This window comes from Hypanus sabinus, chromosome 5 (genome assembly GCF_030144855.1).
Source record: "Hypanus sabinus isolate sHypSab1 chromosome 5, sHypSab1.hap1, whole genome shotgun sequence".
Taxonomy (NCBI): Eukaryota; Metazoa; Chordata; class Chondrichthyes; order Myliobatiformes; family Dasyatidae; genus Hypanus; species Hypanus sabinus.
In genome coordinates this window covers 122274917-122347005 of record NC_082710.1, presented here as the reverse complement: position 1 = coordinate 122347005, position 72089 = coordinate 122274917, and the positions used below count along the sequence as shown (strand labels likewise).

Genomic DNA, 72089 nt, shown 5'->3' with positions numbered 1-72089 from the left:
TAACAACGCTTTTTCACTGTAACGTTCTCCTTCGGGTGTAACGAAACGCCGAATTTAACGTCCGGATAAACCACAGCCAATGCAAACCAGATTGCAGTAAGATTAACCATTTACTGTTCACTCTTCACATTAACATATGGTGAAAACTGTTGATAAAACAATACAAGATTGATACAGTATTTGTTCCTTCCTTAATATCACATTTCAAGTGTAAATACTTGCAAAGGTGACTATAACTACATTACACTAAGGTGCAGTATACAGGGAGAGTTTACCTGCTCCATTGACTACTTTAAATACACTTCCATGCAAACTATCCGCGACTCTTTAACTAACGAAAGCATAAACATTATCTACCGTCGTTACCTCTAACAGGATCAGCATTAACATCTTAGTTCAATATATCGATTATCTATTAACTTACAGCGTTGCTCTCACTGTGATTTCTCATGCCTGCAAAACTGCTTGTGCTCAGGTGAGCCTCGTGGAAAGCCCCCACCCTCGCGCTAATTTCAAACCGGTGTTTTCCCACAAGACGCGGCGAAACCGGATGTGACGTCATCGCATGCCGATATATTTTACATGCAATGAATATACTTTAAACACTTCTAATTCTAACTAGAAAATACTATTGAATGAATCACTAAGCGAAAATATTATAAACTAAATAACTGTCGTAAAGACAGCACAGTAGCTATCTCAGGGTTGTTTTAAAAATACCTTGCTGCCTGTGTTATATTTTGCAACTTAACTTAATTTTGCTCATGGGGGATAGATTGATGCTCTTTTTTCACGTTAGTGTGATCTTTTTTGCACGTGGAGGGGTTGATGCTTTCTTTGAACAGCTTCCATAGTTTTCTTAGTTTTGTGGCTGTCTGGAGAAGATGAATCTCAGAGTTGAATACTGTGCACATAATTTGATAATAAATGTACCTTGAACTTTGAACCTTGAAATAGTTGCCAAATATATCTGGCCTAAAAACTTTTCCATCAAATACCTCTTTGTGAACGATTACTTCCAAGATATTGTAAATGTTAGATTCATACATATCAATGAACCTACATTGGATTTTCACTTCAACATACAAAAAATGTGATTGTCACTAATATCAGATTTGTGCATCTCTTTGACAGCAAGAAAGGAGTGATTGTGGATAAAAGATACTCTATTTTAATTCGATAACCAAGGCTCTCTGCTTGTCTACAACCACCTGGAACATTGGGTTTAGATTACAAACGAGCTGACTGCACTGCATTCAAATTACATTTACATGGGAAAAAATCCTTTTTGTGACATGCAAGGCCCCTCAAACATAAAATTGTTCAATACAATGACAATAGTATGAGCAGAAAAGGCAGTATTGTAAATTAAAGAGAAATAATATTGTACTAAAATGCTAAAAAATTAAAAAGCGTCACTCTGGAGCGATTTTATTGAAGCACACCTCTTGACTACAAAAACTGCTACTAACCATCTCCGAGTCGTGTCACGTCATAAGAACAGACTCCGCAAAATAACAGATCCATTTTATCAGAAGGCTTGGCAAGCAGAGGACACTAAACACTTCTGAAAATAAATTCAATAGCATGCAGCCTAGAAGCAAATCAGGAGCCAATCAATGCTGTATATTCTTGGCAGAGACAGAGATAAACTAAAAACAAACTCAGTATTTAAAAGACTTCCTCAATGGTATGCAGACCCATGCAAATAAATGGAGATACTATTAAAGGGAAAGTTGTGAATTGATCAATACTGTTTGTTGTTTCTTGTTGTTATTTCATGCAGTTATAAGTAATGCCTTATGCAAGCAGCAAAGTGAATAATTCATATTGTTAAAGTCATCAATTTCTTGATGTTTACAATCAGAAACATGCATGAGAAAACACAAAGAAAAGATGGTATGACAAACATATTGTAGGTGAATGCTGTGACTTGACAATGGAAATTATTTTCCTGCGGATAACAATGCCTGATTACATCAACAAACGTGAGCAGTCAGTATTGCATTAAGCAGGTAAGAATACATTCAATATCCACGTATCAACTTACTGAAGTGGGAAAAGGAAATGCAGCTTTCATTTAATTACAGTGAGTTCTAGTTAACTGGGCCATCAGTTAACTGAGACAGCTACTTACTTGGAACTAAGAGCAAAAATTTTAAAGAGCAAAAAGTAATTGACAAAAAAGCTGAGATTCCCTTTGTTTACTTAGGATGCTATGTCACCTAATTGGGGCAGGAGACTGTATCAGACCTGCACAGGCAGGTATCTCCTGGTCTACACCTAGCTAACAGGAATTACCTGCCAGTTGTTTCCAACTCATCTCCTACAAACTATTTATACCCAGAACTCATCCAAAGTTGTTGTTCAATCATTGAACAAGTTGGCCTCAAACAATTTTTCCAAGCCTTAAGTAACTGATTACCTTGTTGAGTTAAGCAATTGTTCTCTCTTGTTTTGTGTCCCCTCAAGGCTTGCGATTTTGGCAGTTGATCAGTGAGGTATTGTTTGCTGCTAAATCATCTCCACTGATCTGCTTTGGGACTAAGCATCCTTCACGTTTCCTGAGAAGATGGGTGAACCAACGATTAACCCAGCAGAGTATGCTCACTTAAAATAAGTTGTCTGTCGATGGGAGTACATGATCATGAAACAGTAGGAAACTATTGATCATCTGCCTGCTGCTGTTAACCATCTCTTCATCTCAATACAGAAACCCTGCACTAGGTAACTTCCTCCCTCGGAGCCCTGGATTCTGGTTCCTGAACAACTTGATGGATCCCCAAGCTGAATCTGCAACTTCCTGCCCCTAGTGCATCTTACACTCCAAGCTCCAACTATATCTGTATTCTGTGGACTGGGTTAGAGTTGCCTTTATCATCTTTCTCCTGACTGGGCGAGTTGTGGCCTGGGGTGCCACTAACTGGGACAATAAAACCCAGAATGAGGAATTCACTGCTGAGATGTTCCGGGTTTACAGCCATCTGAGAAGTGGAAGAGGGCAGCGGATTGAATACTTCACCTGCATCATGGCTCAGATTTGGTGCTGGTGGTATTCTGGACCCTCACAATGGAGTACACTGGAACATGGAATGGCTACTGGCCAAGTACAATCACGGCCTCTCAGAGTACCTGAAAGATTGACTGTATACCTGGGAGATGCTCGCCGAACTGAAAAAGCTTCATCACACTGTCTCTCTAAATTGACAAGTGTCTTTGATGCACCATCAATAACTCTTGGAGATGTGAGGCGAGATATAGGCTTCTATTGGCTGGAAGAAAGAACACGCAGCAAATGACCACCACACTACATCCTGGAGACTGAGGCTGGGGCTGTATCTCCAATCGCCTTTATACCGGGGTCCGTGGGAGGAGCCACAGGAGCAGTCAGCAGGGGGGCGTGTCCAGACAGGTATATGTAGTTCACCGCAGTCCTATGGAACAACTCTCCTATTCATCAGCCAGAGACACTCCAAGCTGCAATACCCTCCTCATCAACGTGCAGGTTGGAGAACTCCCTTAATAGTTCAATAGTTCGTTTAATTGTCATTCAACCATACTTGAATACCCATGAATAAAGCCAAACAAAACAGTGTTTCTTCAAGGCTAAGGTGCAAATCACAGTAACAACAGTAGCACCAGTCACACTTGGCACAAAGAAAATATAGCATATATAAGGTAAAATCAGTAAAATACAGTCACATGGAAAAAAAATCCAAGACCCTGAGTCCATGAATGTTGCAGATTCTGTTTCTGAAATCTGCGATCAAACATGGTATGATTTATCTGCTGCTGAGCAAACACTGGAGAGCAGCACTGACTCCAGCTTGGACTCCACGCATACCAACTCCGGTGCAGTGCACTGACGCTGACACCTCTCTCCTGGGTGGCTGTAAACAGGTGACACCACTACAAACATGGCCATGCAACTCCCCTGCCATCCACCGATAAATCAGTGAATCTAACTGCATCACTCCACATTAACAATATGCAAGAGTCCTGTGATCACAAGAAAAGAGACTAAGATGATCATTCACTGTTAGACTGCACACATCCTTCATGCACCGACGTCTCTCTGATGCACAATCCGCACCATCCAGCTCCTTCAGTTTTTCCGCCAATGAGCAATTGTCTGATTGGGTAAACTGGCTGTTTTTAAGTTATTAATATCTAGCAGGGATTTGCTGTCATCACTTAAAAAGGACAACAGCACCTTTGGTTGATCCCATGAGTGTGAGTGTCAGTGCAGAAACAACTTGAGCGCTTACTGTAGAGCACCAATCGCCCACACATCAAATGCCCATTGCATCAGGCAAAAAACGGCACCTGCAGGTAGAGACAAGGGGTCCTCTATGTTTAAACTCCCCACAGCCTCTCATTCCAGCACCATAGCCCGACCCACTCTGCCATCCTTCACACCCTGACAGCTCTACACACACAGGAGGCTGTGGTGGATTCTGGTGCAGGAGGCAACTTTCCGGACCGGATTGTGTACCTGCAGCTTGGATGCCCAGCTGCGCCTGTCACACAGCCCTTCTGCGTCACAGCCATTGATGGACATCCCTTGGGTCTGGAAGGCCTAGAGCTCACACATGGCCTGTGCACATGAGCATTGGAGAGCGTTGCAAGTCCATCCAATTCCTCCTTATTGACTCACCCAACACTCTTCTCATCTTGTATTACCCCTGGCTCACAACCCTCATTTCACCAGGTGATCTATTTCACTGCTGAGTTGGGGACCTACCTGACTGCATCCTCAGGTGACTTATTCCTTTAAATCCATAGAGACAGAGGAAACCCTTGAACTCACCAAATATCCATAGGGATACCGTGACTTAGCTATCACCTTATGTACATGGGAAACCTGCACCCTGCTACCTCACAGACCAAATGACTGCATGCTCGACCTCCTTCCAGGCACCACGGCTCTCTGAGGTCATCTGTTCTCCCTCTCTCCTCCTGGGACATAAACCATGAATGCCTACATTACCAAAGTGCTAAAGCATAACTTCATTCGACCAGATGATGCAGTATTCATTTCTTTTTCAAACAGAAGGATGTGTGTCCTTTTTCCTCAACAAAGTCACTATTTAGAACCATTAGTCTCTCCATGATGGATAGTGCACCTGAAACTCTGTGGACACAGATCTTCACCAAACTGGATCTATAGACAGCGCACAACCTTATCTGCATTTGCCAGGGGGATCAGTGGAAGAAGTCAGTTATAATACCCACTGGCCATACAAGTACTTGGTGAAGCCTTTTTGGCTCTCCAACATTCCCTCCATTTTCCAAGCCTTCATTCATGAGATCCTCCAAGGTGGGCTATACAGGTATGTTTTTTTCCACCTTGACAACATCCTCATCTGCTCCAAGGACCCGCAAGACTACAGTTGTTATGACCATTCACTCCTTCAGTGTCTCCACAAAAAACAGCTGTACTGCAAGTTAGAGAAATGCCAATTCCACACAACAGTCATTGCCTTCCTGGACTACACCCTTTCGCCCCAAGGCATAACCAAGAGAAAGTGTGTGCCCTTGCTGAATGGCCCCATCCGTGTTCCCTCAAACAGCTATGAGCTTCTTGAGGCTTACCAACTTCTACTGCTGTTTTATCAGGAACTGCAACAAAATCACCAAATTTTGTTGCTTCCCTCACCAAATCTCCTACCTCACAAATAGCCTGGTCCTTTGCTGCAGACCACACTTTTGAGGAACTCTCAATTTGCTTCACTCTGCCTTCCAGATCTTTTGTGGTAGAGTGAATGCATCGGATGTGGGCTCTGGGACCATCTTCTATCAGTGAGGACTGGGTGGGAATACATGCCCTTGTGCCCTTGTGAGTAGGAGACAGTGAGCTACTCGCCATGGAATGGAGAGGTTGCCTGATGGGAAACATTGAGCTTTTCCTGATGTTGAATGACCAGCAGAACCTCATCTCCATTCAGCAAACCTGCCAACACAACCCACATAAGGCTCACTCAGCCATCTTTCTTCGAACAATTCACCTTCACCATCTCCGACTGACCCAGTTCCAAGAACACTAAGATGAACCCCTGTCACAAAAGTTTGACCCAAATGAAACCCAGATTGACCCTCAGCCCATCAATCCATCCTTGCAGATCCTTGCCTTGGTCTCCTGGGATATTAAGATCCAGATCAGCTAGGCCCTACAGCATGAGCATGAGCCTGCACCGGCTAACACAGAAAACCACTGCACATATGTGGTGGTTGTGAGCTCTGCGTCACTACAGTGGACTCACACGTCAACTCTTTCTAGCCATCCGAACACATGACAGACTCTGGATTTTCTGTGATGCTTGTTCTGGTGGGCCCCCATGATTACAGATATACATTAGTTCATTTTTCTGCCCTCAAAGCACCTAGTCCATTGTTTCTAACCAGCAGTCTCCTGGGTTCCTGCAGTCACTACTAGTCCCTCAATGCCCGTGGTCCCAGCCTGATATGGATTTCACTGTTTGATGAGATCACAGTGATTATGACAGAGGTGGACCTACTTCATTGCTCTCCCCAAACTTCTGTTAGTTGCTGAGACAATGCATCTGGTTCTCCAGCCTGTAGTTTGCCACAGGCTGGGGGCCACAATTTATTTCCTGCTTCTAGCGAGCCTTCAGTTTCCTCCTCCGCACCACAGTGAATTTGACTATCATCAACAAACCAGTGGTCGGTCAGAAGGAACTAATCAGCGTGTGAAGAAGTTTTTTGCGAAGTTTTGCTGCCTGTAAACCTTCCTCATGGGAGAAGTATCTGCTCTGGGTCAAGCTATCCCACAATCGAAACACCTCTTCTGTCATGGGTATGTCACCTTTTGATGTGCTTCATTGGTACTAGCTCCCGACGTTCCCTGCAGAAGAACCAAGTGTGGAGCTGCCATCTGGCAGGGCACTGGTTCGCTGCCCCCAGAATACTCGGAAGAAGGCACAGAGGGCCTACTGCCCTAAGCCAACCACTGTTAAAACCCAGCCAGACTACTCTAGCCTGACTATCCACCTGAGATCTGCCCCTGCCCACCAACTTCCACAAGCTCTTGCCTCAGTTCATCAGTCTCTTCAAGATCAAACATTGTATCGATCCAGTCACTCACTGTCTCCAGATGCTGCCGTCTCTCAGATCACACCTACCTTCAATGTGTCATGCCTCAAGACCGTTGTTCATGGATCACTTAACCCACCTGAGCATGCACAAACAGAACCTACGATAGTGGAAGGAGGTCTAGTGTCCACGATTCATCAGTTGATGGATTCACGTCATTGTGGGTGGGTTGTGCAATACTTGATCAACTGGGAAGGGCATAGGTCTTAGGTGCTGCCTAGTTTCACTTTGGATACATCATTCATTGGAGAGTTGCACTGGACTCATCCAGATCACCGTGGCTGTTGGATACTGGCTATAGGAGGGGAGGTCTTGTTAGGCATGCACAGACAAGCAACGCCACCAGCAAACAGAAGTCACCCGTTTCAACTCATCACCTGCAACCTATTTAAAACCAACTCTCTTCCACAATCCTCGTTTACTCATTAAACCAGCCATCCTCCCCAGTTGCTTCCAACCTTCAGTTAATTGTCATGTTAAATATCTTTTCTCCCTTGTTTTGTGACCCCTCATGGCTTGTATTTTACCGTTTATTTGTCAAGTTTTATTTACTGTTATATTGTCTCCACTGTTCTACTTTGGTATAAAACCTCTTCTGCATTTCCTGACAGACAGTTACCAAATAAGTCAATAACTAGCTCAGATGGGGAGTGACCACTCCCTGCTGAACATCAACAGCTCCTTGGTTGAGACTGTAAAGAGCACCAAATATCCTGGGGTTCACCTGGCAGAGAATCTCACCTGGTCCCTCAACACTAACTCCATAGCAAAGAAAGCCCAGCAGCATCTCTACTTTCTGGAAAAGCTGAGGAAAGTCCATCTCCCACCCCCCCATCCTCATCACGTTCTACAGGGGTTGCACTGAAAGCATCCTGAGCAGCTAGATCACTGCCTGAATTGGAAATTCACCATCTCGGATCACAAGACCCTGCAGCAGATAGTGAGGTCAGCTGAGAAGATCATCGGGTTCTCTCTTCCTGCCATCACAGACATTTACACCACACGCTGCACCCGCAAGGCTAACAGCATTATGAAGGACCCCACGCACCCCTCATACAAACCCTTCTCCCTCTTGCCATCTGGGAAAAGGCACTGAAGCATTCGGGCTCTCACAATCAGACTATGTAACAGTTACTTCCCCCAAGCTATCAGACTCCTCAATACCCAGAGCCTGGACTGACACCTTACTGCCCTATTGTCTTTTTTATTATTTATTGTAATGCCTGCACTATTTTGTGCACTTTATGCAGTCCCGGGTAGGTCTGTAGTCTTGTGTAGTTGTCTTTTTTTTTTCTCTCTGTGTTGTTTTTTACATAGTTCAGTCTAGTTTTTGTACTGTGTCATGTAACACCATAGTCCTGACAAACGTCGTCTTGTAGCGGTGTGCTACACGCAGTGCTGAAATAACGACACGGAGTCAGTAAACTGCAGTCAAAGTTAAGTTTATTCGAACTTCACAACCTTGCTTTTAAAGCCTCCCTCAATCCGCCCTCCCCCACGCGGATGCTTCGAGAGGCACGTACTGACACCCCCTCAGGCTTTCTCCCTTTGTTGCGGACCTAGCCTTTGTTCCTGCACACTGACTATTTGTGAGCCAGTTCGAGTGTGCTAGTAAGTGGGTTGCCACATAACCCCCCCACCCCCAGAACCACCCCCTAATGTCCACAGTCTGGGCCAGACCCTGTTTGGGAGGTTGGCCTCTGCGCCGCAGTGTCGGAAACTCGATCGGTTGCGCCAGGTCCACATGGGCCGGTTTGAGGCGGTCCACCATGAAAACCTCCTCTCTCCCCCCAACGTCCAGCACAAACGTGGACCCGTTGTTCCTGAGCACCGTGAACGGCCCCTAGTAGGCCGTTGCAGCGGTGGCCGATGCCCGCCCTTTTGTACAAACACAAACTTACAGTTCTGCAGGTCTTTGGGTACGCAGGTCGGGTTCTGCCCATGCTGTGAAGTAGGTATGGGGACCAGGGCACCGAGCCTCCCTTGCTTCTGGAGTTAGCGAGCTCTGCGGCCGGGCCTGGACTGGTTTGCTGCTGGGAGCATGGCCGGGTGATCAGTGAGATGGACGCCCCACTCACCTTCTTGGCGTTCCACAGCAAGTCCGCCTGGGCTGCCACCTTCCGGGGGTCGATGAAATCCACGTCGGACAGCAGCAGGCTTATGTCCTCGGGCAGCTGATCGAGGAATGCCTGCTCAAACATGAGGCAGTGTGTATGTCCGTCGGCCAGAGACAACCTCTCATTCATTAAAGCTAATGGTGGTCTGTCTCCCAAGCCATCCAGGTGCAGTAAACGGGCAGCCCGCTCACGGCGTGAGAGCCCGAAAGTCCTCATGAGCAGGGCTTTGAATTCTGTGTACTTGCCGTCCGCCGGGGGAGACTGTATGAACTCCGCGACCAGGGCCACTGTGTCCTGGTCGAGGGAGCTCACCACGTAGTAGTAACGTGTGTCCTCTGAGGTTATCTGCCGAACGTGGAATTGGGCTTCTGCTTGCTGGAACCAGAGGTGAGGTTGTAGCGTCCAGAAACTTGGCAGTTTCAACGAAACCACATGAACAGATGCGGCGTCGTTCATCTCCGGTCCAAAATCGTTTGGACCGTTGGGTTCACCAATTGTAGCAGTATGCTACACGCAACGCTAAAATAATGACACGGAGTCGGTAAACTGCAGTCAAGGTTAAGTTTATTCGAACTTCACAACCTTGCTTTTAAAGCCTCCCTCAATCCACCCTCCCCCACGCGGATGCTTCGAGAGGTATGTACTGACACCCCCTCAGGCTTTCTCCCTTTGTTGCAGACCTAGCCTTTGTGCCTGCACGCTGGCTATTTGTGAGCCGGTTTGAGTGTGCTAGTAAGTGGGTTGCCACAGTCTCATTTTTACTATGTACTGTACCAGCAGTTATGGTCGAAATGACAATAAAAGTGACTTGACTTGACTTGAGATGCATACATTTGTGTGGCTGTTAGTCCCTCACCATGCTAAGAGCAAAGAGTTTTAAATAGTGTCAGTTGCGTGTGCTTGTGTTCAAACAGCAGTGTTTATTGTCTCTGATAGACACAAAAAGATAAGCAGTAAGGCAATTCAGACCTGTTTTACTTGCTGTGTTTTCAAGCAATCAGGTTTGGAGATAAACAGAAAAGCCCTGAGGTAAAAATGAAACTATTTCACTACCTAAATAAGTTAGGAACTACAAAGAACGTGAAGGCATTGACAATCATCTTGAATGCTACAATGAAAAAGGATTTGGAAGATGCAAACATTGACAGCATTGTATGAAGGCAGTCAGTTATCTACACTAGATGTTGGTGCTGAGTTTATTTTGCTGTCAATCAAAAGAACCTGTATATGGGATGAATTCTTCTGTCGATAACTCTTAGGAACTAATACAGTTTTATAATACTGTAGCAATATTGGTAGAGGACTAACCAATCAGGATGGATGGACTATGGGGGTACAAATACCACTGGAATAGACATGCCCAGGCATCATCCCTGATGAAGATAGCAGAGATTGCTATGAAAATGTTGATTATAATCACTACCTAAAGCCAGCTCGAAGACTGAGAAGACGTTTACAGCGGGAAATCACTGGATCCTTTTTCAATATTTGTAGTGTTCTAATTTGTTGTGTATTTCATTTAAACACATAACCTGTTACTCAGTTAAATGGGACTTAGTCTTTTCATGCCTTTTTAACTATTTCCATGAAACTGGCTAATTGGGGCAGCCACTTATCTGGGCCAAAATGTATTGGTCTAGATGTGTCCCAATTAACTGAAATCCACATTAAATATTGAGTAAAATAGATTCTACAGATGCTGGAAATTTTGAAATTTTGACCAACAAAAAGTGCTAGAGGAACACAGTAAATCAGGCAGAATCTGTGGAGGACAATAAACTTTTAAATTTTTGGGCTGAGACCCTTCATCTGGAGGGTGGGCGGAGGGAAAGGAGTGCAAGCTGGCAGGTGACTGATGAAACCAAGTGATGGGGGGAGCTGGGCAATAGGAAGCTTGGAGGTGATAGGTAGAAGAAGTCAAGGGCTGAAGAAGGAATCTGATAGGAGTGGACAGTGGACCATGGAAGAAAGGGAATGAGGAGGGGAACCAAGCGGAGATGATGAGCAGGTGGGAAGGTGAGAGGGGAAACAAAATGATGAGTGGAAAAGAAAAGAAAGGCTGGGGAGAAACTAACCAGAAGTTGAAGAAATTGGAGTTCATCCCATCAGGTTGGATGATACCAAGTTTGATAGGAGGTGTTGTTCCTCCACCCTGACTGTAGACACATTAGCCACACATAGCCATTATCCAAAAACTGGGACAACCCTTCAGCAAGAAGCAAGAGGTTGGTACATAATCTATGAGTCATTGGCTTCACTGTTTTGGTTACAGTGTTTTGCTAACCCAATTCTTGCTTTCCAAATTGCCCAAACCAAGCTTGAACATCACCAGGCTTCTGCCAACTCCATAACTTCATGTCCTACTTCTCTTTGAGATCATGCCAGAAGAGTCACTGGATACTGAGGTAATCTTACAAAAGGATGGCACTGTTGGTTTCATAAACTTCTTTGATCTAAAACGTAATGTTCAAAATCCAGGACAAATTAAACCCAGCTTGGGCTGATTCTTTAGGAATCGTTTTTTAGACATGGAGCATAAACTGGCAAACAGGAAAGCATTTCACTTCTAGTGTTACGTCCGTAGCCCCATCCTTTGTGAGAATCGCAAGATCAGTGTTGGGTTGGGTTAAGGGCCCAGGAAATGAGAGAGAGACGTGCAAAATGCCTCGTTTCCCAAGCGATGTAAAGCTACGGGACATGGCCATTGTCTCCGGAAGAGCAAGTTGTGTATTGTACTATCTATTGAAGCCCCTCAGGGGATGACCAGAGTGGGCTGGTTGAGGGATTGCATCCTCCCAACCAGATTGACATCTGAGACCCCGTGAGTAAGGATAAAAGAGGGTCTGGGGAACAACCCCTTCAGATGCACCAGAAGAAACGCTAGCACTCCCGTGACAACAGGAGGCCACGTGCATTCAGTTCCGTTGCCTGGGACTGATGGTGTGTAACACGGAAAACGGCTTTTAGCTGATGAACAGGGAAACCAACTCCCCGACTCAACGGATTGGCACCCTAAAGACTGGGCAAGTTTAAACCATCTCTCTCTTAAACCCAAAACGCTGCAGCTTGAACAAACTAAAAGTGACTTTTGTATTTCCATCGGACAATACATTATCCCCTAGACAACGAAAGAGCTATTTCTTCTTGATTATTATTATACCCGCACTTTTAGATTTAGTATTGACGATGTATATTATCTGTATGTTTGCATTAATCTTATTTTTGTGCCCCTTTATCAATAAATACTTTTAAAAATAGTACCATCAGACTTCAATGGACCTCTCTATCTTTGCTGGTAAGTGATCCAGTTACGGGATTTCGTAACACTAGCAAAAACATGGAAAACCATGAACAGGGAGTGTGCAATATCTCATTGGTATTCATCATATATTCCAAGAATATTGAAGTGAAGTAATTTCTCCTGAAGATCATTAGGCTACCAAATAAGGAGCTGTTTACTTGGTGATTGATATACAGCCTAGAATAGGCCCTTCTGGCCCTTTGTACCATGCAGGCCAGCGACTCCCTGTTTTAACCCTAGTCGGACTACAGGACAATATACAATGACCAATTAAGCTACCACTCAGTATGTCTTTGGACTGTGGGAAAAACTGGAGCACCCAGAGGAAACCCACACTGTTGTGGGGAGAATGTGCAAACTCCTTACAGAAAGCAGTGGGAGTTAAGCCTGGGTCACTGGCAGTGTAAAGCTTTGTGCTAACCACTATGTTACCTTCATAGTGGTGTTTAACAATGGTGGCATTAACCAGCATGAGGAAATCTGCAGATGCTGGAAATTCAAGCAACACACACAAAATGCTGGAGGAACACAGCAGGCCAGGTAGCATCTATAGGGAGAAGTACAGTCGATGTTTCGGGTCGAGACCCTTCATTATCCCCCCCCCCCACATGCTCAATGGTTATGTGATGTTATGTTTAAATCTAGAGAAGATCTGTTGTTTGATTTCCAATTCTAACCAAGATTTTCAAAAGTTATGGGGACCTTTTCTGAACTATTTTAAAAATATTTTAATTGTTGTTATAATATAGATCTGGGCTATTATTATAAAATACTATATGCTAAAGTACTCTTTTTTTTTCTCTTGTTTTTCTTTCTCCAACCAGCTTTGTCTTGGTAGGGAGTATAGATTTGTTTATATAATATAATTAACCATACTAGTATATTTCATCATTCAATTTATTTTATCTGATAGATCATCAATATGGGATACTGTGATTGTATCACTGTGATTTATATATAGTGCATTTTGTGCTATCTTATTTTGATTTATATTGAGTATCCTTATGAATTCTGTATTTGTGTATATGAAATTCAATAACAATATTGGAAAGAGAAAGAAAGACTATCAGGACTAACAGAAAAAAGAGATTGTAAGTGATTTGAAAGTGGGAGGGTAAGGGGTAGACCCAAAATGATAGGAGAAGACAAGACGCCTGCCCTTACACTTCCTCCCTCACCACCATTCAGTGCCCCAGACAGTCCTTCTAGGTAAGGCGACACTTCACCTGCGAGTCTGCTGGTGTGATATACTGTGCGCAGTGCTCCTGGTGTGGCCTTCTATATATTGGTGAGACCCAACGCAGACAGGAAAACTGTTTCGCTGAACACCTGCGCTCTGTCCGCCAGAGGAAGCAGGATCTCCCGGTGGCCACACATTTTAATTCATGTCCCATTCCCATTCCGATAATGTCAATCCATGGCCTCCTCTACTGTCAAGATGAAACCACACTCAGATTGGAGGAACACCACCTTATATACCGTCTGGGTAGCCTCCAACCTGATGGCATGAATATTGATTTCTCTAACTTCCGTTAATACTCCTCCTCCCCTTCTTACCCCATCCCTAGTTATTTATTTATTTATTATCTATCTATTTATCTATCTATCAATCAATCAATTGATTAATTAATTTCCTCTCTCTTTCCCTCACAATAACTCCTTGCCTATTCTCCATCTTCCTCTGGTGCTCCCCTCCCCCTTTCTTTCTTCCAAGGCCTTCCATCCTATGATACTCCTCTTTCTCCAGCCTTGCATCCCTTTTGCCAATTAACTTCCCAGCTCTTTGCTTCATCCCTCCCCCTCCTGTCTTCTCCTATCATTTTGGGTCTGCTCCTCCCCCTGCCACTTTCAAATCTCTTACTATCCCTTTTTTCTGTTGGTCCTGACTAATGGTCTCAACCCAAAACAACGACTGTACTTCTTCCTGTAGATGCTGCCTGGCCTGCTGCATTCCGTCAGCATTTTGTGTACGTGGCATGAACCAGCCTTGTGTTTTCCATTTAAAACAGTGCCAAATATTTGATGAAACTTGTCTGAAATTAACAGAGCAGGTCCTAACAAGAACTAATGTCTGGTGTGCTTCATATATTCTCTGCAATTGTTTTGTACCAGAGTCTTGTTGATCGATTGTCTCATCAGTGATAAATACGAATGAGTGCATATTGTGCGGAACGTAAAACAATTGAGACCTCTGCATCACTGTCTGGTGGAGGTGGGGGGAGGGGGAGCGGGAATATTGCACAGGACCAAAATAAGCAGAAGAGAGTTGTAATCTTAGTCAGCTTATCATAGGTAATATCCAGGATATCTTCAAGGAGCAGTGCCTCAGAAAAGTAGCTTCCATCATCAAGGACCCCCACTACCCAGGACATGCCCTCTTCTCATTGTTACCATCAGGTAGGAGGTACAGAAGCCTGAAGGCACATACTCAGTGATTCAGGAGCAGCTCCTTCCCCTCTGCTATTCAACCTCTAAATGGACACTGAACCCATGAACACTACCGCACTGCTTTTTCTTTAAATTTCTGTTGTTGCAGTACTTAATCTCAATTTGACTATTTACTCTATATGTGTATGTGTGTGTGTGTGTGTGAGTGTGTGTGTGTGTGTGTGTGTGTGTGTGTGTGTGTGTGTGTGTGTGTGTGTGTGTGTGTGTGTGTGTGTGTGTGTGTGTGTGTGTGTGTATCTATTTATTTAATTATTGACTGTAATTCAGTTGTGTTTTTTTCTACACTTTCCCTGTTTTGCATTGTACTGCAGCTGCAAAGGTAACAAATTTCACAATACCTGCTGGTGATATTAAACCTGATTCTGATTCTGATTCTGCTACTGAATATCTATGATAAGTTTTTACTTCATTTACCGTACGTGGACCACATTTGTCGGATGCCTTCCTTTACCACACATACAGCTCCTAATATACTTAGGTAATATCAGTGGGATTGGTGCAGGCCCTGGAAACAATACTCTATGGAAATGAACACTAAGAGTAAGTCCAGTTCAATAGTAGAATGGGAATAGGATGGAAATGCACATTGAGAGAAGAAAGTCCTGTATCCTGACTTTATTTCCATTAAAAGTTCAGTACACATTTTCTTTTTACAATAAAGGCACCCCTGCTTTATTTGCAAAACTGTACAGAATAAATAGTTTACAGGAATATTTTACAATTTTGTAAATGAAAAAATAACTTGCAGACTTCTATGCTGTATTTGAAACAAATCATATCCTTTAACGTTATGGTCTTTGTGTGCTTTTCTTCCCAATGTGTGTCAGTTTTTAAACCTTTCGCAAATGAAAGATTTATTTAAGAAATAATTTTTGTTTCAATTTTTTCATATAAATATCCGCCTTGAATGTAGCTCCAGACCTAAAGGAATTGGGAATGCCTCGTGATGTAACTGACAGGATAGAAATGTCACAAAGAGAATATGATTCAGTCTAAATACAATGTGCAGCCACATTTGGGTCTGCTTCTTACAGTAGTTATTTCAAGACTTGCAGATTTGCAAGTTCAGAATATTCTCTATAATTTAAAATCCAGCAGCAACAGATTGGATTGTCAGAAATCATGTAACTTACCTCCCTTATTAGATGATGAAATCATTACAGCAGACCAGGAGAGTTATATATTAAATAAAATGAAATAAAATCATGAGTTTACATCAATTGAATGGATTTGATTCTGTTTTGTCACAGTGAGTTGTCACTGGTCCTTTAGGGATCACATTCCATGATTTCATTCACTGCTCCATAAAAACTGCAAACCTGTAGCTTAGCTTTGAAAATAAGGCTTCCCAATAAATTTGCATATGGGTAGCAACCATTCATTTGGGAACCCTCTTTTGATCACTACTGATTCACCTGATAGCATCATTATGTTAACTTAATAGGATTGTCTGTATAATATAAAATGATCGTCCTGACGCTTAATAAAGCTTTGTGCTTGACAATGCAGTCTTTACACTGTGAAAGAAATCCTGTGGGGTGTTACTATACCTGTACCTACATTCTCTATTGGCTATTCCCAGTGGTTTGCCTATCGATCCCTGAGTTAAATAAGGATTACTGCTGTATTGTTTGGAGAGAGACAGAAAAAAGAGAATCATTTGTAAAGGCACTAATGTCTTAGCACAGCAAATAGGCTTGTTTATCACAATGTAATAGGCAAGTTAAAAATTGTCAATGCCGTTTAAAGATTCATGGTTGGTTCAATGCCGTCTGTTGTTCCAAAACCTCTAAGTAGTCAGGTTCAGTTTGTAGTTTTGCCTTCAGTTCAAAATATTCATTTTTTGTCTCTTCAACTACAACTTTTTTAGGTCTTGAATAGATGATTGCTTCCATCAATTTTAGCTCTTCTTGTCTAGATGGATAGCGAACATCCAGATCTGACTGTAATGGTGAGATATTTTTCTTCAGGTATTCTGTGATTCCAATTTGCTGAAGCTCCCTTTCTTTTTCCATTATATTTCTGTACATTGAAGTAGGATCACGGAGGGACATAAATTCTGGGCCTCGCTCTATTGCACTGAACTTGATGTTGGGATTTGTGAGCAGACGTTCTTTTTCTCTCATCATGTGACTCCTGTAAATCATTTTTGGCTCATTCCCATCTTTGATCTCATTGTCCAGTTCCACATCCCTCATATTATAAGAACGACTTCTGCACATTGGACCTATTGCATTAATCGTGTGCTGCTCATATATATTTCCGTCTGGTCGTCCTTCAGTGTGATGGGTTCTCTTGTGTCCATATACACTGTATTGGACCTGCAAAGGACTGCAGTCCTGTACTGGAGTCGTTTGATGTTTCTTCTTCGACCTTCTCCGACGGTGAAGCACAAGGACCACCATCCCAGCTGCACTGAATACAATCAAAATGAAAACTACTAACAAGCTGAGGATCAAAACAGAAAGTGGGACCGTGTCCATGATGGAGCCCAGGAGGCTGGATGCAGTACTAGAAGCTGCAGTGGATAAGTCAATAACATTAGCTTCTGTTGGTGGGCCCAGAATAGTTATTAATCCAGGACATATCAATTCATTGTTTAACATTTTCAAATCTTTCTTGGCAAACTTTTCAGGGGATTCACACATAATCTCACTGACTGTTACATTCTTATGGAGTTTTTCCATCCATTGTTTCAAGCTAATCAAGTCACAAGTGCAATCCCAAGGGTTGTCTTCTAAATCTATCTGAACCAGGAATTCAAGCTGATCAATTACATTGCTCACAGGAAGATGCATCAAATGATTATTTTTAAGGTTTAACCGCAAGAGTGGAACACCAGAAAATATATGTGGAGGCAAACTATGAAGAAGGTTGTTGTTCAGATATAAGACCTTGAGCTGCAGTAGGGCACTGAATGTCCCTGGTAATATCTCCTTGATTATATTGTGCTCCAGATACAGGTATTGAAGACGTCCGAGACCAACGAACATTTCTTTCCTTAATCTCACAATGCTGTTACCATTTAAGTACATCTTGTGAAGATTGGTGAGGTTTGCAAAAGCACCATCTTCAATTTCTGTTATTCGATTATTCCCTAAATGTAGCAAATCCAGGCTGCCGTAGCCAAGTAGATCAGGTTTTGTAACAGACTGGATAATGTTATCTGTCAAGTAAAGCTTGACCGGCTTTGGTGGACTTGGTGAAAGGTCTGACAAACTTTTAATGTTCCGTTCTTGACATTTCATTATCTGGCCCACATTATGTTGTGTGCTGCAATGACACATAGTCAGACAGGGTGATTTTGGAAAGACTGCAGGCCTTGTTGTCACAATTCTCTCATCATCCTCTCCATCAGGTTGTAGAATATACAGATCTTCTTTGTTTTCTTTAATAACTGATCTATTTTCACTCTGGATGTTGATGACGGAGTTGTCACCTGCTGGAGTTACCACCAAATGAATTGAATTTATAGGTTCTTCAAAGTCAGGACCAGAACCTGCAGGGCAAATTTCCATGGCTGTTATTTTAGTTAAAATTTTACCCTTCAGTCTAAATGGGTGCACACAGACAACATCACCAATATTAGACTGGGGTGGCATGTTTTCCATCCAGGATCTGAGTGGCAATAAATCACAATCACATTTCCACTGGTTATCCTCCAATTGGAGCTCCATTATTCTCCCTATATGCTCCAGCAGACCAACATATGGAAGTGAATTTAAGTGATTTCCTCGAAGGTCCAAGTGTGTCAGGGGTACAAAGCGAAATATGTTGGTGGGGAGAAAGGGGATCGCATTGTCATTCAGGATGAGTACTTTCAGCCGGTTAAGCTTACTGAATGCACCAGGCTCAATAACCTGGATGAAATTATTATCTGCCTGGAGGAATTCCAAATTGTCCAAGCCTAGAAATGTGCCCTCACGCAGAACTTCCAAATTGTTGCCATTGATATGCAAGCGTTTCAAGGAACTAAGTCCGGTGAAAGTCCCAGGTTCCAGGTTTTGCAAATGATTCCGGCCAAGATGCAGTGATAAAGCATTCCTGAATCGGATGAAATCATTGTGATATATTACACTCACAAAGTTATCTTGTAGGTTAAGATTGTAGTTATATTCCTGTGGTGGCTTGACTTGAGATATTTCGGTGATATCCTTGTTCTGACAATTAATGTGCAGCAGACTGTCTCTTTCTTCACAGGAGCACAGCCGCTCACATACTTCCTTATCTGAGGCGTTTGAAGGCGCTGCTTCATGGAAAGTGATTACAACTAAAGCTGCACTTAGTAGTAAATGCCAGGTCATCATTTTCTCAGAGTTTCACAATGTTTAAATACCTGTTGAAACAAAATGCACATAGTTTATAACCTTATGAGCACGGCACATAGGGAATACAAACAAATCTCAGATTCAAATCCAAAAGCACAGTCATAAATAGTGACAAGAAGATACAGTTTGCCCTCAAGTGTATAGGCAACAGTGCGATAAGCTAAATGTTCCTCACAGATTTTGGCCATTGTAATTTCCTCCTAGTATGTGAGTGAGTGGTAGAATCTGGGAAATGTTATTGGGAATGTGAGGACAGAACAAGGGGACTGGTGTAAAATCAGAGTAATTGGGTGTTTGATACAGACTGCAGTCTCAATTAGCTGGGGTCCTTTTTCTACACTGTGCGGTTCTATGAGCCTCTCAGGGTCAAATCTTATGTCCCGTCATGAGGTGGAAATGGGTAAGGCTGCCAATAGGGCTCTGGTGAAATCATATAGACTAATATTCTGTACAGTGGATACGATGACTTACAGAAACAACAATGAACTCCCAACAGAGGTCACTGGTGGCCTTGGCTCCACTGAGAGCTAAGAGCCCAAGAAGAAGAAGCCTCTATGATTCTGTGACATTTGTGCCATCTCATAGAAGAATCCCATTCCCCCCACTAAATTTTCTTCCAACCTAACCTCTTCAAACTCCAATTAACTCTCTCTTGGTTCTCCCACTCAGTGACATACTAGGAGCCAATTGCAGTAGTCAATTAATTTAAGAGCCTACAGACAACACACACAAAATGCTGGTGGAACACAGCAGGCCAGGCAGCATCTATAAGGAGAAGCACTGTCGACGTTTCCGGCTGGGACCCTTCATCAGGACCTACAACTAAGAGCCTACAGATTTTTGGGAGGTGGGAGGAAACCAGAGCTCCTAGGGGAAACAAACACACACGGGCACCACTTTAGGCAGACAACACATTCGGTCAGGAGTGAACTCCAGATCACTGGAACCGTAGAGCAGCAGCACCATTACTAGTTGTGCTACTATGCCATCAGTACAATTGACATGAATGATTATGATAAAAAACACATTGGATTACAGATTAATTTGCTATGCAAAGCAGATTTAAATGAGTACTAATACTTGCAGGTAGTGTAGATCTATAATCTGTGCTCATTCAATAGAAGACTTTGACTCAAATAACTTATGTCACCAGCATACTGTGCAACATGCACAAAATGCTAGAGGAACTCAGCAGCGTCAATGGAAATGAATAAACAATCAACGTTTCAGGGCAAAACTCTTCTTCAGGACTGAGAAGAAAGGGGGAAGATGCAGAATAAAAAGGTGGGGGGATGGGAAGGAGGGTAGCCAGAAGGTGATATGTGAATCCAACTGGGTGGTAAAGGGGCTGGAGAAGAAGGAATCTGATAGGAGAGGAGAGTGGATCATAGGAGAAAGGGAAGGAGGAAGGGACCAGCGGGAAGTAATAGGCAAAAAGATAAACCTTGTTTTGTCTGGATTTCCAGCTGTTATTCAATAGCTAAACAATAGACATGAAAATCCGATACTAATGCTAGTAGAACTAATGGTAGTGTATTAATCTGAATAGCAAATCACCCATGTATCAGGAGACAGGGAATAGGATGAACTGACAGAAGGTGATTAGAGATTTCCTTTTAGTATCTGTTTTGTATCAACAAAACTTCTAGTGATTACTAATTTGGAATAAGGTGCATTTATATCTGAAAATCATAAGGACTATGGCCAGAAGGAAATTGCAAAGAGATGAATTTATTAAGGAATGAATTATATTTGGCAAACTGCTTTCAAATCAGTTAAAAATGAGGTCATCCACGCTAGCTATCAAAACCAATGCGCTCATGGGAGCTTCACACTCGTAAGAAATGCCACCAACCCTTAATTAATCTGGATGCAAATCAAAAAGCATATTTTAGTGTATAATATCTCAAAATCTTGATATAAAAATGGATGAAAAGAATATACAAAACTTTAAATGTTTCAACCAGAATAACAAAATGTAATTTATCAGTTGCAATGTTCGGTGTTGACATAATAAGTTATAGGAGTAGAATTAGGCCATTTGGCCCATTGAGTCTGCTCCACCATTTCATCATGGCTGATCTATTTTACTCTCAGTCCCAATCTCCTGTATCCCTTCAAGCCCTGTCTAATCAAGAATCTATCAACCTCTGTCTTAAATATACTTAATGACTTGGCCTCTACATCCATTCCATCAAAAATATAATATTATTTATATCTTTAACATAATTACAATATAATTCAGGCTGTTGAATGATTTAAAAAGTTAATCATGAATTATTATGTAATTATAAAAAGATCATGTAATTTTTGGAGTTAAACTGAACTGAAGAATAGTAATGGAATACCAATGTATTTTAGAACTTTAAACATAAATAGCTTTGTTTTTCGAGAGGGAGGAGGAGAAAAGCAGGGAGAATATGTGGGTCAGAGAGTCCAGCATTAGGCAAATTGGGACATGGAGAACAGTGTTCATAGAGAGTAGGAACAGCTAGCTGGGGGAAGGAAATTAAGGGACAAAATGAACAAGAGGAAAGGGACAGAGTGTAAGGGAGTGAAGGTAGAGAAAAGGGAGGTAGTGTGGGAGAACTGAGTTGGAGGTGGTATAGTAGTTAGCAGAACACTTTGACCCTGGTTCAATCCCCACCATTGTCTCTAAGAAGCGTATGTGTTCTCCCTGTGACCATGATGCTCCAGTTTCCTCCCATTGTCCAAAATGGTAGATTAATTGGTCATTGTAAATTATCTTGCGATTAGGCTGGGGTTAAATCAGGGGTTGCTGGGCGGTGCAATTCAAAGTGCAGGCAGGCCCTATTCCGTGCTGTATCTCTAAATAAATTTTTTTTAATTTAAAAAATACGGAGAGGTTGATGAAGGGATAAGTGGAAGTGCAATAAAGAACCTTGACTTCATACTTCGGAGAGATCAGGTTCTTAATGCATCACACCTTAGTGTCCCATCCATTATTTCTACCTCTCACACTTTCCCTTTCCCCTTTTCAATTTTTTCCCCTGCTCCTTTCTTTTCCTCCTGATATTCTCTTTCCACTTCCTTCTCTGGCTCCTCTTTCACTGTCCTTCTCTATTTTCCTTTCTTTATTACATTGTACTCATATTTTTCTCTCCCCACCTCTCTCTTCACTAATCCATCTGTGTCTCTTTCCACAAAATTCTTCCCTCACCTCTTTCAGTCATTCCTACCTCCTTCTTTTCTTCCTTTCTGTCTTTCATCTCACTTTCTCTACCTTCCTCACTCCTGCTTCCCTCTCTCTCGATCGTCCTTCTTTATCCTCTCCCTTAATTCACTCTCCATCTGCACTTTCTCCCGCTGCTTTTCCTATCTCCATCTCTCTCTTTCTTCCTACTCCTTTAACACTCCACATACTCTCTATTTTTTCTACCCACTCTCTTACTTCTTTTGCCTTTTCTCCTCTATCTTTTTCCTGCCCCTCTCCCTAACTCTTTGCACTTTCCTCACTCTGCCCTTACATGTCAATTCCCTACTTTTCTTTCTCTCTCCATTTCCCTTATTCTTCTACTCCAAATTGTTTCCCCTTTCTTTTTTCTTCCTTTCTCCTCATTGCCTTCTTGGCTTCAAATCTCTATCCCTTCCCTTGTCTCTTGCCCTTTCCTGTTACTCATTTTCCTCCTCCCCCTTGTTTCCTGTCTCTCCAGCCCATTTCTCCAATTGTCTTTTTCCCGCGCTCTCTTCTTGGATTCCTATTTTCCTCATTCATTTCTTCCCTCATTCCCTTTTTTCCTCTCCTCCTTTCCATCTTTATCCATCCTACCACTCTTTCTAATGTTCTCCTGCTGCCTAGCAGATGGGGATGAGTCTACAGTTTTGGATGTCAGTGGAGCAGACTCTGTTTGGTAAACCCCTCGGCAAATGCACTGAACTCTTGGTAAATCTACATAGCCTATAAGCTGTCTGTACATCACCAGCACATCATGAGAAATGAAGGGAGACTGTGTTGAACTTTTGAAACAGATCTAAAACTAAGAATGAATGTTGAATAATCTGTTTAAAAAGATACAAAAGCTTTCTCTGAACCCTGCAGTGTGGCTATTGGCAAAGATTTATGTCTCAACACGTTAGTGACAAAGAGGGACCTCGCATGTTTAGTTCTACCACAAACAAGCTTTTGAATGTGGTAAGCATTTAGATTCAGACAGTTTATGGCCCTGTAGCAGGCAAACATGCAAAAAAAATACAAATAAGCTGCATCAATCAAGCTCTCACAAATTAAGTTTTTATATTAATATGAGGAAGGGATCGGGAAATAAGTTATCAATATACAGACAACTGAGAACAGGTCTGATTAATCTACACATTCTGAGTGATCAGCAAAGGTGGGTAATGTTAAAATGATCTTAATTTAACATATGATTAACATTTACAATTAAAACATGGCTTAAAAAAAGCTGTGGACAGAGTTGGCCGTCTGCATAAATTGAGAACAGCTAAGTAGTTACTGCTGTGAGCTACAGACAAAATCAGAGAGAAGTGCATGTGGCTATGAGTTACAGGTACAATTAAGACTTCCGTCTAAGTAAGCTATCAAGTATAATACAGTAGCTCTTTCAGTGAACAGCCCTTTCAGTTTCTCGTACTTTATGTTGTTCATGTCATATAATATCTTGTGACATGATTTAGTAATGTCTGCAGTTAAATATACTTATTTGTAAGGTTTGCACCCTCTGCGTTTTTGGAATTGTTCTGAATTTGCTGATCTGTGAGCCCTGCCTAGTTTTTATTTTCAGAGGTAAGTTGGCAGAAGTTTTTACTCTATACGCACGGTTCAGTGTGAGCTCTGGAGGATAAGTATGACAAAACTACTACAGGAGGCAAGCTCTCCCTTCATTCTACTGGGTGAGGACTGTAACTAGAGGAAAAATGCTGAGAGAGCACAAGCTGTTGAGATTAATGTTCGGCTTTGGTGGTCATGGGGGAGCAGGTCTGAAAGCATCCAGATTTAAAAGTGGGAATTCCTGCTGGAGTCTCACAGATATTGGACAGCAAGAATTAAACAAAAAATAAACTTGTGAAATATGGGAATGATAATAGGCCTACAAAAGGGTAAAAAATGAATGATTAAAAGCTAGGAACATTAGCGGTCCAAAGTGACTTGGAAATCTATAGACACCAATTGTTAAAGTGCCTTGGGCAGACATGATATTCAAAGGGCTACTAAAATAAGATAAGTGGATGACTGATACAAGGATAGAGTGATACTACATTTATCCAAGCCTCTCATACACCTCGCATACCTTGAGTACTGAGTTCATCTCTGAGCACCAAACTACAGTAAGGTATCATTTGCCCTGGAGGCTGCAGAAAAGCATTTATGAGGTGTGGACTCCAGGAATGAAATTATAAAGCAAATTTACAAATATATTGGGATGTACCCATTAGAATTCAGAAAGAGAATAGATCATTTGAATAAATTGTGCTCCAAACTGAAAGTATTGAGTCTTCTTTCTACTAGTAGATGATCCTAATCGGACACAAGTTCAAAATAAGAAATACATTTTTTCAGGAATGAACTTAGACATTATACAAAAGGTAGCCAAGAATTGAAACCTTCTTTCACAATCAGCAACAGAAACACAGTCAATGATCAGCAAAATTAGTAAGAAAAATGTTGAGTTGCAACATAGATTAGCAGTGATCTTATTGGGTGATAGGACAGAGGTGAGAGGAGAGAGGATGAATGGTCTGCTCCTTATTTTTTCTACACAGGTAATTCTGCCATTATGCAAGTGTAAACTGAGTGGATTAAGAAACATCATTTGTATTACATAGGGTGGATTGTTCATAGCACGATTTTGATCGGGAACTAGAGAACTACTTATGAGTTAACTTGAAAATTGAGAATTGGGGTAAAAAGACCTAGCTTGCAAATAAAAGTAGTATTGGGGAGAATGTTTGCATGTATCCGCCCTGCAGTAATCAGACAGCACTGCCTCTTAATATCGCAGCCTGCTAGATTTAATGTGACAGGCCATTGGAAAGTGACAAGCAATTGCTTCCATTGATATTTACAACAGGATAATTTATTAAACAATATAACATACAGAATTTAATATATTTAACTTATATAAACTAGATTAACTTAGATTCAGTAACAAAATTAAACTTTTAGGAAAAATACCTTTATTATTATAAATCTGGAACTCCCGAGTGTCTTGTTTTCATAATACGTTCTCAATCATGCGAGATTTCTCAGAAACAACTTTCATGATATTTCAGAACTATTAGTACTTGTATAGGCCTATGCATTATCAAGCTGAATGCAAAATATATCCAATGATCGTAAATATCCTGTATATTACATGACCTGTAGGGAACAGGAATGTTGTGAATGCAGAGTCCAGGTCCTTCAAATCTCACTCCCTACCACAATCGACAAATTTGCATAGCAAATTCAACCAGTGCATATATTCAGAAACAGCTGGTCTCACACTCCAGATAGCAGTCAAAATAGGTTTTAACAAAGTAACAGGTGCTACAACAAAACCACAAGCTCCAATGAAAAAACATCAGCCTGTAAATAATCTACTTTTTTGCTTCTGTAGATTCTGCCTGACTTGTTGAAAATTTCAATCATTGTGCTTAATCTCTGATATCCAACACCTGCACTATTTCATACTTTGGATTTCATCATTTCTCTCAACTCATACATATGTTTTTTTTCTATGTACAGTTCTCCAAATGAATCAGTTGTGATTAAGGAAACTTCTCCAATTCAGCAACTCTCCATCCTATAACAGGAATTCTTTTTGTCTCTCCCTCCTTTCTCTGGATCTTAAATCACTTCTGATATCCCACTCTTATGCAGTGTCCTCAACCTAAAACATTAACTCTGTTGCCCCTCTCACGACTTGCAAAAAGATTCTTCTCCATTTTCTGATTTGACTGTTGACTGGGTCTAGGTAACGTGGAAAGTGAGAGAATGTTTATAGTTGTCTAAAATGTTTTGCATCCATTTGAGTATATTTGCAAAACCCATCAAAGATAATGTAACATCAGAAGCTGTTAGCACACCAGAAGCTCCCACAACATCAAATAATGTTCAAATAACAGACTGCATCATACTGATGGCTCATCATTGGTTCTGTAAAGAAGCAGTGGCTAGTTGCAAGGGATATGTCAACACATCCCTGACATTGCCAACTATGAACTGTATTATGCAAAATACAACACACAGTGGAGATTAGTTGGCAGCACAGGATGCACGTCACCTTGCCACTTCATGTTCATTCCAGGCATAGCTGATGCATCTAGCATAATCTCATTCAAGTAATTTTGTTAAGAAGTAACTGGGTTCTATTGGAGATACACCTCCAAGAGGACCACAGCCTTGTCAATGGGTTTGAAGGTTTATCTACCTCAATGATCCAGAGAGCTATGTTGGCTGGAGACAGGGCTTTATGCTTTTATGGTTCTTGGTAGGGCCTCCCATGCCAAATAGGTCGAAGGGGAGAGGTCAGACTAAGAATGATCAACTTGGTCCTCCAGGTTTGGGGGTTTAGCTCAGGGCTAACAACCCTGACTGGTAAAGAAAAATCATTATGGAAACAGCAGTGAAGAACCCTTCTGCATCTGAGTATGATGGTATTCCTGAGTCTCCACCCAGGACTTATGTGAATAACAGTAATGGAAACCAAGAGGAACCAATTGAAATGATGGAGGAGGGCCTGAAAACCAGCAGAGATGGAGGACCTTCACTGCTGCCCAAAATGCCAGTAGCGTAATGGGCAGTAAAGTAAGTGAGTAGTTCAAGACAAAGGCAACTGCAGTTGCTGCAGTCTGGGGCAAAAATCAAACAGTTGAGAAACTAAACACATCAGGTAGCATCTGTAAAGACAAAGAGACAGATGATGTTTACAGTTAAGACCGATGTTTCTTCTAATTGTAATGGCCAGTGAGTGCAAAATTCTTGTGATGTGCAATTTTTTTTCCCAGTGTCAACAACATGTACGCAGAGTTTTATATATAGAGGTATTTATTTTAACAGCTAGCAAAGTCAAGTTTCCAAATATCATTCCACTTCTTTCCCCTCGTAAATTTTCCAGCAACTTTAGCTTTGTGACAATACATGCAGGTAATACCAGTTTCTGTATTGTGCATTAATATTTCTTGTAGCTGCATGTTTCTGACCAAATGAGCTTTCGGTGTAGCAGTTTCAACTGTTTCATTAAGCTTTTCTGCTTTAAATGAACTAACACTTCAACATCATTTGCATCAGAAACTGGAAAAGGAAATGCGATTATGTACGATAGTGATATAGACTCAACATGAGGTAAAGGGTGACAACCTTAAGTGCGCAGTTAAAATTCCTTTTTGTGCTTCACTAGTAGAATAATATGTGTGCACGCAAGGGAACATTGGTCAAAACCCTACATCATAACCCTGACCCACCAAGCACCTTCCCAGCAGTTTGCTTTGTGCTCCAAATAGGCTTGTATTATTCCATTGACTTGATTGATCCTAATATATTAAATCATTCACATATATTTGAATGCAGTTTAAGTTTTTAAAACATTTTACTTTGATTTTCATATTTGCGATTCTGATGATTGGAAAATTTGGATGAGGCTTTCTACAGTCTTCAGATGGCCATTGCAAACAGCCCAGGCACCTTCTCTATCCCACCATGCCTCATGGAAGAGTGGCAGCAAAAGGCATGGCAGAAGTTTGCAGTCACTGCCATAGGCATTCTATGAGAGGTGGACTAGATCAGGCCAAACATTGAATGAGGAACACTATGGGTCAGGTCACCAGATACACCAAATCTCATTTCTTTGTCATGAAAATGCACGTCAGCAAACATCTCTGAGAAGAGAAGCTGAGCAAAACTTCACACTGGGCATCTTTCACTAGAACTGGGAAAGAGAGAACAAGTTAGTACAAAGTTGCAAATGAGAGGAATGTAAGGATGAATGAGACAACAGGGATTTACAGTATGTGACAAGCTGAAGCCAGGATTGCCATAGGGAAGGGACAGTATGCATAGTATCTCCTGTCAAAAGAGCTACAGGGGACAATTCATCATCATCATAATTATGTGCCATGTCTTATGATGTGGGTGATTATAGTCTCATGACCATGATTGTTCTTAGCAAATTTTTCCACATAAGTGGTTTACCATTGCCTTCTTCTGGGAAGTGTCTTTTCAAGACGGAAGACCCCAGCCATTATCAATAACCTTCAGAGATTGCCTACCTGGCATCAGTGGTTGCATAACTAGGACTTGCGATATGCACCAGCTGCTTATTCGGTCATTCATCACCTGGCTCCATGGGTTTATATGAACATGATCGGTGAATTACGCAGGTGGCACATCTTGCCCAAGAGTGACCAGTAGGCTAGGGATGGGAAGAAGAGCCTTACACCTCCTTTGGTAGAGACATACCTCCACTCTACCACCGTTGGACAGTTAAGAGAGCAATAATACAAAGAATTATAATGAGTTGTAAAATGCAGGCTTACAAGTTATGTCCAGTAAATCCGAGCATGCTGATGGAGAAGAAACTGAGCCTGTATTACAGATGGATGACTTACAAGTAGAATACCATTTTTGATCCAAGGAGAGAATGCAAGTAGCCTGAAGTTGGAGTCCAGAAGGCTTTACTACGATCAAACAAATGATAAGTTGTTCTTCAAGTTCAAGCTTATTGTCCTCTGACTGTACCAAATGAAACAACATTACTTCACACCACAGTGCACCCACAGATACACAGAGTAGATAAAACAAAATATTATCATAAATAAGTTTAAAGTAAAATAAAACAAGCTTCTTCAATCTAATATTGAGCTTTATTGTTTCAAAACTATCTTTGTTTCAAAAGAAGCAATAGCACTAACTGGACAATAGCTGGTAGCTGACAGCAATCCAAAGGTTGAAACCTCAAACCCAACAATTCAATGCTTGTTGTAAAATCTTAGACTTTTGAGGTTACAAATGAAAAAAGAAAAGATAATACTATATTACTGTGGACAGGCCCTGCTCTGTACAATCACACTAAGGGTTTCCCTTCAAAAATGATCAAATATGCTGGGACAAATGATGGAACCCATTTCCCTGCCTTCCACATCTTAAAGTCTAGCATGCATTGAAAATGTTTTCTAAATTGTAAAGAGTGTGGTGCAATGATCATATTCCCTGGTCCTGGGAAAATAGAAAGTTAGGGTCAGAATATATCTTCAGTGACTTAAATAGTTCTGCCACTCAGGCATTTACAAAACTTATGAATGCTGTAATAGACAATTAGAATGTAAGAGCATTCAGAAATAATAGAAATGAAAATAAAATGAAAATATCTATATTTACATTTCCTAAAACCTTGTCTGATGGTTGCTGTTAATGAGGTCTGAGGTCAGATGTAAGGTCAAACTTGGCTTACGATCTAAGAGGCAATTCTCAGTGGAATTTTGGGGTATGCAACAAGAATATGTCAACACATTCAATGTTTCTAGACTGCATGCAAAAATATCTGGGATTACTTCAGCAAAAGTGGTTGATTGTTCTTGGATGCGTTTGGAACCGCCAACCACAACCAATGTGTGTTTTCCCATTTTCATAAACGTTGCCAGAAAATGATTTAATTCCCTAATGCCTTTCCACAGGAAAACACATGCCGAGAAATAGAAACCCCCTCAAGATCTTCCTGTCTGTGGTGTACAGAAATAATGTATGTTGCATACCTCAATTAGGAAAATTATGCAGAGCAAATCACATGCCTGCCTATTAAGTGGACATAAGATTAACTGGGCACATATGTTCAAAGCTAATCTCAAACATTTATATTCAAATGAAATACAAATGAATGCAAATAGTAGCAACAATAAGAACACAATGCACTGTATCAAAAATGCAAAGTTTGCCATGACTGAAAATAAATAGTTCTATGTGGTTGTTGTAGAAGTTATGAGTAAAGGGAACATGAAAAGAACAGTTATCTATATTGATCAGAAAGATTAAAGGTAGTTCATGCTTTTCTGCCAGTTTAATTCCTTTGAAGGTATTGCTATGTTGTCAAAACATGTACTAGTTGGAATAAAATTGTTTGGAGAAGTTTAGTAGAAAACAAATTAAAAGATACAAAATTTCCAAGTGCATCCAGATAAGAGACCATTGTATTATTACCATGTGTGGGCATGTAAATCTGAGCATGAGTACGTGCTTCAGTACAAATGTAAATACTTTGTTGAACTACAGTACAGTCTGTTGCTTTCTACATCAGTACTTTGCATTTTTCAAACACAGCACATATGCTTCTTGCTTGATGCTATCGGCCAACCTCAGGAGTGCAAATATCATAGAGAAATACTAGATGACCTTTTCCCTATGACCTTCTTTAAGCATTTCATCAATTGACAATGCACTTCAGTTTGCATTATCTGAACAGCAATACAAAAACATTCAATAGATTATGAAAAAAGCCAGATGTTACTTTATGAAAGGGCTTTTTTTTTAAACCAAACAAGTGAGCAGACCATGCTCAATAATAAATGTCACATTATTCTAAATACTGTTGCCCATCAGCCTTAGTCATATAAAAGAAGTGAACAACTGTGTTTTGCAGTAACACTAAAAGATGAATTTATTGCAATCTATGGGTTATAAATTGTTGTTATGGAGATACTTGAGGGAATTAGAGTTGATCATAACACCTTAATTTCTCTATTTTCTTATCACTAGACTTCAATGCACTAGGTTTCCCAGCATCAGAAGGGTCATCTTCAAAAGGTGATGTCTCAAAAAGACAGCATCCATCATTAAGGACCCCCATCACCCAGAATATACCCTGTTCCCATTGCTATAATCAGGGAAGAGGTAGAGGAGCCGAAGAAACACACTTAATATCTAAACACTTAACAGCTTCTTCCCCTTCCACCATCAAGTTTCTCAATGTACAATGCACCAACCCATGAGCACTAACTCACTATTTTTACACACAGCAATGCACCAGCTCTCTTTTTGTACTACCTATTTAATTTGTTTTATTAATATAAATATTTATTTCTTATTGTATTTTAGTTATGGTTTGCACTGTACTGCTGCAAAGCAACAACCTTCACAGCATTTGCCAGTGATATTAAACCTGATTAAATCTAACTCTGAATCTGCAAGGCCCATCATTCTAATATGAGCTCTCTTTTAAAACAACGCTATCAAGTTAAGAGTCAATCAGATCATTCATCTGGAAAACTTTTTTGTTTATAGTAGATAATAACCAGATCCTGGCCATATCTTGCTAAGATAATTTTCATGTTATTGTAACAAGGAGGGTTCTGTGATGACATCAAAAATATAGGGCAAGAATTATTTGACAGGATGTCATGAAACCAAAGAATAAGCACTTTATTGAAATGTTACATGACAGTAACACATCAAACATGTCCATTTAATGCTCAAAGAAAAAAGCAACAAAAAAGATTTGAAAATGATATATTATTTTGAAGCATTTATAACAAAATGGGATATGTCTTCATGTTTTTATTACATATTAAAACAACATCAGGAAGTAGAGAAATGCACTAATATACAGTAAATTTTGGAGGAAGGAAGGGAGAAGGAAATTATTGGGAAAAAAAAGAGTGGGTAAGGCTGACTTTGGATGTGTCAGTGGGGCCTGTGAGGTATGATGATGTCCTGTTCTTTCTGAGATCTCTTGATATTGAGACAACCTTCTTGCATCTCTGTTTGTTATATTGCAACATATGAAACAAATGGTCCTTGCATTGTACTTACATGCTTTTATTGGGCTTAACTATATTGAACATACATGTGGATATAGTGCTTCAGGTTGAGTAACTGAAATCCTCTTTTGCAATTGCAGCAAGTTATGTTTAACTATATTAGGAACAGATGAAACTGCATGCTAAAATTAAACACAGACATTTCAGAATCTACAAGGAGAGTACTGAATATGATGGGAATTGATTGAACTGCCTGTAACAGCCCTGGTATTTAGAGCAGCAATGATGCTCCTCCAACTTTGACAGCTTCCATCATCATGTCAGCAGCTTCCTCACCATTTTCAAAACTGCAGTCTTGCAAATTCTGGAAGGAGACTCAAGAATACCATTTTATTCAGATGTAGAATTCTTCATTGCTGGTTCTGTAACAAATATAGTTTTACCAGTCAGGTTGTTAGCTCTGAGCCGAATCCCTGAAGCTGATGGACTGGTGGACCACTCTTAGTCTGGCATCTAGCCTTTGACCTGTTTGGCATGGGTGACCCTACCAAGAGCCAAAGCTTGAAGTCATGACTCCAGCCAACATAGCTCTCAAGTTCTGAGGCAGGCAAGCCTCCAAATCCAACAACAATGAATAAGAATGCAAATTGAGTGACCACTTTCTGGAGTTCCTTATTTCACAGAGATGATACTGAGCAGCCAATAAGCTGTCACTTTCTCCATTCCTTTCCCAATAGGTACAATTGCAATGCATCTCAAGAAACTCAATGTGACCCTGGAGAGAAGAGCCTGTTGACCATAGGGAAACTTCTCAGAACAAAAAGCCAGCTATTAACTAAAGAGGTTTGCAGCCACTCAGATAAGGAATAGTCTTTAGAATTCTCTACCTCATGGAGTTGTGAACAGTGAGCCATTCAAGGCCAGGGCAGTTTTTCTTTTGGATTATTAAGGGAAATTAAGAGTTAAGCAGAGCAGTGGAGCTGAGACCAAAGATCAAATCAGTCATGATCTAACTAGATGGTAGAACAAGCTCAGGGAACTGAATTCACTGCATGTAATAGTGGGTCTTATGCTCTTATATTCCTTATATTCTATGTTCACCTCAGATGGCAGGCAGGGCCAGAGCTTTAACAACTCATCCAAAAGACTATCAGAGGCAATGGGAAGTCCAATTATAGTTGTGCCAAAGTGTCAGCCTTCAGGTTATGCACATGTCTCGGAAGGGGGATTAAAATTATGACCTAACATACAGAGGTAAGGTTGCTCCCAAGAGGGGAATTGTCATAAAGGGGGCATGGAGACTGGGCCCAAATGCAGGACGCAGACACTGAAGTACTAAGAACAGGTCAGGACAAAGCTAAAGAACAGGACAAGTTGTGGAGACTGTGGCATTCGTGGAGATCTTGTAGTCCTGGGAGGTCTTGAGGCTTGGCTTGAGGCTGGTTGTCTTGAGGTTCTAGGAGGCTAGCCTCCTGGGCAGTCCACAGAACTCCCAGGCAGGGGCCCGGGCAGGTCGCAGGGCACAACCCAACGGCGGAGAGGAATAAGAAGGGACAGAACCAGCTAGAGACTAGGTACAAGGAGCTAGCCTCCTGGGCAGGCTGCAGAACTCCTGGGCAAGGCATGGAACTCCCAGGCAGGACACAGAACTCCCAGGTAGGTCGCAGGGCACAACCCAACAGAGGTGAGGAACAGGAATGGACAGAACCAACCACAAGGCAACAGCAATCTGGCCTGGCTTACCCAACAGAGGCAAGGGACAGGAAGGGACAGAACCAGCTAGGGACTGGGTACAAGGAGCAAGTCTCCTGGGTGGGCCACAGAACTCCTGGGCAGGATGCAGGGCACAACCCAACGGAGGAGAAGAATAAGAAGGGACAGAACCAGCTAGAGACTAGGTACAAGGAGCTAGCCTCCTGGGCAGGCTGCAGGACTCACAGGCAGGACACAGGGAGCCTGGGCAGGACACAGGGCACAACCCAACAGAGGTGAGGAACAGGAAGGGACAGAACCAACCACAGGGCAACAGCAATCTGGCCTGGCTTACCCAACAGAGGCAAGGGATAGGAAGGGACAGAACCAGCTAGGGACTGGGTGTAAGGAGCAAGTCTCCTGGGTAGGCCACAGAACTCCTGGGCAGGATGCAGGGCACAACCCAACAGAGGTGAGGAACAGGAATGGACAGAACCAACCACAAGGCAACAGCAATCTGGCCTGGCTTACCCAGCAGTGGCATGGGACAGGAAAGGAGCTCAGTCTGGGATGGCTTCAAGACTCAAGGCAGCCAGAAGACTGGGGGAGACTACAGAACAGCCAAATCCATAACTCAAATAACTCACCTTTCAATAGTGGTTACTCCAAGCAGAAACTGACAGGATGACCAATGACCCACCCCACAAGCTACACTCAATCCCATAGCCCCTTGTATTCACAGCCAACTGATGAGCATCAGGTGCAGATGCTTGAGCCCAACCAAACCAAGGTGAGCCTCAGTTGCAAATGCTCAAGTCCAGGCCGAAGCGAAGGACAGTCGGAGGACCTGGAGTCTGCGGACCAGACCGTGAACCGTAATGCGGACTTTGGACCGGACCGTGACAGGAATGTGACAATAAAACAATTGAATGAACTCTTCAAATCAATGCATGAAATAGCAATTTGAAGACTGAAATCAGAACAAAAAAAATATTTTGCCCTTGATCATTCAGATTAAAACAAATGTACTGGTCTTTCAAGTTCATGTACAATTAATTTAAATTTTATTTGGTGCAAATATATGAAATGCAGTAAAAGCTGGATGTAATGGGGCCAAGCTACCATTACTTATTGAGTGCTCCTAACAGCATGCACCTCAAATAGCCTCAGGCGACCAAGTCCAGCTCCTAACCGTCACATGTGGCTTAGCTGCTAAGCCCAGCAGAACTGGTTCTACCAAAAGAAGAAGGGACAAAGGTGGATTGCTGGTGTCTTAAAACCAGTAACTTCGGGCAGATGGAGCTCATCAGCCACGCTTGGCACCTCAACTAGCAGAAGAAAAGCTCTGATCTCAAACCTCCACTGCCTTGCGGTAATGTCAATTCATGTGGAAGGCTTCAGGAATAATCCCCGAGGGAAAAATTTGAAGCTGGAGTCCCTAAGTCAGCCCCACACTGACTGGCAACTCCTGTGACACAGTTGGTGCCAAACTGTATTGGTCTCTGCCATTCCTAGGGGTTCATTAGATGCATGGAGAGGGCAAGCTCCCTACATGGACAACAGCATGCTCTCCTTACGGTACTGCCCTGGAAATATGTACCTAGACAGGTAGGACACAACATCCATGGTCAACCATGAACAACAGAGATCTCAGAAAAGCAAAATGAACAATAGTTGTAGGTTCAAGTAACAACAATAAATATATAACATCGTAACATTCTTATAAAGTTGTTTGTTTTAGTTACATAATTCTGTTCACAGACAAACAGCAGAGACTAGAAAGGACTAGACCACCAGGGAATGGCAGTATGCACTGAAGCAATTGAAAAATTGAATGCATCATCACTCCCATTTATAGACATTATAATGATCATGACTGTGCATTAGAACAATAAGAAGTTTCAGCTAAGCCTAACTTCCTCGGATTGTGCAAGCTGACAGCTGAAAATCTGGATGGACATTGTAATTTGGTGCAGATTCTGATGTGGCGGATGAGGTAACTGGCTGGCATGTGGTGTGAAGTGCTTTGGTATTATATTACAAATAATAAACCAGTGATGGTGGGAAGGGGACGTCTGCTCACCAGCTGAAGACAATAAACTATGACGTCCCAGATCCTGCCTATTTCACATTCGTAGTGAATTCATATTATCAAGGATAGCAAAATCTTTAGAGTTTGACTAGTGAAATAGGTGAGTAATTATCATCTATTGAAAAAATATGATGATATTCAAACTGCAGATGAAGATTAATATTAGATGGTCATAGAAATGTTGAAATATACTGTACAAAATTGGACCACTTTAGCCCATCATGTCATACCAAACGTACAAACCCCATTTCCAGAAAAGTTGGGATATTTTCCAAAATGCAATAAAAACAAAAATCTGTGACAAGTTAATTCATGTGAACCTTTATTTAACTGACAGAAGTACAAAGAAAAGATTTTCAATAGTTTTACTGACCAACTTAATTGTATTTTGTAAATATACACAAATTTAGAATTTGATGACTGCAACACACTCAACAAAAGTTGGGACAGAGTTAAAATAAGATTGAAAAGTGCACAGAATATTCAAGTAACACCGGTTTAGAAGACTCCACATTAAGCAGGCTAATTGTTGGCAGGTGAGGTATCATGACTGGGTATAAAAGTAGCGTCCATCAAAGGCTCAGTCTTTGCAAGCAAGGATGGGTCGTGGCTCACCCTTCTGTGCCAAAATTTGTGAGAGAATTGTTAGTCAGTTCAAAAGAAACAGTTCTCAATGCAACATTGCAGAGAATTTAGGTCTTTCAACATCTACAGTACATAATATTGTGAAGAGGTTCAGAGAATTCAGAGACATCTCAGTGCATAAAGGGCAAGGTCGGAAACCACTGTTGAATGCCCGTGATCTTCGAGCCCTCAGACAGCACTGCCTAAGTAACCGTCATGTTACTGTGACAATTATAGCCACCTGGGCTCAGAAGTACTTCAGAAAACCATTGTCACTTAACACAGTCCGTCACTGCATCCAGAAATGCAACTTGAAACTGTATTACGCAAGGAGGGTCAGATGAGTCCACATTTCAGCTAATTTTCGGAAAAAACGGGCATTGAGTTCTCCGTGCCAAAGATGAAAATGACCATTCTGATTGTTATCAGCGAAAGGTGCAAAAGCCAGCATCTGTGATGGTATGGGGGTGCATCAGAGCCCCCGGCATGGGTGAGTTGCATGTATGTGAAGGTACCATTGACTCTGAGGCATATATTAGGATATTAGAGACATATGTTGCCATCAAGGCGACATCTCCTCCCGGGACGTCCATGCTTATTTCAGCAGGACAATGCCATACTACATTCTGCACGGGCTACAACAGCGTGGCTTTATAGACACAGAGTGCATGTGCTTGACTGGCCTGCTGCCAGTCCAGATCTATCTCCTATTGAAAATGTGTAGCACATCATGAAGAGGAGAATCAAACAACGGAGACCACGAACTGTTGAGAACCTGAAGTCTTATATCAAGCAAGAATGGACAAAATTTCCAATTGCTAATCTACTACAATTAGTATCCTCAGTTCTAAAACGATTAAAAAGTGTTATTAAAAGGAAAGGTGATGTAATACAATGGTAAACATGCCTGTGTCCCAACTTTTGTTGAGTGTATTGTAGCCATCAAATTCTAAATTTGTGTATATTTACAAAATACAATTAAGTTGGTCAGTAAAACTATTGAAAATCTTTTCTTTGTACTTTTGTCAGTTAAATAAAGGAACACCTGAATTAACATATCACAGATTTTTGTTTTTATTGCATTTTGGAAAATATCCCAACTTTTCTGGAAAAGGGGTTTGCACATTAATACCATTTGTTTGCATTAGGCTTGTATCACCCTTTTCCTTTCTTACCCAAGTACCTGTCCTAATCCCACTTAAATGCCAGTATAGAATATGCCTTCGATGTCTCTTTTGGCAGCTTGTTCCAATAATTCATCACCTCTCTGTGAAAAATATAGACAATAGATCTCCAGTTTGGACAGTACAGAGTTAGAAAGTAAACAGAAGTTTACTTTTTAGAGGATTAACAACTTTAAAGGAAGATTAAAATTATATTGAGGTTTCAAGCTAGGAATAGTGTTTGAACTATTACATTGAACAATTGTAGGCTTCAATTTTGACATTGTGATAACTACTTCATTGGAAGCATTGTTTGAAAACTAATGAGTGATGCAAAGTGAGTCTATTTTCTGGAGCTCTTGCATTCTTGATGTGCACTTTGTTTATTGTAAGCAAAATGTCTGTCTATTCTCTGCTCAGTTAGGTCAAAGATATGAAACCTCCTGTTGTTACTTTCATAGACAATCTTTTTATGGTTCATCTGAGTCTTTTGAAAACTGGGAAAGCTATTCTACCATTGTTTGAACAAAACAAAAAACCTGGACAGTATTGAATATTATAATATATTTGCCACAACACTCTGTATCAGACATTTAATTTATGACCTTTTAATTAACCCTTCTCATTTAACTGATTCCCTTTAACCTTTTCGTACCTACCTATCACTTCCCCCTGGGTCCCCTCCTCCTCTTTTTTTCCCTCCAAAATCCACTCTCCTTTCTATCAGATTCCTTCTTCTCTGGCCCTTGACCTTTCCCACCTACCTGGTTTCACCATTGACCTTCTAGCTAGCCTTCCTTCCACTCACCGCCACCCTTTTATTCTGGGCATCTTCCCCCTGCCTTCTCAGTTCTGAAGAAGGGTCTCAGCGCAAAATGTCGACTGCTTATTCATTTCCATAGGTGCTGCCTGACCTGCTGAGTTCCCTCAGCATTTTGTGTGTGTTGCTTTGGATTTCCAGCATTTAATCTCATATTTAATTTCATTAGCAGATGACACAATTAGAGTACAAACCAAGTGTCTCTTTGTCACCACCTGATATTAAAAGAATAAATAATCACATTGAGTATATTAACATGGTAAATTAAGATACTGACCTTTGTACATTGGCTTTGTAATTGATAAATACAGAAATTTATACAAATGTGAAGTGATTTAAAACCTGGATTCTAAATTCCCCTCTACTCCTGTGATGGTATTGTAATTTTTTCTTTCAGTATAAACAATCGTTCTGCTACTTAGCACACCAGCCACTTGCACCACTGAAGCCAAATCTGTATTATGCAAAAGCAAGAGAAAATCTGCAACTGCTGGAAATCAATACAAAACACACAAAATGCTGGAGGAATTCAGCAGGCCAGGCAGCATCGATGGAAAAGAATAAACATCTTTCTTCAGGACTGGAATGAAAGGGAAGAAATCTGAGTAAGAAGGTGTGGCGGGGGGGGGGGGGGGGTGGGGGAGGAGGAGGAATAAGTACCAGGACGTAGGTGATAGGTGAGACTGGGGAAGGGGATGAAGTCAAGATGGGTGAAAGAGCTAGAGATGGAGAAAGAGGAATCTGATAGGAAAGAGCAGAAGACCATAGAGGAAAAGGAAGAAAGAAGGGCACCAGAGGGAGATGATGGGCAGGTAAGGAGATAAAGAGACAAGATGAGAGAAAAAAACAGGAATGGAGAATGGTGAAGGTGGAGGGCATGACCATATGTTCGAGAAGTCGATGTATCAGTTATGTTATTATGCACATCAGTTAATTATAAGCATAGTATTATAAACTTAAAGATATGCCAAAAATTAGAAAATCGCTTTGTTTCTCATTCACAGGGTGCATGGACTTTTTTTCATTCATGTCTCAAATTCTAATAGTAGCATGCAGTATTTTAAATTTACACGTTTCCCATGAATCAAAGATCAGCTGGAATTCATGTTAATACATCATATCTGCACTATACACCAAAAGAAAAGGCAGTTTTAACAACAGCGGTGAATTTCCTAGATAATATTCAAAACAAAAAGATTACACTTTCATTTAGTGCACATTAGAATAAATATTTAGAGTAGCATCTTAAAATTTTGAGATAAAGGGAGAAAAGCTCCTTAGAAAGTCTAAGAAATCATCATTTTGTTTCCACACTAAAATTACATAAATTCACTCCTCTGAAGTGAAATACAAAGGGCCAATTCTGTGGCAGTAATTACTGTATTTCTACCTAAACGCTTGAATTATATGAATTTAATAACATAATTGGCAAATTAGATCCAGCAAAGAGATATTATATTTAGGAAGAAACATAAGTAACTTCCATATTACTTGCTAATTTTTGGGGTAAGTTGTGGTGATTTCAGAATACGTGCACAAATCACATAACCTAACAACAAGCCAAAATAAAAAAAACATATTTGGGATTCATTTTAGAGCAGGAACGTGCATGGTGTATTTGCAATAAGCCTTGCATGGAGGACAATTAAAATATCCTGAGTAGTTCTTGGCTTATAATTATTGAGGGACTGAAAAGACTGCAAAAATGACTTACAGGAATGATATCAAACCTGAGTTTACACATAGTCAAGAAGGTTGAACCACCATAGTGTCCTTACTACTAAAAAGGTAAGTCTTTACAACATGGTTTTTATTTAATGCAGTGATATCAGAGGAACACTTCCCACTGTGAGGAAGCGTACAATTAAAATCAATGATTAAAAAAATGTAAAACATAATATACCAGAATAATATTCAAATTACCTGTCTTGGAAATTCAAGTGCTACAGATATTTATTTATCTGACTGCGCTTGTAATTGATGGAAGCATTTAGCTTATTGGCCAAATGAGAGGAAACTTTTCAGGATGTTTCAAAGTGCTTTACAGCCAACATGTTATCTTCAAATTTCAAAGTAAATTTTCTCAAAGTACATATATGTCACCACATACAACCCCAAGATTCATTTCCCCGTGGACAGACTCAACAAATCTATAGAATAGTAACTATAACAAGTGAAAGTGTACCAAAGTTTCATTTATAATAAAAATTGTGTCAATGATTTCTGGTTTACTGGTGTGCAAAGAGGGTATGCTAGCAGTACTACTTCATTAGGAGCGTGAGAAGATTTAATATGTCAACAAAGACTCTTACAATTTTCTATAGGATTACAGTGGTGAGCATTCTAACTGGTTGCATCACAGCCTGTTATTAAGGTTCCAATGTACAGGATCGCAAACGATGAAAGAGGGTTGTAGATATAGCCAGCTCAACCATGGGCACAACCCTCTTCCCACCACTGAGGATGACTTCAGGATGTAATGTCACAGGAAGCTAACATCCATCATTAAAAACCTTCATCCTCCAGGCCATACTGTCTTCTCACAAATACTATTTGGCAGCAGGTGCGAGAGCCTGAAAACCCATCCTCAATGTTATGAGAATATCTTCTTCCCTCCCACCATCAGATTTCTGAATTGTCTCTGAATCCATCAACACTACCTCATTATTCTTCTTTTGAACTATTTAGTTTTGTATCTTTTAGTCATGTTTACCTTTTGCACTGTATGACTACCACAATAAGAAGACATTTCATAATATACTGTATGTCTGTGATAACAGACCAGATATTAATTAAAAAATTGAGCACTGAGGGCCTTAGCTGGAGAAGATACACTCACTGAGTGTACGTTCATGGTCTGCTGCTGCTGTTGCCCATCTCAGACAATGATTTACTTTATAAGTCCACTGCTTGTTCAACACTTTCCAGTGTCACACTGGATTGGAACTGATAGCCAGGATTTTACAAACTGATCTATACTAACAGAATTCCTTTACCCCAATACCTAGAACATATGAATTATGCATTCTAATGCTTTTTCAATCATCAACTATCCTTATAGTAATAACTTTATGAGTAGGACATTTGGCTATGTATGCGCACATGAGGGACAGAGGGATGTGGACAAAATATGAACAAAGGGACTATCCTGGTGGAAACCATGGTAGGTAAGCATGGACAAAATGGGCTGAATGTCCTGTTGCATGCTGTATCACTCCATGACTCAAATAGTGCCTTTTATTCTGAGCATTATTGATTATAAAATATATATTGCCACTAAGTCTTAAAAACTTATTTAGTCTGTCTTAATTATACTCACCTGTGCATGCATAAATATGGATCCTAAAACAAATTGGTGAACTTATTTGGTTTTAGAGAACATAGAACATATGTACAGCTCAGGAACAGGACCATCAGCTCACAATGTTGTGCCAAACCAACTAAAAAGTAAATTTAGAAAAAACAAAAACTAATCCTTTCTACCTGTGCCACTATCCCTTAAGCCTTGAAGTATTTGCCTCTATCACCATGCCAGACTGCACATTCCAGGTAACCAGCACTCTCTGAGCAAAAACATACCTTATATCCCCTTTTAAAATACCTCCTCTCACTTTCAATGTATGCTCTCTGGTATCAGACATTTCTACCATGAAAAAAAGATACTCCCTGTATCTTAAAACCTCCATCGGATGTCCCCTCAGTCTCTCCCACCCCAGAGAAAATAAACCAAATTTGACCAGCCTCTCATGATAGCACATGCCCTCTAAACCAAGCACCTAAATGCTAAACCTCTTCTGCACCCCCTTCAAAGCCTCAACATCCTTCCTATTGTGGGGCAACCAGAACGGTATGCAATACTTCAGATCTCGCCTAATCTATAAAGTTTATAGATTATATAAACTTGCAACATAACCTATAAAGTTATATAGTTGCAACATAACCTCTTAACTTTTGAACTCAATGCCTGAACTAACAAAAACAAGCATTCCGTAAGACTTCTCAACCTTCATGATATACAGGATCTGAAGATGACAAGTCAAGATAATAGGGATTGTGGACTAGACCATATTAATGCCTAGGCAGCAGCTCTGTAAAGACCAGCTAGCTCCAGAATGAGTGTCAGCACATGCAGAACTGCATAAGTATGTGAAGCACAGGAGATAGATGTAAATACACTAAGACTCTGCTCTGATTTGAATCAATGGTTCCATAGGCTCTTTAACTGAAGGGCTGGATGCACTTCAAGCCTGTCTCCCCATCTAAAATGGGATTTATACCTGGAATAGTGATTGGAATTCAGTCACCATTCTATATGGAAATAGTATGTAAAGACATTTATTTTTGTTAGGCTTCACTCTAATTAGTATTAGTGAATTTACATAAGTTGAATGTGTTATAAATCTATTATTTATCTATTATTAAAGTAACTTTGCTCTCTCTTTTCACCCAATACAGTCAAAAGGCCATCTTTCAGACTGTCAGGATCCCATCAGAAAGTTCTGGGGGCCTCAACAAGAGTCATTTGAGATTTAGTAACTATCTCCAGAATAATGAGCACCTAAATTAACAGCAGCAGTAAAGTTCCAAATACCTTATGACAGCATAAATTATATGGTTACCATCTGAGCAAAATATTGAACATAAAACATAGAGCAATACAGCACAGTACAGGCCCTTCTGCCCACAAAGTTGTGCCAACCTTTAAACCCTGCCTCCCATGTAACCCTCCGCCTTAAATCCCTCCATACACCATTGCATTTTGTTTAAAGAGCATCTTGGGTTTTTTTTTTATTTGCTTTCAATTTTCTTGTTATTTCCAGCAAAGTTCTTTCCATCAATTATTAGAAAAGATCCAATTCAGTATGCTTTAAGATTACTGCAAAATGTTCTGAAAAAAATTAACCTAAATATGCTTCCATACCAGTATTTCTGTTGCCTCTTGTGAAAATGGAGCTTGGTTTAATTAAGAATTTGCTCATGATAAAACAGCAGAGATTAGAGGATCAGTTTCAGGCACGTAGACTACCAACATAATCCCACAGCTATCAGAAGACTGTAATTAGAAGCAAAGTAGGCCATTCAGCCAACAGACCTTTTTTGTTTGATTCACAGAAAAACTTCACACATGCTCCCATAATTTTACAGGTAATGTAAACATCGTTCTCATTAAGATTCAAATCAACAGTCTGATTACTTTGGGTTTCAGTGCACCCTGTAAATATTAAACACTTATCTAACAGAACTGTAACTACAAATATGTTTGGGACAGTGGGACAGGGCAAATTTTTCCAAGTCTTAACTTCACTGGCTGCTTTGCCAATAAACAACCTCCTGTATGAAAATCTTACAATATGGAAATTAGATGTCCATAAACTAATGAAAAGTAAGAAAAAAAAAACTGCTGATGGTTGGAATCTGAAATAAAATAACAACAAATACAGAAAAATTCAAGAAGCTAGGCAGCATGTGTGGAAAGAGAAATGCACCTTATTTATTCAGGTCAAAGAAACTGCTTTGGCAACAAAATTTGGAATCTAAATTCTTGCACTTAGTAGACATAAACTTGTTCAGCTTTGTTTCCTGTAAGTTATGTTATCCTTTGCATCCTTTTTGTTTGACCCAGCATCTTTGGCTCTCCAAGGCCACAAGACCTGTGTTGCATTTGTTTATATTCCGTTTCTTTTTGACCTCTGGAAGATGTAAATAACACATGCTTTCTTACTGTAGAAGAAATTAAAGAGGAAGTCAATTAGATATTTTACGTGCATACATGCACAGAGGTAATTTGCTGAGCATGAACTATATGTTCACAAAACTATTTTCACCAGAAAAAGTTGGTCCTTGCTCAATTTTTATGACAAGGATGAATGTTGAAATGATTCTATCTGCCTACCTTTAGATCAATCATTTGCTCAGTAGCTCTGTCATTTGGACTTAACAATAATGTTGACTATTGTTTTTTTCTGTGCACTGTAAAAGGATCTTTGTTGAGCAAAGCTCATTTCTCCACCCTAATGAGGTAAGTTGTTGAATATGTAGTAGGGAAGGGATTGTAACACCATTTCCCTCCTGACTCTGATCTGTAAGACTCACTTCTAGCAGTATAATGCCCTTAAGTAACTCTTTAATCTCATAGTTTAGCAAAGTATTTTTTTTCAGAACAGCATTGTGTGTTTCCCTATAATCCTGCATCAGTTTTCACCTGAAATTAGGTCTTCCAAACCTATTCATTATGTTTAAAGAATAATGTGTATGTCTCTTACTTAAGACATTTACTACCAATGCATATTTTTATCCAGCCTATAGAGAGTGAACTCTTCATAACACACCTATATATATATTGGAATAATTATTGCAGTTGTTTTTGTACATTTTTTTAAGATCTCCAAATCTTCAGCTTTATGGCAATCAGAACAACACCCAAGGGGACATAGGGATCACATTAGATTATAGAGCAATCATTCAAATCAGAAACTGTAGAAGTACACAGAGAAGTTGCCACAGGCAGCTGTGGACTCTAAGCCTTTAAGGCAGGGGCTGATAGGTTCTTGATTGGTCAGGGCATGAAGGGATATGGGGAGAAGGCAAGAGATTGGGGCTGAGAGGTTAAATGGATCAGCCATGATGAAGTGGTGGAGTAGACTCAATAAGCCAAATGGCCTAATACTGTTCCTATAACTTATGGTCTTGTGGTCTTAATTGGACATAGATTTGAGAGAATCATGAACATCCCAGATCTTGAAGTAGATTTTGAACTAATCATTGAATTGGTATTGAACATTGTGAATCTTTTACAAACATAACTGGATCTTCACTTCTATTGTATTCCTAAAGTGCATCAATTCTGCATAACGATGCTGGGAATCAATCTTCTGAAATTGTACTCTAATTAGTGCAGTCAAATTGAATTAGCCCATCCAGTTCATATTGATCCAGGAACTGATTATTAAAGTTTCCTTCTCACTCAAAATAAGCATATATAGGTCATAAACACAAGAGGTTCTGCAGATGCTGGAAATCCAGAGCAACACACACAAAATGCTGGAGTAACTCAGTATGTCTGGCAGCATCAATAGAAATGAATAAATAGTTGCCATTTCGGGCTGAGACCCTTCCTCAGGAATGGAAGGGAAAGAAGAAGCTGTCAGAATAAGAACTAGAAGGTGATGGGTGAAACCAAGTGGGTGGGGGAGGAGGGAATCAATTAATAAAGCTTATGGGGTGTTAGTTTTCAAAAGTCAAGGGATAGAGTTTAAGAGTCACGAGGTAAAGATGCAGCTGTATAAAACTCTAGTTAGGCCACACTTGGAGTATTGTGTCCAGTTCTGGTCACCTCAGTATAGGAAGGATGTGGAAGCATTGGAAAGGGTACAGAGAAGATTTACCAGGATGCTGCCTGGTTTGGAGAGTATGCATTATGATCAGAGATTAAGGGAGCTAGGGCTTTACTCTTTGGAGAGAAGAAGGATGAGAGGAGACATGATAGAGGTGTACAAGATATTAAGAGGAGTAGATAGAGTGGACCAGCGCCTCTTACCCAAGGCACCACTGCTCAGTACAAGAGGACATGGTTTTAAGGTAAGGGGTGGGAAGTTCAAGGGGGATATTAGACGAAGGATTTTTAATCAGAGAGTGGTTGGTGTGTGGAATGCACTGCCAGAGTCAGTGGTGGAGGCAGATACACTAGTGAAATTTAAGAGACTATTAGACAGGTATGTGGAGGAACTTAATGTGGGGGGATATATGGGAGGCAGGGTTTAAGGGTCGGTACAACATTGTGAGCAAAAGGGCCTGTACTATGCTGTACTATTCTATGTTCTAAGAATCTAAGAGGTGATAGGTGGGAAAGGAGGGCTGGAGAAGAGGGAATTTGATCGGAGTGGAGAATGGACCATGGGAGAAAGGGAAGGAGGAGGAACATCAGGGGGATGTGATAGGCAGATGAGTAGAAGAGGTTAGAGTCCAGAGAGGGGAATTGAGGAAGAGAGAAAGATGAGGAGGAAAAATGAGGTACTAGAAGTTGAACAAATTGATGTTTATGCCATCTGGTTGGAGGCTACTCAAACAGAATATAAAGTGTTGCTTCTCCAATTTGAGAGCTGCTTCATTGTGGCAGATGAGAAGGCTATGGATTGATATGTCAGAAAGGGAGTGAGAATAAGAATTATTAAAATTTTTGCCTTGGGTAATCCTGCTTTTTGCAGATGCAATGGAGGTGTTCAACAAAACAATCCCTCAATCTCTGTCAATTCTTATCATTGCAGAGGGATGCAAACACTCCTTCGAGGTGAGGCAGCATTTCACCTGCAGACCTGTTGAGGTCTTTTATCTGGTGCTCACAATGCATCCTCCTCTGCATTGGTGAGACCTGATGTACAGTTAGGGTGAGATTCAGCAAGTTGTGGACATGCTATTTTGGGGCCAGAAGCATGGCAATGCTTTTGGGCTGCCGCCAGCACAATCCTCAGACTTTGTGACCGGTGACACAAAGTGATGCATTTCACTGTCCGTTTTAAGGCCATATAATAGAGGAGCTGAAATAGTCCACTTAGCCTATTGAGTCTGCTCTGCCATTTCATTCATGGTTGATCCATTTTCCCCCTCGGCCCCAGACTCCTGCCTTCTCCCCTTTTCCCTTCACGCCCTGACCAATCAAGGATCTATCAACCTCTGCCTTAAATATACCCAATGACTTGTCCTCTACAGCCACACTTGGATGTACGTGTGTCAAGTAATGCTTATCTTTAATCTTTATTTTGACCATACTGTTCTACTGTCCTGCAAGCACTGACATTTAAAATGTTTCAACAAACATTTGCAGCAAATAATTAACCCTTACAGCCATTTAGTGTAACTTGTTCCTTTAATTTCTCTTTACGTTTATCACTGTATTTGTGTCTCTCCAACACTTTCAGGCAGTGAATTTCAAACTTCCGCACTTTGGGTTGTTTTCTCTTCCACCCATCTCCCCTCTGATTACAGAAATCTATATCTATTTTAAATTTGTGATTCCTCAACTCAGCCGGAACGTCCTTCATGTTTCCACTAATTATAATGCCATGTAAAAGTAATCAGCCCCCAAGACTTTGTTGAAATAAATGGCTATTACAACTAGGGATTTTGATCAATTTAACTGAGATTCTTTACTTGTGAATCACATGCTCCTTTTGTTCACATGTAGATGCCAAAAAACAAGAAAGATTGTCAAACATAAGAAAAACTAAAAATTCAGAAACCGAGATGTCAGCCATTCAAAAGTATTCATCTTCACTCCAGCCCGCACCCCCCCCCCCCCACCAACCCCAGTTAGCACAAACTCTCACAGCTATTACAGCCAGTAACCTCTCTGGGTCAGTCTCTGTTAGCTTTGCACAAAGTGATGGAGCATGATTTGCCCAGTCCTCCTTGTAAAATTACTGAAGCTCTGCCAGGTTAGTTGGTGGGGTGGCAGTGGACAGCAATCATAAGTCTTCCCAGACACGTTTGATCGGATTATGGTCAGGTTTCTGACTGGGACACTCTAGGACATCAATTTATTCATTTGAAGCCCGCCCCCCCCCCCAATGGTTGCTCTCAGAGTGTGCTTTGTATCATTGTCCTGCTGAAAGACGAACTACCTCCCCTCTTAAAGCTTTCTGGCAGAGACTAGAAGGTTTTTAATCTTGGTTCTCTCTGTATTTAGAACAGTTCATCTTCCTATCAATCTTGACCAGATTTTCAGTCCCTGCTATTGAAAAGCATTCACATAGCATGATGCTACCCTCACCCATATGTCATCTGGCTGATGCATAGTATTTTACACACATTACCTGGATTGGGGAGCATGCCTTATGAGAATAGGTTGAGTGAACTTGGCCTTTTCTCCTCGGAGCAGCAAAGGATGAGAGGTGATCTGATGGAGGTGTATAAGATGATGAGAGACATTGGTCATGTGGATAGTCAGAGGCTTTTCCCCGGGGCTGAAATGGCTAACATGAGAGGGCACAGTTTTAAGGTGCTTGGAAGTAGATACTGAGGAAATATCAGGGGTAAGTTTTTTACGCCGAGAGTGGTGAGTGCGTGGAATGGGCTGCTGGTGACGGCGGTGGAGGCAGATACAATACGGTCTTTTAATAGACTCCTGGACAGGTACATGAAGATTCGAAAAATAGAGGGCTACGGGTAATTCTAACTAATTTCCAAGGTAAGTACATGTTCGGCACAGCAATGTGAGCCAAAGGGCCTGTATTGTGCTGTTTTTTTTCCTATGTTTCTATGTTTCTTTTTATGCCGCACATACTGCTTATTGTTAAGGCCAAATGTTTCACTTCGGTCTCAACTGACCACAAGACCTTTTTTTCACATCTTTATAGTATCCTCTAAGTGATGCTTTGCAAAGTCTTTACAAGCAAGGACAAGTTTTTTTTTAGCCAGGGCTTCTTCCTTGCCACTCTTCCTTAAATATCCCTCCTGTGCAAGGCCTCAGAGATTATGGAGACATGAACTTCATCTCCAGTTCTAGCCACTGTCTTCTACAGCTCACTCAGAGTGACTGTTGTCATCACAGTTGCGTCTCTTTTCAGTGCCATTGCTCTCCGGCAGTTCACTTCAGAGGGGCAGCCTGATCTTGGCAGTGCAGTTGTGCATTTCACTGAGCTTTGAGTATATTAAGTGCCTTTGAGATGGTCTTGTACACTTGCCAGATTTGTTCTTCTGTATTACCATTTCTTTGATTGTCTTGAATGTTCTTTTCTCTTCATTTTGGCCGGTCTGTTGCAAATCTGACCATACTGTTGGACCTTACAGAGAAATGGTGTCTTTATCCTGTATGAATTTGTTGCAAACAGGTGATATCCCCTGAAGCATATTCTTGAATGCCTCCCATTGCTCTGACTGATTTACGATCAAGTTGATTGTTCCACTAACCTAGCTCTATTTACCTTTACAGAACTTTTCATCACCTTTACAGCTTCTGTCAGGTATTCTTCCCTAATCAGCTGTCAAATACGAGTCTCTGCTAACACCTTAGATTCCGTCTGGGTAGCCTTCAGCCTGATGGCATGAATATCGGTTTCTCCTTCCAGTATTTTTCCCTCCCTTTCCCTCTTCTTGGATTCCCCATTCTGGCCTTTTACTTCTTCTCACTTGCCTATCACTTCCCCTGAGTCCCTTCCTCCTTCCCTTTTTCCTATGGTCCACTCTCCTCTCTTATCAGATTCCTTCTTCTCCAGTCCTTTACCTTTCCTACTTACCTGGCTTCACCTATCACCTTCTAGTTATCCTCATTCTCCTACCCCCCACTTTTTTATTGTGGATTCTTCCCCCTTTTTCGACAGTCCTGAGTAGGGTCTTGGCCTGAAACATCGACTGTTTATTCATTTCCATGGATGCTTCTTGATCTGTTGTGCTCCCCCTGCATTTTGTGTGAGATGGTTTGGATTTCCAACATCTGCCCACTTTCTCATGTTTATAATATACTATAAATTTGGTACTACACATTTTCTATTGCTTCTATTTCCTTCTAATTTAGAGAAATGTTTAACTTTACCTAATCATCAGAATGTACAGTATATTAAGGAAGAGACAATTTCCAGGTCATCCTTCTCAATCTTTTTGAATACTACAATCAACCATCAGCTTGCTAATATTTCTGAGGAGATTTACAATTCCCCAATATCAAACAATCACTCCCTAAGGTAGTTCCAGTTTATTAATACAAAAAGGTGTACACAAAAGTTCATACTCCATGCAAAGGTCAGACAAATCCCTTTTTTATACTTATGACTGTGAGGCTAAGTACAGCACCAATGTCATATTTATGTTTTCTGACAGCACCACTGTTGAGGGCTGCACCAAATGTGGAGATCAACTAGTATCTAGGAGGGGCGCAGAAAATCTGTCTGAATTGTGCCACAACAACAGCCTCTCACTCAATATCAGCAAAATGAAAGAGATGATTATTGACTAAAGGAGGAAGAAACCAATGGTTCAAGAGCCACTTCTATGGAGATCAGAGGTGGAAGGGGTCAGCAACCTTAAATTTCTCAGTGTTAACATTTCAGAGGATGTGTACTGGGTTCAGCATGTAACTACCATTACAAAGAAGACACAGCGGCATCTCTACTTTCTTAGAAGTTTGCGAAGATTCAACACGTCACCTAAAACGCTGACAAATTATAGAAGTGAGGTGGAGAGCATACTGACCAGTTGCATCACAGGCTGGTATGGGAACACCAATTCTCATGAATGGAAAAGCCTACAAAAGATAGTGGGTGTAGCCCGTTCCATCACAAGTAAAGCCCTCCCCACCGCTGAGCACACATACAAGGAGCGCTATCACAGGAAAGCAGCATGAAGGATCCCACCATCTAGGACAAGCTGCTGTCATCAGAAAGGAGATTCAGGAGCCTACCACCATTTTCAGGAACAGTTATTATCCCTCCGCCATCAGTTTCCTGAACCAGAGAGATTGATTTTACTCACCCCCAACACTGAGCTAATTCCACAACCTACTGACTTACTTTTAAGATCTCCACAACTTGTGTTCTTGATATTTACTGTTTGCTTATTTATTTATTTATGTACTTATTGTACTTGCCAGTTTATTTGTGTTTGCACATTGGTTGTTTGCTCCAATTTGCATGTGTGATTTTTCGTTAATCCCATTATGCTTCTTTGTATTTTTTGTGCTCACAAGAAAATGAATCTCAGGGCGGTTTATGGTAACATATATATACCTCGATAATAAATTTACTTTGAACTTTGAATTCTTTACACACTAACAGAATTCCATAATATTCTACAACAAATTGGATATTGCAATGTTTTAAAAATAACAGGAATAGCATACAGTACTCTTGGTGTTGATATTTTTAATAGTCTCTCCTTTGAGAGAAGTTAATGGTTAATTCCTGTTTTTAAAGAAATCTTTCAGTTTAGTTGATTCTATTTAACATCCGCCTCTGTCAGCAGAAGTCAACATAAAATAGATCTTTTGATCCTGGACATGAAGCAACACATTTATCATGATAAATCCCTTTAAAAACATCCACTACCTGTTTTTGTTATTTTATGTAAATTGTTCAGGGTGTTATCTTCATTCTTGTGAGCTGGATACCATTTCATTCAATCTTGAATATAGTACCATATCTCCAGTCCTGCATAGCTCTCCACCTCATGCCAACATCTGCAGAACTCACAGCAGAGTTGGTGGATCAAAGTTTGTTCTACTGCACTCAGGGTAATGGATCTCTGTGCAGGTGGAGAGTTTCGGTTCTTTGCATATCATGATTATACAGTAGCATTCACTTGAATATTAAAAAAAACATGAGTGCAAGCATTTCTTATAAATATTGTTTGGATCCAATGATATGTGACTGTCTGTATATTAACTTGATGTTAATACACAGATTTATAAGACGTTGTTAGATCTATACATTATTTCATGATCGTGCTAGAAAATCATTAAATTTAATGTACGCAAATGAATTAGGTAGGTTCCCAAAGTACTTATTAGCCATGTTCATAATGTCAGCCTAATTACGCAAATGTGTTTTGCAAAGCATTGTCTCTATACAATTGCTGGTGTTATATTGCATCTGAATCTTGGCCTCAGTATATAATTTTATCTTGAGCTTGGAGACAAGCTAAACTGATATGTGTTTTGCAGTAAACACCAGATTTTCATATGACAATAATATAAGATGAGATAAACATAACAAATCTTTATCAAAAACTATAAAATTGAATTTGTTATCTTATTTTTGCTTATTTCTCTCATTTAAAAATCTGTTTATCCTTCTGATCTGTCCTCCTTATTTTCCTGAAGTAAAGTTCATACCCAAATTATTTCTGTTTTTTAATCAGTCAAAGTGACTGGTATTGTTGGGAAGGCCAACTTTTTACTGACTATGATTAATTGCCCCCTGGGAATGGTGAGCCCTCTCCTGAAATGCTGGAGTCATTAATGACAACAATACTGAGAGTGGCAACATTTTCACAGACATTATAAAAGAACAGCAATATATTTTCAATTCAGGATGATCATGACTAGGATGGAATCTGGACCAGGGTAATTGTGCCAAGTGTCCTTATTCTTATGAGTAGCAATGCTCACAGATTGTTGTCAGGTACTGCAGAAGGTGCTTTGATGAAATGTCACAGTGCCTTTTGTGAAAGGTACTTGGTGCATTAGGATGAAGGAAGTGAATGTTTTGGTGCTGGATGGAGTGTCAGTGTAATGGACAGCTACCGTGGCGATGGTTAGGTCTCTCTAATATTGAATTCATCTACCAGGTAAGTGGAGGAAAACCATTTGCTTTCCTGTCAGGTGCTCTGTTGTTAATGGAAAGGCTTTGGGGCACCTTTTGTGGGAAAGTTAGCCTCTGACTTGTTCTTTGAACTACAGCGTTCATTGACTTGAACGACCTGCCCATTTCAAGGATAAAACATGATAGTCGGAGGAAATCTGAGATTGCAGCTGCATTTTTACCCGAACATAAATGGCACAATACAAGTATTTGTTCCGTTGTATCAATATAAAGGAGACTACATTAGGCATCGAAATTCCCGAGGGCATCTATAGCAATAGATGCAAGCTGCTGCCAATGGACCATGTTTCCCTTACACGGCCCCGCTTAGTTGTGTCATATTCCTGTTAATTAAGTTTGTTTCAGTTTGTCTTCGCCTACTGGACTAAATGAGGAGCATCTGAAACGTTAATCAACATTCACACAAAGAAATCGACGCTCATTCACTCGCATCAAGTCACCCTGTAGCCGCTCGCGTAACATTCTGCCAATATTTTCTATTCACGCAAGTGGATCTGTTTTCGTTCACGACAAGACCACGAGAATATTAAATATATTGACAAGGAACTGATGCTATCATTTCGAAACTATTCTGCAGTTTTACTTAGACTTCAAAATAAAATCTCATTTCCGTGATCCAGACAGTTTAATCCATTCACCGTTTAGTTCTAAGCAGCCAATTAAGATAAACTGTCGAAAAAGGACTAAAGTTTCTACAACCGATCATGGAGCAAGCATCCACTGTGAGGAACTCCATCCTCGAGCACATCTCTCGCACGGAGCGCATTTCGACAACCGTGCTGTGCTCTACACTTTGAAGGTGGCCTCATATCCAATGCGATAACTCACTCGCAACGTCCAATATATCAAAATCCAACAAAGAGCAGAATCATGAAAAGGGTTTTATAACATCTGAATACAGGTGATAGTATTTTCACGCCAGTCTCTTCAAAGATAAGCTTATTTCTGTGTGAGGTCAAATAATATCATATCAAGTGTATACCTTGGATTCCCAAGCTGTAAAGTCTGCGCAAGATGTACTGTGTAAGGAATACTAAATCCCAGTCTCCACCATCAAAACTATTTATTGCCGGGATCTCCTTTGCAAAAGATCTCAAACTCCTCAACCGCTAGTCAATTATCAAATACGCATTGTAAACTTGGCATCAATATGAACAGGGTCTCCGGGACATCATTTCCTTGTATATTAAACACTTATATCGGACATCAACAAGCTTCTGCTTTCGTGAAGCAATGCGAACAATCTGTTTCACGTTGGTGCGGAACAGCTATGCTAAAGGGTCGTTTACCTGCGGCCCAAAGGGACTGACTGTCCCACAAATAGAATCGACCTGGTTAAACTGTGACATGCCGCGCAGCGAACAAGCCGGAGCACAAACACTTAAAATCGAAATGAGTTCCCCAGTGGAGGATTTGAGTGCAACGCAGGATTCACTCACCTACACGCGCAGTGCAGTCAGTCCCACAACTGCCCAGTTTATCAGCAATGCAGAAGGTAAAACCAGGAACGTCAGTTAAGTTTCATTCAATTTTTTTTCCCCTCAGAGAAGAAAGTGGACTGACTCATCGTGACCTCGACTGTCAGTTTTCCAACTGATCCGGGATTGTACTGACACGACGTGGAACCAAGCAAACATGCGAGCACTGTGTTAGTTTAAAAAAAAGGTTCGAGAGCTCAGTCACATTAGATGGGACAATTTATGTTTGTTGTTCAGATTGCTAGGTAGCAGACTCGGGCTACAGGTTTCCCAGAGGCTGTTCTGTCACTAAAGACGAGAAAGGTTGGTGTATGTACAACGACACAGAAGCAAATCCACACCGGAGCTGCAAACTGGTCTTCCCCGGTGTTCTCTAAGTAATCAGATTGCCAGAGGGTTCTCACTTGGAGACTTCTTGACTTCTGAATCAGCTCGGAAGCTCCGCCCCCTTTTTAGTTCCTCTCGTCAGAAAGCCTGCGAGCTCCACCCTGGGACTAGGCTATTTGTACAGCACCGCAACCCCACAGCCCTGCTGTCACCAGATACCGCCTAGGATTTCGTGTAGGTGCCGGTATCCGTTCCTACTCTCTGCAATAGCCCCATTTTACCAGCCGACTTCTCGCCCGTTCCGACACAGGAACGATAGTGAATTGAAAATAAAGGGTTTGGTGGCGAAATCTAACATCAGCAATTAACTCGCCGGTCTTCAGTCCGTGAGTTCAGATCATAGAGCTTTGTTTCCATATCACAAACACCAGAAAGCCTGCAGATGCTGGAAATCCAAAGTAGTGTGTTGCTTTATGTTTCTATATGTTGGAATGAATTTACACGGATGTCAAAAACGCCCGGCAAACAGCGAGAGTAATACTAATAAAATGAATAGAATTGCGGCTTTACCAAGGAACGGTGCTTGAATAAAAATGTCAAACGCATTCTAACATACTATAATGAATGTGTTAAAGTTAAAGGGGAAATGATGGGAATATAGGAACGGAGCGCAGAGCCTTAGAGTTTATGCTTCATTACCCTCTCAGCACGAAGGAAATCTTCTTTCATTATTTGTATTTCTGGTGATTTGACAGAGGAAACAGGCATCTAATCTCGGAGGCAAAAAAAAACAACCCAGCAGGAACTCCTTGCTCTCCGAGCGATCAACACATGAGCAAAATTTATGGATAGTGCGAAGATAGCGCGCCTAGATTTCGCAGCGGATTGCTCTCATAGCAAGTGTATTGGCTTCATGCGCCTAACCTTTAATCTCGTCATCGCCTTCATTCTCTTATTTATCTGTTATAATTCATCCCGTCGACCCTCTGCAGAAAATCACGCAAAAGCAGAACTTTTAATTCGTGCACCATATTTTTTTTTAAAAAAAAGCAGCGAACTATAACCGGGATTGACATGCCCATGCAAAGCAGGTTTCGACGGTATTAATGTTCTTAGCAAATTGTATGACAGGTCGACGAACCATTAAAGGTGAACCAGCTGCAGTCATTAATACTTCTATTAAAACCACCCTCCAGTAGGTGGAATACGAGTCTCTCTCAAAGCACAAAGGTTGGGGCTGAGCGCCTGATTTCAAATTAAGATATTGCAGAGCCACATAATAAACCCTTCCCTATTTCTCCGAGTTGCTTTGCCGGTGAAATCTTAGTAATGGCAGCATAAGTGTTTGATACTTAATGTTTGATGCACTTGCAGTGGAATATTTTGGAGAAACTTCCATGAAATTATAGATTTAACCATCTCACCGTTGCCTGGTTGTTTTGGGATACTAAGTTAATTACAAGTTATCTAAACAATCAAACAGCCTAAGTGGTTCGACCGACTAAGTTGCTTTTTCTAACTACAATTCAACATCGCCCTCTTCTGGCGGAAAGTCACACGGAGGAACTCAGGCAGCCAGACATCCACAATGAAGGTGAATGACCAGTCGGGCTGAGACCCTTCATAAAGGCTCCGCTCCAAACGCCGTCTGTTTATTCCCTTCAATAGATGCTGAATGATCTGCTGGGTTCCTCCTGCATATAGTGTGTGTTGCTTAAGATTTTCAGCACCTGCAGAACTTCTTGTACTTATGTCATAAGAAAGGATTCAAAACATTTTAATGTATTTGGACTTATTGTCTGTGTAATTGTTTGGCTGCAAGGAATATGACAACCTCTTGTCATTTACACTGAGCTTTGGACAAATAGACAAGTTTCTCAAAGACGTCCTAAAACCCTTTTCCATTCTGAGTGATCATTGGGAAGAGTTTCCCATGAGTTATTTGGGATGTTGCCTGTGTTTAAGGAGTTTTTCAGAATTTGTTGCCAAGGTGGAGATTGGAGCAGAGTGTCTGCTCCTGGAGACTGGTGTCAAATAAGTAAACAATGTGGCCTGTCCAAGGAGTGACTGAGTAACTCAGGATAATTGCAAACAAAAGGCTTCTGGTCATGACTCCTAACATTAAAGATGCCCATCACCAAAGACATGCCCTCTTTTCAATGCTGCCATCAGGAAGGAGGTACAGAAGCCTGAAGGCACACACTCAACAATCCATTCTCAGCATTCAACCCTCTGCCGTCCAATTTCTGAATGGAGATTAGCAAATACCATGAAGTTTGCCAGTGATATTAAACCTGATTCTGATTCTGATGAGGACCACTACAAGATAGCTTGGATCAGCGACGCAAGTGTTCAGGGAATAACTGAAGACTATGTGGAAGAATCCACATATAGCTCTGTCAAGTTAACTTTAAAAGAATGGTTTGAAATCAAATATTGCCAAAATGGAGAAGCACACTAAAGCACATTGGAGTGAAACTGCCATTTTCTAATGTTTAGCTGGTTTGGCTCAACATTCTGGTTCGAGCAACCTGTTCCTGTAATGTACTGTTCTATGTTCATTGTAATTAGGATTTCAATGCTAAGGTTGTTGGGCTGAGAGAGGAGACTAACAATAGCTCATTTAAAAAAATCCTGCAAGTAAGTTTGAAGGATTCTGCAGGCATTCTATTCTAGGAATAGAATGGAGGATAAATGTGTGTCGAATAGAATGGAGGATAAATGTGTGTCTAAAAGATTGGAGCAGGGGGCAGGGATTCAGATTTCTGGATCATTCCTGGATCTTTTGTGGCAGGTGTGACCTGTACACAAAGGACAAGTTGCACTTGAATCCCAGGGGGACCAATATCCTGGCCGGCAGGTTTAATAGAGCTGTTAGGGAGGGTTTAAACTAGTTTGGCAGGGGGGGTGAGAATCAGAATGTAAGTGCAGGGATTAAGGTTGAAGGACAAGGGCATGATGCTAAGAATTCTGAGTTAATGAGGAAGGACAGGCAAGGGACGAAACATAATTGTAGCCAGTTAAAGGGGTTGAAATGTGTCTATTTCAATGCTTGGAGTATTAGGAAGAAGGAGGATGAACTTAGAGCATGGATTAATACGTGGAACTACAATGTTGTGACCGTTACTGAAACTTGGTTGGAGGAAGGACAAGATTGGATGATGCAGGTCCCCGGGTTCAGGTGTTTTAAAAGGAAAAGGATGGGAGGTAGTAAAGGGGGGGGGGGGGGAGTGGCATTGCTGGTCAGGGATAGTATCATGACTATAGAAAGGGAGGACACTGCAGAAGAAGTGTCCACGGAGTCAGTCTGGGTGAAAGTCAGAAATAGGAAGGGATCAATCACTATGCTGGGAGTAGTCTATAGGCCCCCAAATAGCCCTTGGACACCGAGGAGCAGATAAACAGGCAGATTTTAGAATGGTGCACAAAATACAGGGTAGTAGTCATTGGTGATTTCAACATCCCTCATATTGACTGGCACCTCCTGAGTGCAAGGGGGATAGATGAGGCTGAATTTGTCAGGTGTGTTCAAGAAGGATTCCTGACACAGTATGTGGATCAGCCAATGATAGGAGAGGCCATACTGGATCTAGTTCTGGGTAATGAGCCTGGTCAGGTGACAGACCTCTTGGTGTGGGAGCATTTTGGTGAGAGTGACCACAACTCCCTTAGTTTCAGCATAGCTATGGAAAGGGATAAAATCAGACAAAATGGTAAACTGCTTAACTGGGGAAGGGCTAACTTTGAAGGGATGAGACAGGAACTAGCGAGAGTAAATTGGAAACAGATGTTCAAAGGGAAAAGCACAGAAGTAATGTGGGAGAAGTTTAGGAACCACTTGAGCTGGGTTCAGGATGGGTTTTTCCCACTGAGGTAAGGAAAAAAATGGTAGGAAAAGGGAACCATGGCTGACAAAACACATGAGGCAACATGTCAAGAGGAAAAAGGAAGCATGTTAGATATAAGAAGCAGGAAATAGGAGCGGCTCATAAGAAACATAGGGTAGCCAGGAAGGAGCTAAAGAAAGGACTTAGGAGAGCTCGAAGGGGGCATGAGAAGGCCTTGGCATCTAGGATTAAGAAGAACCCCAAGACATTCTATGCATATGTGAAGAATAGAAGGATGATGAGAACGAAGGTGAGACCGCTAAAGGATAAAGAGGACAACATGTGCCTGGAGGCGAAGGAGGTTAGGGAGGTCCTAAATGAATACTTTGCTTCAGTATTCACAAGTGAAAAGGATCTTGATCAGGGTGAGTTTGAAGTAGAGTGGGCCTGTGTGCTGGACAATGTGGAGATTACAGAAGAGGAAGGGCTGGATCTTCATAAAAACATCAAGATTGATAAATCCCCAGGTTGTTGTGGGAATTGAGAGAAGAGATCACTGGCAGCATTAGCTCTGATCTTTGAATCCTCTTGGCTACAGGGGAAGTGCCAGAGGACTGGAGAATGGCAAACGTAGTTCCCTTGTTTAAAAAAAGTAATAGGGAGACAAAGACAAGTACTCCAAAATGTTGACACTGAGGAATTTAAAGTTTCTGATCTTCTCCACCTCTGATCCTCCAATGAATACTGGCTTATGGACCATTAGCTTCCTCCTGCTGAAGTCAATAATCAGCTCTTTGGTCTCCGCTAACTCCTAAGGAAATAGAGGCAAGCTATGCTTTCTTCCTAATGCACTTCCTAACGGGCCCAGATCAGGTCCTCCGAAATAATAACGCCTAGGCATTTAAAGATGCACACCCTCTCCACCTACAATGAGAACTGGCTCAGGGACCACTGGTTTCCTTCTGCTGAAATCTATAATCAGCTCCAGGTCTTGCTGACACTGAGTAAGAGGTTATTGTGCCACAACTCAGTCAGATTTTCAGTCTCCATTCTATATGCTGATTTGTCACCAACTTTGATTCAGCCTATGACAGTGTGTCATCAGCACACCTGTATATGGCATTGGAACGGTGCCTAGCCACACAATCATAAGTGTAATGTGAGTAGAGCAGACAGCTAAACATACAGCCTTGTGGTACACCTTTGCTGACAGTGATTGTGGAGGAGATGTTGTTGCCAATCTAAACTGACTAGAGTCTGCAAGTGAGGAAATCAAGGATCCAATTGCACAAGGAGGTATTGGGGCCAAGTCCTGAAACTTATTGATTAGTTTTGAGGGAATGATAGTATTGAATGCCATGCTGTAATCAATAAAGAGCATCCTGACGTGTGCATCTTTACTGTCCAGATGCTCCAGGGTTGAATGAAGAAGAGCCAATGAGATGACATCCGCTGTGCATTGGCAGACAAACTGGAATAGATCTATGTCTCTTCTTGTGCAGGAGTTGATATGTTTCATCACCAGCTCCTCAAAATTCTTCATCACTGTGGATGTAAGTGCAACTGGACCTCGTCATTGAGGCACTTTTGCATTTGTATAGTTTAATGAACATTCATGAACTTATCACAGTGAATAAACACTTTTCTGATGTACCTGTTATGATTGACCCGAGCCAAACAGACCCTGTAGCCAAAAATTATAAAATGTCTTTATTCAACACAGCAGATCTCTTAAAGAAACTATTGCTTCTCCTCTATACAAAGATTTAGATATGTTAAACAAAAGACAATCAACAATCATCTATGGTTTCAGTGGCTATAATTACATCATTAACTTTAACAGTTTTACTGTAGACAGATCATCACTGAATGCCTGCTACACTACTGGCATTTAGGGCAGCAATGAAGGACCTCCACCTCAGCTTGTGCTCAGGCCATCCTTCGTCGTGTCAGTAACTTCCTCTTGGTTTTCACTACTATAGGTCATGTAAGTCCTGAGTGGAGACTCAGGAATACTTTTGCACTCAGATGTAGAAGGATCCATCATTGCCATTTTCATAACAATTTTGTTGTTACCAGTCAGGGTTGTTAGCCCTAAGCTGAATCCCCGAACCTGGAGAACTGGTGGACAACTCTTAGTCTGTCCTCTACCCTTTGATCTGTTTGGCATGGGCTACCCAACCAAGAACCAAAGCATTAAGCCCTGACCCCAGCCAACATGGTTCTCCATGTCATTGAGGCACTCAAGCCTCCAAACCACAATGTATACATATATACAATGGGGGGGGGGGGCAACTCCCAATCAGCAGGACCTTTTTGTATGTTCAAAAACTGGTCAGAGATCTTCTGAGTGTCTTCATTCAGACACCAAAAATTTTCTTATTGCAGAGTTGATGAATGACTCCATGAATATACAATTAGACAGAATATCAAGCTTGAAACAGGCAGATCCTGAACTGTACATTGTGGCAAAGATATGTCTTTAATAATCTGTTAATACCTCCTAATTGCTTAACGTTCATTATCTTTTTCTGTGTAGTTAATGCTACAGAATTAGAATATCCCATATTCAATGATTAGTTACAATGCCCTTGAAGTATGCGTTGAAGTTGATTTGTGAGCAGGTTTTATTTCCTGAAGATGGGTTTCACTTTAATCAATATTTGCTATTCATAATTTCATAGCTTCAGAATAATACCAGCTAACAGTACTTTGTCATAAAATGACAGAAAATGCTTTGAGATTGTATTTGCTGCCATTGATACTATATAACTTAATATTAAATGCTTTACTGGAAAATGAAAAAGGTTTTAATTAGTAAAATTAAAATCAAATGCCTATTAATATTCAAACACATACAAAAGCTAACAGAGTTTGATGATATTTCCCTTTTAGGAAAGTACCTTTCAGAAACTTGTAGTTTTGATGTGGAATTTTGGCTAGTTCGTGAATCATACAGTTAGGTCAATGAGGATTACATGTACCTAAAAAAGATTACAGAAATATGTCCTTGCCTAGTCTTAAAACTCATCAATATTGTCATGGTGGGGGCTTGTAGGACTGAACCCAAGTGTGGAGGACTGGCCGGCTTTTTTTGTTGGGGGGGGAGCTGCTGGCATTGACTCAACCCGGGAGTGGCGGACAGCAGGATCGTGACTCGGCCCAGCAGCGAGGAGCGGTAGAAACCCCATGAAGAGACGGAAACAAGGGTTTAGGCATAGGAATACCAATAGAGCCTCAGAGGGATGACTGAGAGACACTGTGAGACAAATCATTCTCTAGAACATAGTAGGGCTCCACTAAAGAGCTAACCGGAGACCCTATTAAATAATCATAGAATGCAGGAAAAACGTACCAGTTGCAAATAAATTAACAAGATTCAACTGAAGGCCCAGGTGCTTTGAAGTTGTTGCTGTTTTTTTGTGTGGGAGGGGTTGAAGGGGCGGGGTGGTTGGGGTTTCTGATGTTCTGGCTGCCGTTTTCCGGGTGGGCGATCTGCTGGTTTTTGATCAAGAGCTCAGTTGCGGGGTTTGAGGGTTCAGGTTTCAGCTGCCATTTTCCATGTGGGTGATCTGTTAGCTTTTTGTTGTGCAAAGGAGGAGATGGGGGTTTGGGAGCTTGCGAGTTTCTGTTTATTTTTCTTTTTTATGGGTGGAAGAGTTTGATGTCTTCTTTCAAGACAATAAAAATGAACCCTTAAACCTTTTAAGGCTGTAGTTAAGGTAACAGTAAATACAGGTGCTTGAGAAACCTAAAAGATCAGAATTCTACAGCAAACCTCAGAGGCCAGCGGGACTCATGACAAATATTTGGAGCTGAGCAGACAATCTATTGATATTAATGACATGAAGCAGTGGGAACTCTAACCTATTATGTTGATTTTATTTGTTTCATTGATGCAGATAAATGATTTGGTGCTTATCCAATCTCATATTCGAAGGGACATGTGTAGTGGCAAATAGCCCAAAGCACAAAAACAAAATTATCTACATTTTCCAAATTTCTTTGTTATGACATGAGTTTAATGTGTTTGAGAAAGTGATGAACAAACTTGTCAATTTTGTAGATTTTGCACTTAATTCAATTCTGATTTGAAGATCATTACAAGACTCTCAGGGTATTCTTGACAGCTCTTAAGAGCAGATATTGAACAAAAGGGAAGCTTTTATGATCTTTTAAAACATCAACTAATCTAAAGGGAACACTTTCAATATTAAAGAACTCTATTAACTACATAATATGAAAAGTTGAAAAGAAAATCAATTTAAAATTCAGGATAAGTAATCATTCTGTTAATATTTTTGTCACTGTAGAGACATAATTTCTTGGGGCCTCTCTTCGCTGGCAGAGATTATTCATTTAATTGTTTTATACCTGTTATTGGTGTTTGACCTTTTGGAAGCTACAGAGTATGACTATGTCCAAGACCAATACAACAGTCACCTCCTTGGATGCTTCCCCACCTGTGTCCAGGTTGGGCTGTTAATAACAGAGTAGCTGTTTGTCACTTGCTGCCACACTAACATCTTTGATTCATCACTCGATTGATGGTTTGTAAACACAGAGTGCACTCCACTACTTCATGCCAAAATGACTATTCTTTGGGTGAATCTGTGCAGTTTCAGAAGGGACCATAGCCGAGTGATCTGTTCTCATTCACATCTCTGCTTGTTCACAATCCAGCCGTAAGTCACTGGAAAGGAATTGAGTTGAAGGAACACGGCTTAAGTTTTCGCTACTTAACCCAATCATTTCCAGTGTTTATTTTAGTAAACTTGTCTGAATGAAGCTGCAATGTGCAAAGGCATTGTGAGAGGAAGATTGGTATGAATTTTGTTAGTCTTCAGTTTGGTTCAGCACATATCATAAACTGGCAATCGATATCTACTACAGCAATATGATAAAAATAATTTTACATCCAGAGAGCAGTAAATTTCTAGAGTTGCCAATACATTTACAAAACTCTGCTTTGAACGGTCCTTAGCCCAGTTGCAAAAAGAGGAGGTTTGGGCATGGGGGCTAGCAACCCTATCCTGTTAAAAACGCAGAGCTACACGAACACCAATTGAAGCTCCAAAGGCCTCACTGCTGGGAGAGGAAGGAGATACATAGAAGGTGGGTTATACCTGGAAACAACGTGAAAGAATGGCCTGGGACTTCGGACTTCGGTGAGCTACTGTCAGCAGCCTGTGCCCCTGTAGGGGTAATGGGCTTAAGAAGAAGTATATCCTGACAAAGCAGTTGTTTATCATTTGCTGGAGACGTCTGTCAGCTTAGAAAAGAAAACTGAGTAAATGATTATGAATTAATTTATTCCATCTTCTCATTCTACCTTCCACCCACCCCATCCCTCCAACAGCCATTAATCCATTCTGCCTGCTGATGGTGACACCTTGTTTCCCACAAAGTGAATCTCTGACAGTCAATAAAAGTATTAAGCTAACACTTGGTGCCAACCTTCTGTGTTAGACATTGGTTTTCCTTGCAATCAGGCTCCTGTCATTTTTCTGAGGCTTGGAATATGAATAAAAGATTGACTAATACTGCAAATGCTTCTAGTGGTAGCTTGACAGAATGCTGTTTCTGAGAGGCTATTTCTTGTCAAAGTGCTGAGTTCTCTTTGTGATGGACTTGTCATGTTGTTGTGTTTAAGCAATGAGAGCTTATCTCTTCAGACATACACAGGTTGCCATATTGAAGTACTAATAAGTAACAGTGAGTTAGATGTGATTTGTAGTTTAGACAAGCATCCAAATGCAGGATGGTAGGAATAGGAAACATGTTTATTTGTGTGATACACTTTATTATTTTTTGAAATAAAACTACATGCTCCAGTTGCTCGTTATGCACCATGTGCAAAATGGATGCAGTTATTCTAAAGAAAGACACTGCTTCTTATTACACTAAACATCAGATATAGGAAGGCAACTCCCAAAGGAGAAACATACAGTGTTTCAGTAGGTGCCATTTTATATAGTCAGAGGTTTGATAAAATCATTAAGATTAATTTAAAGTTTGTTTTTAATTAAATTCACTTCAATATACCTTTTTTAAAACTGGGAGATATGTCAGAAGGCTGCTAATATGATATCACTCATTTTACCTTTCTTCAGAGTTAATATTTCCCTTAAATCATGCCCTATCAGTGAGTTAATCAAGAGCTTAACAGAACTTAGTTTATTCTCGTATTTGTGTAGCTTCCGTAAAATGTTTTATGAAGATCAGACAGTTTTGACTAATAGTAAGACCATCTTTGTGTGTTTTTTCTATTAAGTATCTCAGAGGAGATTTTTACTTAACCATAGTCATGAGCAACCTGTTCTGGTGACAATACTGTTGCAATGTGAGCCATGTACCTATTCTGCCTGGAGTTGGCACCCAAGATAATGGCATGGTAGAAGACAGGATAAAGGGTTGACTTCGACCAAGCAGCCACTATAATGGTGAAACATATCTGACAGCCAGCAATGTCATGAGTCATGTTCAAAGCTATTGTCATTACAAACTTTTGAACATTAAAACGAATAAAAATTAAGTTCAAAAAATCAAAACTATCCAAAAGAAGACAAAAGGTTCACAAAATTCTGAAGGAACTCAGGACTGATGAAGGGTCTCAGCCCACAATATCAACTCTGTACTTCCAACTATAAATGCTATACTACCAGTTAAGTTCTTCCAGCATTTTGTGTGTGTTGCTCAAGATTTCCATCATCTGCAGAATCTTTTGTTCAAAACATTATGGATCACATGAAGGATTCATTTGCCTTAGTCATGACTGCCTACCCCTTCAGTTGACCTTTGAATTCTATTGGCTCACGTTTCTTTGGCTCTTAGGTGGTTTGTAAAAGGTGTCTACACTGATAAGTTTGTTTACAGAGTTATCAGAAGAGAACCTTGCTTCTAACAATACTTATGCCTGCTTTGTGTTTCCCTGCACCATAACCTCTGTGGTGTCCCAGTTAAAGTGATGTATTTTTGGTCTTCATGTACTGAGATCAGCAACAGTGGATCATGTCTCAGTACCGCCAGTTTGTGTTCTCGTAAATGAGTTGGGAGTTCATGTCCTATTTGGCTAACATAGTTCTTGTTGCAGTCTCCACAGGTGATCCTGTGCACCCCATTTCTTTTCTTGATTGTTTTTACTGGAACATTGTTTCTTGGTTCTGGTATGCTGTGCTTGTAAGGCGACTATATTACCTAGTACTTCGCTTTTTCAGAATCTGCATGATGTGTAAAGTGAATCATATCAATGTTAATTATTCGTTTGCAGCAGTCTACCATACACAAAAGTTAGTGGAAATAAAAAGCAGTGGGAGATGTTTGCCTTGGATCATAAATGCTAAATGAGTGTGAGTATATGGGCTCTCAGCTTGCATTCAGCTGCCAACATACAAGTACAGCCAAATGTTTGTAGATGAGCTCAAACAGCAGAAAATACTGCTGAACGCTCATTGCCAATAATGATATGATTGGCATAACAGTGGGAGTCTTTTCAATTTAACAATGGAACAACATGTCATCTTTCAAAGTCAAAGTTGAGTTGATTGTCACATGAGCAATACATGTTTGCACAGGTGCAATTATAAGAAAAATACAAATTAAATATACATTATACACATTTTTTACAAGAAAGAATATAGTTAAAAATAGATAAGAAAACACAAAGTCCACTTGAGTGTGATTTGCTCAAAGTAATCAGAGTATCACACACACAAGAAAATCTCCTGATGCTGGAGATCCAAAACAACACACAGGATATGGTGTAGGAACTCAGCCGGTCAGGCAGCATCTACAAAAAGGAGTAAGCAGTCGATGTTTAGGGCCAAGACCCAAAGGGTCATGAAGGGTCTTTGCTCTTTTTCATGGATGCTGTTTGGCCTGCTGAGTTCTTCCAGCATTTAGTACGTGTAGCAAAGTTATCATAGTGTTGGTGGGCTAAGGTAGTGATGAGGATTGCGTGGGTTGGTTCAAGAAGTAAATGCTTAAAAGGAAGAAGCTGCTCTTGAAGCTGGTGGTGTGGAACCCCCGCCTGATGGATAGCTGTGGGAAGATGGCATGACTGGTCCAGCATGGAAGTACTTTTCTTTGTTGCACATTTGTATAAAGAGCACCGCTGGCAAAATCAACTTTTAACACTATTCATATTTATCCTTGGGAAGGTTTTTGTAAATTGGCTTCATGAATCCTTGCTGTTCTTGGAGAGAAAGTACAGTTACAGTTCAGTCTGGAGTTGCAGAATCATGATCCATATGTCATAGAGAAATGGAAATATATTTCCAAAAACAGTTGGTGTATGACTTAGAGGGGATCCTAGGAAGTGATCTTCTTAGAAATGCCCGTGACTCTGGTCTCTGTGAATAACAGATGCTAAAGGTTTAGGAGAAACAGTCACAGAAACCTTGACTCTGTGGACAGTTCTCCCAGTTTGATTATGTCTCCACATTAGGCTGGGCTGGATCATGACCATGTTCATTACTCAGAGTGGTGTCTTATTAACACAGGCGCTAAACTGGCAGACTTTGAAGTCTTAAGAGATATTCTAACATTTACGAATGCATCTATTTGGATCCTCAACTCTAATCTGTTGATGGATACAAAAATCTTAGGCACAATTGAAATAAGATAATCAAGCTTCTCTGCAACTAGTTCTCTTTCTGCTGGGACATTCTTGGGTGAAGACAAGTATCATGATTGTCAAGACATAGAGAAAGCAAAAGATGTATTTTGACAGAATTACCTGAGATGTCGAAAAAGGAATAATACCCTCACAATATACAGAAGAAACTCAGTGTGTCCTTATGAAGGGTCTCAGCCTGAAATGTTGACTGGTTATAACCCTCCATAGATATGGCCTGACTTTCTGAGTTCCCCCAGCATTTTGTGTGTGTTTCTCCAGAGTTTTAGCATCTACAGAATCTCTTGTGTGGAAAGTGACACCCCCAGTTCTCTAATCCATAAATTTTATGTCCCAGAGAGTGCACAAATCACTTGCATCCATATTACCTGTCATCATCTTCAAACACACACACACACACACACACACACACACCATATTATGTGCATTTGTAACAATTTCAGCTTTGCAATAAGCATGGTTAGTCCAGGGTAAATATCCATGTTGCAAGAGCTTAACCTTTTCTAAGTGTGGCTTTATGATATGTACTGGATATACAAAGCGTTGTAATGCCACCTCTGGCATCTTAAACCACTGAAAGTGCAGAAATTCATGGCAGGTCAGGCTGCATCCGTGGGATGGGTAACAAAGAGCCTTCATCAGGAGAGTTAAGAAAACAAAGGGAGTTTATTAAGGTGCTAGAAGGTGAATGGGGTTGACGTGGTGGGGGGAGGCTGTCTGGGGCTGAGCTGTAAACAAATTATCTGGTCAATGAATAAATGGGATTAGTTAAAACATAGAGAAAGGAATGTAATTGAGCAGTCAGACCTGTCCAGCAGCTCAGGGTATGCATTTTATCTACTTTCAGAGACAAGAAATAGGAAAAATAAAGGGGAGGAGAAACAAACAAGTTGGGCCAATATCACAACTAGATGACTGATGCAGATAAAAATCAAGTTACCTGACACTGTAGAATTACTGTACGTATTGATTCTGCCCTTACAGAAGATGAGGTGCTATCCTCAAGCCTGTGTTGAACCTCACTGTGACAGTGTGAGTCAATTGGCTGGTATGTCAGAGTAGGCTTGGAATGAAGTCACCCCTGTTGACTACAAGTACGTGTTCTGCAAAATGATCATCCAATCTGTATTTGGTCTCTAATGTAGAGAAAACCATTTTAGAGTTAGAGAGCGCAACAGTGCAGAAGCAGGCCCTTTGGTCCATCTACTCCATGCCAAACTATTAATCTGTCTAGTCCCATCAAAATGCACCCCATATACAGCCCTTCATAGCCCTCACATTCATGTATCTGTCCATATTTTTCTTAAGTGTTGACATCAAATCCCCAATCAAGACATCAATTGGCAGCTTATTCCATACACTCATCATCCTCTGCGTGAAAAAATTCACCCTCTGGTTCTCTTTAAAATTTCACCTTTCACCTTGAACCCATGACCTCTACTTCTAGTCTCACCCAACCTCAATGGAAAAAGCCTATTTGCATTTACTCTATCTATACCCTCATAATTTTTTCTATCCGCAATCAAATCTCCCCATATTTTTCTATGTTTTAGGGAGTGAAGTCCAGATCTACTCAACCTTTCCCTATAACTCAGGTCCTCAGGTCCTGGTAACATCTTTGTAAATTTTCTCTGCATTCTTTCAAATTTATTGACAACTTTCCTGTGGGTAATAGACCCTATACAAATTACCCTCACAAAATTTTACACCACTTCAATATAACATCCCAACTCCTGTACTCAGTACTTCGATTTATAAAGGTCATCGTGCCAAATGTCTTCTTAATGACCTTATACACTTGTGACAACACTTTCAAGGAATTACAGATCTATCTTCACAGATCTCTCGGTCTACCACACTCCCTACTGCTCATCGTGTAAGTCCCACACTGGTTTGTCCTGCCAAAGTGCAACACCTCACACTTGTCTGCCATTTTTGGCCCATTTTCCCAGATCCTGCTTCATTGTTCACTACAACCTTAATCTAGGTGTCATCGGCAAGTATGCTGATCCAGTTAACCACATTATTATGTAGATCATTGATATAAATGACAAGCAAAGGTGGATTCAGCACCAATCCCTGTGGCACAGCACTAGTCACAGGTTTCCAGGCAGTGAAGCAACTATCTACTACCACTCTTTTGCTTCTCCCTCAAAGCCAATGTAAATTCAATTTACTAGCACATCTTATATGTTGAGCGACTGAAACCTCTTGACAAATCTTCCGTGCAGAACCTTGTCAAAGGGTTTGACAATGTCCTCATAGACAAAATCTATTGTCTTGCCTTCATCAACTTTCCTGGTAATGTCCTCAATAAACTCTATATGACCAGTGAAACATGACCTAACACACACAGAGCCATGTTGACTATTCCCGTCAGTCCCTGTCTATTCAAATTCTTATATATCCAACCCCTTGGAATACTTTCCAATAACTTACCCACTACTGATGTCTGAATCACCCGCCTATAATTTCCTGCCTTATTCTTAGAGGCTTTCTTAAAGCCTTACTTCTACAGACACTGTGTGGCAACATGACTAATGCAGTACAGATGCAAAAAATCCATTTAAGATCTCCCCTGTCACATTCAGTTCAATGTATAGTTGGCCACTTTGATCTTCCAGATGAATAACTCTGTCCCTTGCTATCCTTTTGCTCTTAATATATCTGTAGAAGTCCTTGAGATTCTCCTTCACCTTGTCTGCTACAATAACCTCATGCTTTCCTTTAGCCTTCCTGATTTCCTTCCCAAGTACAAGAGATTCTGCAGATGTTGGAAATCCAGCACAACAAATGTAAAATGCTGGAAGAACATAGCAGGTCAGATAGCATCTGAGAAAATAAATAAAGAGTCAACATTTTGGGCTGAAATCATTCACCAATCATGATGAAGGGTCTCATCCTAAAATTTCGACAGCTTATACATTTCAATAGATGCTACCTGACCTGCTAAATTCCTCTAGCACTTTCTGTGTGTTTCTTTTTAAGTGTTCTCTTCACTTTTTTTTATACTCCTCAAGTACCTCATTTGCTCCTTCCCGCCTATACCTGCTATGCACCTCCTTCTTTTTCTTAACCAGGGTCTCAATATCTCTCAAAAAACAATGTTCATTATACCCATTATCCTTGCCTTTTATTCTGATTGGAACATACATACAAACTCTACAAAGGATTTGATAGGATTGAGGCAGGAAATATGTTCCAGATGTTGGGAGAGTCCAGTACCAGAGGGCATGGATTGAGAATAAGAGGTCAGTTATTTAAAACAGAGTTGAGGAAGAGCTTCTTCTCCCAGAGAGTTGTGGAGATGTGGAATGCACTGCCTCGGAAGACGGTGGAGGCCAATTCTCTGGATGCTTTCAAGAAGGAGCTGGATAGATATCTGATGGATAGGGGAATCAAGGGATATGGGGACAAGGCAGGGACTGGGTATTGATAGTGAATGATCAGCCATGATCTCAGAATGGCGTTGCAGACTCGAGGGGCCGAATGGTCTACTTCTGCACCTATTGTCTATTGTCTATTGTCATATGAACTTTGTACCCTCAGAATTTCCCATTTGAAGGCCTCCCACTTACCAAGTACACCTGTGCTAGAAAACAACCTGTTGCAATCCATCCTTGACAGATCCTTTCTGATAATATCAAAATTGACCTTTCTCCAGTTTAAAATTTCAACCTGAGGAATAGATCTTTCCTCCTCCATAACTACCTTGAATCTAATGGCATTAATCTAATGGATCAGAGAGGATAAAATCCAAGATGGCAGCGCCACACAGCTTGCAGCGGCCACTCCGGAACTGATTATCTGTTATTTGTGAAGTGGGGTGCCGTGCACAATCATAATCGATTGAAAACAGACATAGAAGCACGGAGAAACATCGGGAAATTCCAGGTAGATCTTCATTGCTGCTGCTGTGAGGTCCAGGACTCTGCTGGGAAGAACAGGCCCCCAGTCCTCGGGGTCGCGTTGCTGATGGCCGTTGGCAGGTCCATCTTAATACGCTCGGCAGAGGATGGTGCTCAGAGAAGCTGTGCCGGAGGGGATGGTTGTCGGCTCGGAGGCTTGACGGACTCAGGTCGCTTTTGGTGTGTGCTGCGTCTGCGAGGCGGGTTTCGACGGAGTGTCCATTTTGTGCTGCGTCTGCGAGGCTGAGTCAGGCAGTGCCTTGGAAGTCCATAGCGGGGGTATTCCCTTCTGCCGCTGGCGTGGGATGGCGAGTCTGTCGGGACCCTGAGGACTTGTGGAAACTGTGGTAATTTCTTTTGAACTTACAGTCCTTTAACATCTTGGACTATTTTTACTGTGCCCATTGTCTGTTTTTTTTATAATCAGTTATGCTATTGTTTACACTGTTGTAACTATATGTTGTAATTACGTGGTTTTGTGCAGGTCTTGTAGCTTTAGATTTTGGACTTGTTTGTCTGGTGGATTTGGTGCTCCTTTCTGGGAAATGCACTGGATGGTAGCGCGATATTAATACGCAGCAGCCTCTCCGGACTCTGGATTGGGGATTGCCAAATGTTACATGGATTTTCTGGTGTAGTCTGTTTGTCATATGCTTTTGTGATATCATTCTGGGGGAACGTTGTCTCATTTTGTAACTGCATTGCATTTGTGGTTTCTAAATGACAATAAACTGACTCTGAATCTGAATTATGATCACTAGTTGCAAAGTGTTCCCCTACACAAACCTTTGTCACCTGTGCTGTCTCATTTCTTAATAGGAGATCTAGTGTCACACAATCTGTCATTGGGACTTCTATATATTGATTCAGAAAATTTCCTTAACATATTTGACAAGCTCTATCCCATCCAACCCTTTTACAGTTTGCGAGTCCCAGTCAATATGTGGAAAGTTAAAATCACTTACTATCACAGGCTTAAGTTTCTTGCATCAGTCTGTAATCTCTCCACAGATTTGCTTGTCTAAATCCTGTGGACTGTTGGGAGGTCTATAATATAATCGCATTAAAGTGGCCATCCTTATTTATTCCTTCGGTCCACCCATATCGCCTCAGAAGATGAGTTCTTTAGTATGTCCTGTCTGAGCACTGTTGTGATATTTTCCCTGACTACTAATGCCATCCCCCTTCCCTTTAATAAC

General features: G+C 40.9%; 1 protein-coding gene across 1 annotated transcript; it reads right to left on the bottom strand.

Annotated features, from left to right (window-relative positions):
* Nucleotides 1–15586: 15586 nt before the first annotated feature.
* Nucleotides 15587–54744, bottom strand: slitrk6 (SLIT and NTRK-like family, member 6). The gene is made up of 2 exons (XM_059970380.1): nucleotides 54155–54744; nucleotides 15587–19315 (listed from the first exon to the last, which is right to left on the bottom strand). Exon 2 carries the CDS (start codon nucleotides 19284–19286, stop codon nucleotides 16731–16733), a length of 2556 nt encoding a protein of 851 aa, XP_059826363.1. The 5' UTR covers nucleotides 19287–19315; nucleotides 54155–54744; the 3' UTR covers nucleotides 15587–16730.
* Between the last annotated feature and the right edge of the window lie 17345 nt (nucleotides 54745–72089).

Bases quoted from the DNA above. Each gene is read 5' to 3' on its own strand.
- slitrk6 (XM_059970380.1), bottom strand. From the start codon at position 19,286: ATGATGACCTGGCATTTACTACTAAGTGCAGCTTTAGTTGTAATCACT.